Below are 72,089 nucleotides of genomic sequence, written 5' to 3'. Positions count from 1 at the left end.
GAGAAAGAAAAAGTAGGACGAAAACTGTCTTCAAAGGTTTGACAAACCTGGTGGTCTTTCGGCGCGGTAATTCTGTTCTGTGCCACTAATTTACCGGTGATTAATATGCATTACATAAGACCGCAGGGAGTGTATGCTCCGTTTGGTTGCCTCATTCCAATTGTAAGGCTCTTTTATGAAGCCTTTGTCCAGAACTCAATCTAGCTGCCAATGGCGCCAAAATAAAATCGTTTTATTTAAGCATTTATCTCTGACAAATTTGACGGGCCACACCAAGTATTGCAGACAATATGAATGTGTCACTGCATGTGTTTAATATCTAACAAAAATATGTTCTAAGATTGTTTTGCTAGCTTCCCTCTATTAAGTTAGTTAAACATTCTTACTAATTTTATGGGGACCTTATGTTTGAATGTTCTGGAAAAAGAACAAGAAGAAACATTTAAGCATCCGACTGAAGGGTTAAAACATTATTACATTTATGGGACGATTTTTCAAGAACGTTATTAAAGACCGGATATCTTTGAACAAACATTATATTAATGTTGTCATTTTTCATTGTACAAACTCTCAGTGCATGCTATTCTCAGTCTTTCTCTATCTAGTTTTCAATGCACTATCAAAGCAATGCGACTATTGAAAACCTTCAACATTTCTGTACGCATCCCTTCACAGAACATATGAGGCCAACGTTTCTCATGTCTGTGACTTTGTATAGGTGCATGTCACCACTCGAGCCTCTGCCAGAACATCTGCAGTTTGTTTAGGTAGCTCAGATGTATCTGCGCCGGCCTCGGTTGCACGCCGTGTTGTTTTTGGGCCTAGGTGGAGCAGCTCTCAGGAGTTTGGCACATGTCCTCTCATTGCTCAGAACATTCCATGTGTGACATCTCTCAGTCATTAGCAGGCGCTGGTTCTCATTGTCTCTGCGAGGGAGTCCATTTTGATAGGATTAGCCGTAGCTAGGAGCTGTGTTATTGCAGATTTAGGTTGCTAAACTTAGCTTGTATTGTACTCTAAAGGGAGATCCACGGCCACCCAGGTTTTCAGAGCCACAAACTAAGGGAAATAGTCACACCCATTGGGAAACGGGATATAGAACTACATCAGGAAGGCGAAAGACTTTATGTGAATGTTTTACAATAAAAATCATAATGGATGGCAAAAAACATCCAGATATTTACCCACTTAATCTAAAAAAAATTCCCAGGCATGAAATTATCCAAATGATGTGTCATTAGTACAAAAATCTATAATTCTTTTTTTTTAATTTTATGGAAAATTGTGTGAAAAATTGTGTTTTATTGTCAGTCAGAATTGTGACCGAGGGGATAGTGTATATGAATTAACATATCTCTGCAGTCATCAAAATTAGTTTCCTTTGCAATAGGGTTACTGTTATACATAATAAACCCTTATACGACACTGATAGGAATACTCAATACGATCTCATATTCATGCGTATAAATAGTACGAGTGTGAAATCTCGTGGAATGGAAACGCCAAAATGAGTTTTGCCGTGCAAATGCTACGCAGTTTTTCGCGTGCATATGTTACGTGCATATGACACGCTCTTGGGTAGGTTTAGGGTGGTGGGGTGGGGGGTTCATATGTATATTACGCCATAAAGTGCGTATCATATACACGTGAAAACCATATGCTTGGATATGATACGCACGCCATATGCACGCCAAACTCATTTTGGCGTATACATTCCACGAGATTGCAAACTCGTACTATTTATACGCATTTTCGTGAGATCGGGCTCGAATACTTGAATAAAAAAATATATATATATTTTTTTAAAAAGTACAATCATCAACGTATTTCAAAATTGTTACTTTTTTGTAACACATATCATAACATTGTTATATAGTGCAGCTAGTGTTAAAACATCAATATTGTAAATTATTCTCAACTTTTTAATTTAATGGATTATTCACTGTAATTTTGTTATTGTAACATTGCAAACGTCTCTAGCAATTGGATAGGTTATTGTAAATATATATATATATATATATATATATATATATATATATATATATATACTGTATATATATATATATGTATATATATATACCTAAATCACTGTATTATCAGTATTCTTGCCATTAACATGTTTACTCAATCTATGACCACACTCAACAAAATTGTGAATTAATATATTAATACTAGACACCTTAAAGATAATATGTACCAAATGTGTACCAAAATTCTTATGTTAACATACTCTAACTCTACTAACCTTTTGTTAGAGCTTTGATACAGCCAACATCATCTCATGGTGCAACAAGAAGTAAACGGCTCTAGTCCATTTGCACTATCTGCTGTACAAATTTAATTGAGACCCCTTTTTATGCACTTAAACACCAGTCAGTGACATTTTTAGAGCTATATAAATAACACATTCTTTACGGTCTATGGTTTACAGCCTACACTGTAAAAAATAAATAATTACTGGAGTATGTTTTACAAGACAATACTATTTATGTCTTTCTACTTCAAAATTGTTACAAAAAAAAAAAAACACGTATGTTTGTCATTTCTACTTAAATTGCTCTATTCTGACTGTTACTCACTAAATTGTTGAATCTTGTGTAACTTATTAAAATAAAAGTTGAAATTGCTTATTTCAATGAATTAAACTTATCGTAACTTATTGATCATATCTTCTTTTTTTATTTACTTGCAATTTCTTTATTAGTTGTAAAATGTATCAACAGTTTCTGAGTGAAAATTGTTTCTACATCAGTTTGTAATATTAATTTGAATGATAAGACCAAATAGAAAACAAAAGAAATGGTCATTATCAAGTATCCTATTCTTCTTTTTTTGGAATTTGATACCCTCAAGAAGATAACTAATGGGATTCTGTTCTGATCTCCAATGTCAATTAGCATTCAATACACTCAAATAATCAAGTGATTGTGTTGATAGTGTATGCTTTTTGTGTCTTCATGCTGTGAGGAACTGCTTGAGCAAGGTAGCAAGGGATTCTCCTTGTGGTTCTTTTGTATGCGAGCCAGCTACTTTATCATGTTGGACTGGTGCAGCCAGCAGGAGGGCACATAAGATCATCTCAGCGAGAGGGAGCCCTGCTGTGTGGGATGTCCCCTTCGGACCAGCACCCCTCTGTGTGGGCATTGTGACAAGTCCAAATCCCAGCATGTTTGCTCAGGTCACAATTGCTAATTTGGTTATAATAATGCCAAGTCTCTAAGTGGAATGAAAGAAATGGCGATGACAATCAGTGGGCTTTGCCATTTGGCAACCCATCAATAGCATATTTTTCTTTTGAGGCCTTCTTTTTCTCATTGTCATGAAGACATCTTGTAACCCTAGTGAGCACGCAGAAGGAGTGAATGGGGAATCTTCAACCATTTGAATAATATGGCCCCTTGCAGTTACTTTTGGTGTTGCTCAATGGTTTTTGGACCACAGAATGTTGCATTGCTTTGCTACTTTTCACATGCATTCGTACCCCCCGTGGTTGCCTTAATCTAATCTACAGAGGACAAATCTGAAATTATTTATAACTAATGTGTGCACATGGATTTTGAAAGGTAGCATGAGGCTCAACATTGTGGCCAGCTTTGGAGTGCACAACCCAAACCAAACACTCAGGTCACATTCATCTCTGTGGTGTGTCTGGAACACAAATGACACTGGAATGTCAGATTTCATTCTTATTCTGTTCCATAATGCTCCTTTATCCAGTTATTTTGTGTTATTATGTGGCCGTAATTGTGCAAAAGCTTCCTTATTTGCACATGCAGAAAAGAGCTCATTTTCATAATTTTAAATGAATGCACAGCTATGAAAATTAGCACATGAATTGCCAGCGCAAATATGAATGTTTCATGCCGACTGGACTGGGGGAAAAAAATGGTAGCAAAGTCATAGTCACCTTTATTTTTATAGCACTTTATAAAACTACAGATTGTTTCAAAGCAGCTTTACTGTGATAACAGGAAAATTATGCATTTTGTACACTCTTAGAAGAAAAGGTTCTATCAGCACTACGTATTTGAAGCCCCTAAACTTTTCTTCTAAGAGTGTAGCTGATGTCAGATCTGTTGATTCAGTTTCATTGTAAAAAATCATCAGTTATTAAAAAAAAAATATATATATATATACACACACACACACACACACACACACACACACACACACACACGGAGTACAGGCCAAAAGTTTGGACACATTACTATTTGTGATGTTTTTGAAAGAAGTATCTTCTCTTTATCAAGCCTGCATTTATTTGATCAAAAATACAGAAAAAAAATTGTAATGATATATTGATATGATATATAATGATATAAAATAGTGATATATTATTACAATTTAAAATATTTGGTTTTCAATTTATTGTACTTTAAATGATCATTTATTTCTGTGATGCGAAGCTGAATTTTCAGGATGGTTCCTCCAGTCTTCAGTGATCATGATCCTTCAGAAATCATAATATTCTGATTTATTATGAGTGTTGGAAACAGTTCTGCTGCTTAATATATTTGATGAATAAATACTTCAAAATAACTGCATTTATTCAAAATACATATTTTTAAATAATATAAATCTCCTTTATATCAATTTAACACATCATATATATATATATATATATATATATATATATATATATATATATATATATATATATATATATATATATATATATATATATATATATAATTATTATTATTATTATTTTATTATTATTTTATTTATTTTTTTTTTATCAAGTTGAAATAGCTATAATTGCAGGTTACCTCTGCTTTGGGGATGCTTCAGTAGTACCATCAGGATCTTATTAATCTTAGTTTGTGATTTTATGCTAGAATTAATATTTTGTTACAAATATGGTTGCCAGTCTCTCATAAAGAGCTCGGGTAAAAGTTTGCCAATCTTATAACAATTGTCATCTAACGTTATCTAATGCTGATAACATAAAAATGATTTGCTTAATTTATATTAGGGCTATGCAATATATCGAAATGATTGAAATATCGCAACGGCACGCAATGTCTAAATGATTTTAATAGGCTACTTCAACATTGTGAAAAGTGTCTAGGTCGACGCATAGAGCAGAGAATCGACAGAGCACACGACCGTTACTTATGGGACTTGCTTGATGTTAAAGAGTTATTAAACGCAATAATTTGCAGAAAAAAAATATATTGCAGTCTTGCGCTGTCTGACACACACACACACACACAAACACACACACACACACACACACCAAAACGTGAACCTTTTGTGACATAAATGTTTGCTAAAAAACTGCTGGTCACTTTCAGAAGTTGTAGCGATGCTTTCTTTTCCCAAAAAGAATGTGAAACAAATTGTTTCATTCTCAGTTTAATTTTTATATATATATATATATATATATATATATATATATATATATATATATATATATATATATATATATATATATATATATATATATATATATATATATAGTTTAAATAGATTTTACTCACTAATAGCAATATCATATCGCATATCGCATTATTTAACAAGATATTCCATATCACATTTTTCTATAATATCGCACAGCCCTAATTTATATGGTCGCTTATTTAAGCAGAATTTTTCAAAAATGCTTGATAAATAATCTGAAATGGTCTATTTTGACCACACACAATAACCCTGATCACAGAATTGAAGCCCGTCGGCAGATTCGTGTCAGATCAATATTTTGTTGAAGCCTCATTGCCGGTCTGTTTACTTTGGCTAGTGCTGCCTACATGCTGAGCTCCTGCTCTTTGTTTGAACATGTGACTCTGTAATAATGGCAGGTAGAAGAACTAATAGGCACTGCAATATCTGCAGTTTGACCCCATGTGGCTTTTCCTAATTGATCCATAGATTAGCATCAGACTCATCAGTTAGAGGATGATCTGGCCTACACATTGCTCAGTCTTTTCTTTGCCTCACCAAGCCGTTTGCGAAAGGACAGGCTTGTTTCCGCTTGCCTAAAAATCTAAACATATATGTTTAAAAATAAGGGTATAGAAAGACATGGCTTTTGTGTTAGCTGATAAAAAAATGGTTTGAAGGTACTGAAGCTAGGCATTCTGTGAGAACAAGGGTTGCATGATGTGTTTTTCAAACCCTTAGTCCATTATGGTTTGCATGTGAACTTTTGATTCGGTGCTTCTTATTTTTTTTGTGATTGCGCGAGCCAGCTAGTGTCTGTCTAACCTTTACACCCAACCCTGTTGTCAATACCCACAATCCCAGAGTGCGACTCTGACCCCCCTCCACCCTTCAAAAATGGCCAGCGCAGACCCCTCCACTCCGTGCCCTATATGTACATTTGACCAAGCTATGTAAACTTCCACATGTGGGTGTCATTCTTGCCCATATTTGCCATGGGCTTTATTGGGACACGATTAGTTTCCAGAGCAAATTTGGAATGAAAGAAAACATCGCCCGCGGCGTGTGAGCCAACAAACTGTGCCACTGCGTGTCGTTGTATATTTACATGGCTCCAGCTTTGTTTTGATAAACCTTTACCCGCAGGTAAAGCTATTAGAACTATTAGAGGTAAACCTAGCAGAAAATGACCATGAGCAGGTGATGCCTCACTGGTAAGGTATAGCTTTGTTTTTGCATGGACTGCCGCATGGAAATGATGATAAATCGAATATTCTGCTGTTGTTGAATTTCTTTTGTAAACCACTATTTCACACTGTTTGAATATTTGGTTTTATGATTAATGGAGGCATTTCTTCTATGTTTTAGAAGAAGAATCACCTGCTGACCAAGGCTTGATTCATTTGATTAGAAATGCAGTATAAACTGTAGTATTTTGAAATATTGTTACAATTTCAAATAATATTTGAATATTTTTAATTAATTCAATTTTCCAGTCTTCAGTGTCACATGATGCTTCAGAAATTATTCTAACATGCTGATTTGTTGCTCAGTGTACTAAATTATTACGTTAGTATGTTAACTTAAAATAAAGTGTAACCATAATCATTATTATTTATTGACGACCAAGAATAATTGATTATAAAAACTGAGCATTAAATCATCATATTAGAATGATTTCTGAAGGATCATGTGATGCTGAAGACTGGAGTAAAAAAAAAATCTGCTTTAATCACATGAAGGTAAAATATATTTTATATAGTTTTATATGTGATGTACGTTTTAATAAATGTACAAATATTTTACTTTTTAAAATATATTGTAAAAGAAAAACCGCCATTTATATGGTAATTATATTTCACAATATTACTGTTTTTACTGTATTTACAATAATACAATAAATCAAGCCTTAGGGACCAGAAGATACTTCTTTCAAAAACATAAAATTATAATGTAGTGTTTCTATGCTGATATTCTTTACACACACACACACACACACACACACACACACACACACACACACACACACACACACACACACACACACACACACACACACACACACACACACACACACACACATGTTGGTCTATGTGGTTTACAGGGACTCTCCATAGGCGTAATGGTTTTTATACTGTACAAACCGTATTTTCTATCCCCTTACACTGCCCCTGCCCCTACCCCTAAACCTACCCATCACAGGAAACATTCTGCATTTTTACTTTCTCAAAAAAACATCATTTAGTATGTTTTTAAGGCCATTTGAATTATGAGGACATTTGATATGTCCTCATAAACCACATTTATAGAGTAATACCAGTGTAATACCCATGTAGTTATACAAATTTGTGTCCTCATAAACCACATAAACAGGCTCACACACACACACACACACACACACACACACACACACACACACACACACATCGCCTATAGTTTCACAGACAGGGCTTAGATTAATCCAGGATTAGGCCTTAGTTTAGTTAGGGCATTTATGTATCTTTTACAGATGTACCTTAGAAAAAAAAAACATTTCTGTTGTGCATTTTGAGACTGGACATTTGGCTCTGCTATCTTTTAAGATTTGTCAGCGTAAGTTGCTTTCAGTTAAAACAGCTCAAAGATGCATTTAGCCTGGGACTAGCTTTAGCCTTATCAGTGAATCCAGGCATTAATAATTCTGTAATGGATAATCATAAAATAAATGAGTTTTAACTGCAAGCAAGAATTTTTTGGGGGGTGAAAATAGCACAAATGTATTGCAACGAATGGTTCTTCTGCAGCTATCTAGTCCTGATGTAAAGGTAATCTTCTTTAACATCCCGATTGTCATGTGCTCTTGTTCAGGTCTTTGGGCCACGCCCATTTTTTACCGCTGGGTCGATGCCATGGCAACAGAGGAAGCTCCAGCCCCTGTGCAATAATGCTGGTCCGATCAACCTCACATTTCTGTATTGACCACACTGCGCGAGATTAAACGCAGGTGACATTTCCGAGGTGAAATTTGCAATTTCCACAAATATGAGTTGGCTGAAACGCGGCATGACAGCACATAAAATCAATACAAATAACCTGAATCCCTAATACCTTGATCCCTGTTAGTAGAGGGATGCATTACAACTAAGACACTGGAAGTGGGAGCAACAGCCCAGGAGCTGATCCCTGATTCCTATCGACTGGCTCCAGGCCAAACACTGCCGCAATAACAATTAGGTGTGCAAGTTTGTCGATTTTCTCCGGCTACTGGCTTCAGCCCAGCCAAAGTTCTCTATACCGGACAGGACAAATGAGGGTCCTGTTAAGGTCCATTATGCATACTGTGAACTGAGAAGCACTTTTGACCGGTCATACATGCATGCAAGAGCATGCATGCATTTTTTTTTTTTTTAACACAATTACATTTGAATGGTGTAGATATTAAAACAACAATCTAGCATGTAATATATGTATTAACTGTCTAATGTGTTTTATAGAATGAGTATAAATGTTTTTTACTTATTCTGGTCTCATCAAGCTCAGCATGTCAAATATCAAATCTCACTCTCCAATTATTTATTTATTTTTTTGTATATTTTATTTATTTTATGTAAATAATGTGTTGTGGTGCAAAAAGTTATTATAAGGCTGTTGTTAGCCATCTTAAAAGAGCATATTGCAGGTTAAAAAAAAAATTGAGATGAACGTATAACCTTGTATGAAAATCCCATATGAAAAGGTAATGCAGGATTTAAAATGTTTTTAAAAGACCTAAGAGCACAAATTTAGCGGATAAAGTGGCCGTTTCGTTGGCTGTTTTTTTCAACATCGCGTCATATTACGTCACGAGAGGGAGTCGTCTGCCAAGCTCTGCGTTGCCTCAGTGCAGAATAGGTTGGTATTCTGTAGTAATCAGTGTATTTTTGATAGTTTTTCTATTTAAATGTATCATTGTCATGGAAAATTATTGTGTCCAGCCTGTCTGGACATCGAGTCCAACGGTTTCCTAAAAAGCGTGCGCGTGTGTGTGTAAAAAAGGCACTGTATGGTTGCAGCAACTGAGCTATAGTATAATAATACTCATAGATCTAGCCTGTGAAATGGTTGTGCATGATTTGGCAATAGGGGACAGCCATATGCTGGTGAAAATCGAGCCGTCTCCCGAATTTTTTTATTTTGTATTCCATTTGATTTTGATTCCTCGCACAACAATTTGATTCATCTCCTCTAATCGTTGTTCTGTCTAATCCTGGCCTGTCCCTTATTGTGTGTCATAATTGCATGGCTGTCGTCTGCCATATGAGTATTAATAATCATTTATAATTTTCTCAGCATCTGAACTGTCATTGCGATCCATTGTTTTCCTATCGCTGAAATTCACCACACTCCCTCTCGTTATGTCACTTCCGGTTTGCGCATTTTTAGATGCGGAAGTAAAATTTTCTCACAAAAACGACTCAAAAAGCCTTATTAGCGTGTATATTTTAAAGAAAATCTAGGTCCTACATTATTTTTCTATACACTGACTCACTGGAGTCTCTAACCTGCAATATGCTCTTTAACAATGAAACATACTGAAGTACAGGTTTGCACAAAGCATGTTTTAAAAGAGAAATATTATGGGTGTTATACCTTATTTTGTTTTTCAGTTATAATGTGCGATTTCTTTACATGTGATACTGCCAAAATTGTTTCTATTCTATATTCTAAAATCAATCTCTTCAAAACAGAAGTTGTTCAGTTGTTTTTGTAATGGTTTTGAAATAATCTAGAGCTTTAGGGTTATGTGAAAATGACCATAACACATTGACATTTAAGATAATCTTTTTTTTTTTTTTTTTAAATCAACTACAAAAAAATTAAGCCATGGTACACTGTAAAAAGAAATCATGTAAATAAATAAATAAAGTTAAGATTTTATTTTAATTTGAAATGCTTGCCTGAATTTGTTACCGTTATTGAAATGACCAGTGGATACTGTTTTTGTCATTGCAGAATATATAGTTTAGCATAGATTTAACATACAGCTATATATATATATAAGCCAAATTATTATTATTCTGATACAACACCAGATGCATTTTGACCATGTCATGTCAAGTCACCTTCTTGCTTATATTTTTTTTTCATCAGGTTTTTAAGCAGCTTTACACTGATAACAGGAAAATGATGCAGTTTGTCTGCTGTTGTAAAGATCATCAGTTATTAAATTAGTTCATTTCATCCATAAAGCAGTTATCCATAAATGCTGTCATCGTCCAGCTCTGTTCATTTCTCATACAGTAGCGCCAGTGCAGACAGATCAATAATATTTCTGAATATGATACAATATTATGATATACAATATCAATATACAATTAATAAATTAGTTCATTTCAATACAATATTGAGTATACAATTATACATTGTTGAATGTATGCATGTGCATACAATATAACCTAAAGCAGGCCATAATAATAATAATAATAATAATAATTAAAGTAGTCAATATTCAGTGCCCACTGTGGGGGGAAAAAACACCCCTCAAGGGTGTATTATAATTAAAACACACACACACACACACACACACACACACAAATTACTAATGACTTGCCTGTAAGTAAAATAAAAATGTAATCTCAAATCGGGGCTTTAACGATCACCAGAAAAAATGGTTTAAAAACACAAACTCATTATAATATGTAATATTCCACCGTATTATTGATCTGATTGCACTGACACCACTGAACTGAGCTGGATGAAGAAATGAGTTTTCTGCAGAGCTGCTTTATAGCAGAATTGAACTCATTTCCAGTTATTGAACCAGAATGAATCAACACTGAATAATGACTGTTTACTATTGTCTTTTTACAGCTGCTTTTTAACAGAGCTGAATTCTTTTTGCATCATTGAATCATTTCCCTGTTTTCAGTGTAAAGCTGCTTTAAAACAGTCTGTATTGTATGAAGCGCCATATAATAAAGGTGACTTGAAAATCAATCATATAAAATCAGGCTTCAGGAACACACTATACTTTGGCCTGATTTGGGAAAATAAGATTTTGTCAAATTTCCGCATTGACCTTATTTTTAGAAATTTAAATATTGTTGCTGAGGAAATTTTGAAGGAACGAATGCTCTGGTTTATTATCATCTCACTCTTCCTGTAATGTGGTGTTTCTATAAACTGAAAGAGAAAAATAAAAATTAAAAAAACTTCTACTTTTAATGTGTCGTACACTGAAAAAAAAAGTAATGGCTCCAATTGAATTTGTTCTAGTGACTGATCACATCTAAATTTTTAAGTTTGCCGAATTGAATTTCTGTGAATTAAATTGATCAATTCACAGAAATTCAATTCGGCCCACTGAAAAATGTGGATGTGATCATCAGTCACTTGAAAATGTTCAATTGGAGACCTGAATTTTTATTTTACAGTGTATGCTTAAACCAGGTGAAACAAAAGCTCTTCAGCTGTCTTGGATCTGTTACTCCTTCACAAATCAGTTAGGGCAGAGGCTCCGAAATGCAGTGAGTGTGTTTGTGTAGGCTCTGGTACGTGATTGAAGGATGCAGTCGAATCATTGGGTGCTTAAGCTGTTCTGTCAGGAGGAATTAAAGCCTGGCGTTCAGGAGCAGGACAGGTGGAATGCACGAATGGCGATACCTTAATCTGGCTCTTTGAGAAACAGCCACTCCGCTGACCGGTCAGGGGATCGCGGGTTACACAGGTGACCCGTAACCTCCGCGCAGACAGCCAGGACAGGCCCAGACTCCTCGCCCTCCTTTTCTGCTGTTTGCCGTGTTTTTAAAAGCAAGCCCAGAGCCATCATCATCATTACGCTGAGAGCTTGAGATGGGCCGGCGTAATGTGTGTGCAGAGTTGCTCCGTCTGTTTGTAAGGCCCTCAGCAGAAGTGTGGCGGCTGTTGACATTCTCCATATAATATTGTTTGAATTTTTCATCAAGATCCTGGTCTGCATTACAAGAGCCCTTTTGTTTCCATGTTATTTGTACATTCTTTGTACGTGTGTACCAAGCTCTTCCTTCGTTTGTTTGTCTATGCGTCTTACTTTAAACTCCCAGTTCATTTTTTATCGTGCCCTGCTCGGTCCGGGTGGCGTTTGTGGGGTCATGAGCAGCGGTCAGCCGCACACCCCCATCCGCCGGCACCTTTTGTGCAGGGGACCCTGACGTGGCTGTGAATGCAGGTCACCACAGGTTACTGACAAAGGCCTGTGAAAGGCTGTTCTGTGCTCCGCTGAATGGGCCGATGTGCACCGTTAAATACGGCCTGCCTCCTGTCAGTGTCGCCGCCATTAAAAAGGGCTTGGCTTGATACCCTCTCCTTTTCATGCACGCGAAAGTTGGTTTTCTCTTTGTTTCTCCCGTTGTGTCGGGGCGTTTGGTGGCTTTGTCACACTGTCAATGTCGTGGCGGTAAAATGAGTTCATCTTAGATTCAGAGCCTGTTCTGTTGTGTGTTTGCATCCATAAATAAAGCGTGAATTATTGTCCTCTCTGGTCATTTCTCCTCTTAAATCTGGACCTTAGTTTAAATCCCTCTTCATTGGTGAAGAAGTAAAATACTCAAAAAGACAATGGAAATACCATGTGTTTTAGACCTGGAGTACACCATTGAAGATAAAGCGAAAATAACTGGTTTTATTCACGTTAAAATATTATGATCAAAATGTAGAATAAATTAAGTTGACATGCTCTTCGTGGGTCTGTCGCCTTTGGCTTGCTCAGAGAGGGACACTAAAATTATGATCCAAGTTATTCAACTAAATATACAAATAAAATTAATTAATCAGGTCTTATTTAATTCTATAAACTATATTACTGATCTGCCAGCATTGTCGCTATATGATAAATTAAAATAAGCTGATAACATCACTGTTTTCTCCAGAACGACTGTACAGCCAAATAGTATTGACCTGTTTAACACTGTGAAGCTGCTTTGAAACATTGGTCACTGTAAAAGAGCTTTATAAATAAAGTTGATTGATTGATAATAATTACCACTTGTGATTAGAGCGCATGTAAAAACAATGGTACATTTAATATTGCATTCAGCACCATTTCATCTGATCACTGTGATTTCTTGCTTATTTATTTGATTTTAAAAGCACCGCTAAGCCACAGTGACATATTCACTGCAGCGGTATGTTGGCATTATCAGGCATAGCCGTCTCACTTTGTGTGTTAATGAATTTGTAGTGTGCGTGCACTCAATGAGGTTAATGGAAGGGATCTCGGCGGCTCATCTCGCCGGCCCAGCCCACTCTTTCAAGCCTGCTCTCCATGCATGTTTCCGGAAACGATTCTTTAGTCAGCTCGTTGCCTCTGCGCCTCCCCCTATTGTTCTCTGCCCTCTAGGGGCCCTTCTCGCTTTATCTGATGCCAATTCTGCATCGCGCTCCTCCTGCCCCCTATCTGAATGTCTCCTATATGGCTGTGTTATCTTATCCGCGGTGTCATCTCTTTATCAGCCCTATCCCGACCCCCGGCCGATCAGCCAGACTGCATCAGAAGCGTGCACATGAGCGCAGCTCTGCTTACACATAATCCGCTGGCAGTATTCTTCAATTTGCTCAGACAAATCCCTTCAGAAAGGGAGAAATAAAAAGCAGCAGATTTTTTTGGTGGTTGTTGTTGGTTTCCTGAGCTGAAGTTGATCAAGTATAGTATAATATAATATAATATAATATAATATAATATAATATAATATAATATAATATAATATAATATAATATAATATAATATAATATAATATAATATAATATAATATAATATAATATAATATAATAAATATAATATAACTACAGGTTGTTAACATGAGCTTTTCTGTTCTATTCTATTTTTCTATATATATTATACATAGGACATGCAATTTGAAAAAAATGGATATAGAATAGAATAGAACAGAACAGAACAGAACAGAACAGAACAGAACAGAACAGAACAGAACAGAACTGAACTGAACTGAACTGAACTGAACTGAACTGAACTGAACTGAACTGAACTGAACTGAATTGAATTGAATTGAATTGAATTGAATTGAATTGAATTGAATTGAATAGAATAGAATAGAATAGAATAGAATAGCTTGTGTGAACAACCTTATAATATGATATAATGTAATATAAATAAATAAAAATCCTTGACATTACATGTAATTACTATAATAGTATTTACCCGGAACTAAACCTAACCTTATCCTATATGGTATGCTCTACACATTTAATTCAATGTGTTACTTGTCATTTTTGAAACAGTTTTCACTCAGAAGTATATTTCACAAAGAATTACAAAGAAACTCCCACACCAATTTATTTTCACAGTGCATGTTGTTAATTAATATTACTGAGTACTTATAATTACACATTAACAAGACACTTTAAATAAAGTGTAATATTATATATATTACAAATATATTATAAATTTACCAAAACCTTAAATAGAACATTCAAATTAAGCAACACTCAGCTGCAGTACATATTAACTGAATACACTTTAATAACAAATTAATAATAATGTAACTAAACAACATCATTTAGACATCCCTGGAATGGTTCGGTTAAATGTTTTTATAGGACAGCATGAGTGACGGTCGATAACATGGATTATAATCTTCTGTTTTTTTTCTCTTCCTCCGTCTTCTACCTTTGTTTCAGTTTCTTTCTCCGATCCCCGCTGAATGAACTCGAGGCTTTTCCTCCTGGCCGGCGCTGATGGACGGGATTGGATCTGCGTGACAGGTGAGTCGGCCCAGCTGCTACCTGTGGCAGCCGCCCCTGTCAGACGGCAGCTGTCTGTCTCTCCCTCCCTCGCTCGCTCAAACACACTCGCTCACAAACAGTCAGTCACGCATCCAGTCACACTCATTCAAAAACATAAATGCACACACTCCCACACAGCCATTCACCCCAAACAATCAGCTCTGCTCAGATGCCCGGCTAAAGGAGCAACGTGCTCTGACACACATTTTAAGCAATCATTTTTTTTATGAGACTCAACCGGAACGCATGTAACAGTTTTTTTATTTACTCTCCGTGCATTTTTAATTAGGATTCTGAAATGAATCTGTTCCTCAGTATTTCTGTTGTTCTAATTTATTGAATGATTAAGAACGAGCCAGACAAAGAATTTAAAACTATACACTCCTAAAAATGAAGGACTGTTTGCAGACCTTCCAAAAAACAACCACTTTTGTTCCAAAAGAAAGACATTTTGTTCCTTTCGTGCATTGGAAAAATGCTAAAGGTTATCCTTCAAGAGTGTAAATCAATCCAAGATAAACTTGGCAAAATTACAATAGAATTTACAAGCTGACTGAGCATTTAAGAGGTTTTTGTAGTCCCATCCAGCCTTGACCTCTTCCTCCATGACAGCATCACACACCCTTTGTCTCTGTATTATGATGGCAATGAATGTACTCTAATGGCCTCGGTCTGTTCCTCTTACATACGTCTGTGAGAGGGCAAAAGCTTCCATCTCTCCACACCTCCGCTCAGATACACCTGTCACCAGTCGGCCTCCTCTCCTCTCCTCTCCTCACCCATCCCATCCCCCTCTCTTTCCTCTGCAGTTAAAGAAAAGAGATCGAATGGTGGTCACATTGTCAAAGCCCATGCTCTGCATTATAGTACAGTTAAGTCACCTGGACTAAAACTGTACTTAATCGTTTATATTGCTGTGATAAATATATGTAAAAGGTAAACTTTTTGAGGAGCTAAATAGTAAAAAAAAAAAAAAAAAGAAATCTGTGAATTTAGGTTAAAAAAGCAGCAGAGTTGAGATATTTTTGATTACACAGGACCTACTCTTTTGTACTTATATTATAATAACCATAATAATACAGGAAGTCAAAGAGAGTAGCTTTTTCACAATCTGAAACACAAAACACCATCATCATAACACACCACACTAAAACAACACTGAAAAAAAACGATTTTTCCTGCTTGTTCAAATTGCTTGATTAAAATGAGCTAAAGCAACACAATTGCTTTACATTTTGTCCTAACTTAATTTGATTGTGTTCAATCCACTTAAATATAAATCACATTGAAGTTTACTTAATCTGTTTGTGTTGAGATTACATGAATGATTTGTTGCATTAACTGAAACTGGGCGGGGCTTGTTAGTTCACAGCATGTTTTACATATGGCTAAACCAAGAGATTAAATGTTGTTATTTTATATGTAAAGTGTTATTTTATGTATTTTTGAGCAAGATGAGAAAGGGGGAGACTGGATTGTGTTTAATAGAGTTTAATGTTTAATTATGTTGGAATTATTAGAACAATTTAAATTATTGTGGGTTACCGTTGTGGAGAAGAGTGGATCACTTTCTTAGGCTGTGGATTAATACAACTAATGTCATAATGGCTTTGCTGAAGAATCTTTTAATGCTTAGCAGTTTGTTAATTAGCTAGTGCATTATTATTATTCAGTTATAAAAAATGATAAATGAAGTGGATGAATGAATATATGAAATTAAATGCCTGAATCATGTGAGGAAGCCATATAAAATTCACTTTGAATCTACTTAAACGGGTCACTTAAAATCTATTCCTTCCATGATGTTGAAGTTACATGAACAAATTATGTTTGTTTAAAGCTACACTGTGTAACTTTTTTAGTTTATTCTTAGCTAAAATCACTTAGTTCTTTCAAAAATATATGTGCTCATTAATGTATATTTACTTCTTTCAAGTAATAATGCATTCTCGTAATTTTATAATATACCATTGAAAATACATAAGTGTTGAGGGTTCGGATGGCGGTCGCCATGTTGCTCCTCCATCTTGAAAGTACATTTGCCAAAGAGGGACATACCCGTAAATTCAAGCTTCGCTTTTCACGTTTTTACACTCGATGGCACTGTGTCGAATGTGAAGAGGAGGATTGCTTGAGGCTGCTATATGATGATGGAGGATCACTCTTAACCCCTTTTCACACTGCACGTCGGACCCGCAATATTCCCGGAGCATTGCCGGGTCGCCTTCTGTGTGAAAGCAATCAAGTCCCGGAATTGATTACCGAATTCGACCCGGGTCGGGGACCTAGTAACATTGCGGGATATGTATCAGAGTCGCCAAGGAAGCGGAAAAGAGAAAGACGGCAACGCAACAGGCAAATCAACAAGACAAAAGTAAATATTGGAGTGGCCTTTCCAAGATGGAAAGAGCTCATGAGGAGCAACGATTTTAAAAAGAACGCTGGCGTTGCCTGCTTTCTTCTCGACAGGTAATATTAATTCAGCCTATTTGTGTATATTGGAAGTTTTATTGTTGCTTGGCTAATTGTATCATGGTGTGCTGTGCATAACACTAGAACGACGTCTAGGATAGTTTTCCTCGCGTCAATGATGAAAAAGTATTGTTTACCTTATAACATAAATCCGTGCTCTATGACGGATAACATGAGATTAATATTTTAATTGCATTATAATTTGTTTGCCTTATGCTAGTGATTTTGTACAATATACACAATAACGATAGCACTGATAAAAGAACCTGATAGCTGATGTTAGCAATGGACTGGTTAAAAATAACGAAAACGTAAAACTATTATTCATTTTACATAGATTAATTTGATCATAGATCATTTGGTAAATTAAATAACTGCAAATTATAATAGTTTTCAAAAGTTACCTCATCACATGAAGCAACAGTCACCGAAGAGGTCGAACTGGAAGCCATGACTAAATCGGCCACCGTAGGAGTTGAAACGAAATCGAAATTGAGAGGAGCAGAAACTATTATTCACTGGATGGTCATATACCTTTACACCACTAGATGGGGGAAAATATCACACAGTGTAGCTTTAACTTAATTGATTCATGTGGGACCGACGTACACAATTAAATCATGTAAATCCAACACATTTTTTTTCAGTGAATGCAATAAACATAAGCCAAAATGTACATAAATGAAAGCAAGATCTATCACACAAAAAAATACCATTATATGTCGAGTCTCATTCAGGGAACTGTGGGAATATCTGTGGGATTTTTTGTCTTCCAAAGTTTACCAGCATTTATACATTACTCAAAATCTCCTATTAGATATATTACAGTTTTTCACTGTATGCATACAGTAAGAGAACTTGCCATGCTCTGAACCTCTGTAAAAAATAAGGGTTTTATTATATACACCATAAAATAACCTGCATCTAAGAAGAGGTTATAAAATAAGAAGCTTGATGTCAGCTACGAAGAGGAGCAAATATTATGACACATCACAAAGACAAACAGTTTTGTAATTTCCATCTTTCAGGATAATTTAAATAGGTCCTACCGTTTTTTCTCCTAATGCTGTTATTAATTCTGCTCTTTAAATTGGCTGCAGGTTAATATGAAAAGTTCCCTGGTTCGACTCCTTAAGAGCTTCTCTGGATAGTGGGCTTGTGGTGACCCATGCGACGTGCACCTGGCCTCTGCATTGCTACCTGAAGAGCGGTGCAATTAAGCTTTTACCACCCTTGATTAAAACACAAACACACACGCATGCTTGAACCGCCCCTGAACCTGTGGCCTAAATCATGTCTAAAAAGAAAGTGGAAAATGGTCTTTCTGGTCTCTCTTTAATTATGGGATTTATAAGATTTTCACTGTACAGACTTAAATTCCCCCCATTTCTAAGTTTGTGTATTAGTGGCATCTTTTAACGTGGGAATGAATACACTAGACAGCTTTACCGCAGGCTGCAGTGTGACCTCATTATAGGTGTGGAGCCAGACAAAAAAAGCTTCTCAGGACACTTGCTCTTTTCACATGTTGTATTGTGTCTGCAACATCAAAAGCTCAATTGAGCAAAGCGCCGTTCATCTGAAGATTATCGCTGCCGGCTCGCTTTGATTAGCTCACTTTCAGCTCACAATGGACACATATCTTGTTGGAGTTAGACAATGCCTACAAAGCTGATACTCCAAATCCTTTAGCAGTGGTTTAGCATGTGTGCCTTCATCTGCTTCAAAACATAGTACAGATTGGCCATTAGTTGAATATTTGTACCTAGCATTATTTTACTCCATAGAGGACTATTTGGCAGATCCAAAGATATATTGAAAGTTTACTTTCTTTGTTGTTTGAAGGGAAAAAGCACCACTTTTAACAAGTCTAGAAATACAATGGGATATAAAAGTCTACATTTTAGATCTAGGATTCAAATCTAATAACACAACCTAATTTAAACCTTCACATAATTTGTTTAGTATTTACTCACTGATAAAATATCAGCAACTTAGTGACATGTTAACCACAAAACTGCCTGTATTTAAATAGATAAAACTGAATAATTATTTTCCATATATAGTGTCTCAGAATTTGCCTGTTTAATAGATATCTCATTTATATACCCAATTATATTTCTAGTATATCAAAAATCCATTGTCTCTACTGTTTTTGTCTGTCTTCTGCACCCCCATTAATATCCCCATCAAAACCACATCACCCTCTTTGTTATTCATAGTGTTTACTTGACTGACAAATATTAATAGTATTAATCTACATTCACCTAAAGGATTATTAGGAACACCTGTTCAATATCTCCTTAATGCAATTATCTAATCAACCAATCACATGGCAGTTGCTTCAATGCATTTAGGGTTGTGGTCCTGGTCAAGACAATCTCCTGAACTCCAAACTGAATGTCAGAATGGGAAAGAAAGGTAATTTAAGCAGTTTTTAGCGCGGCATGGTTATTGGTTCCAGACGGGCCGGTCTGAGTATTTCACAGTTATCTGTATCTGCTCAGTTACTGGGATTTTCAAGCACAACCATTTAGGGTTTACAAAGAATGGTGTGCAAAGGGAAAAACATCCGGTATGCGGCAGTCCTGTGGGGGCGAAAATGCCTTGTTGATGCTAGAGGTCAGAGGAGAATGGGCCAAATATACACCGAAATAATTTTTTATTGTTATACTTTTTTCTCAAACTGTTAATGTCAACAACATCAGCATTGCCTGACTACTTTTTTAGTGTGTATTACTTTTTACATATTTAGTGTGTATTAGCGTTACCAGTAGTTCCCTATCTCGAGGGAACTTCGAGCTGCGTCGAAACGCTAGGGGAACGCCTCTGCGTGACGCATCATGAAGCACTCATGCAATCAGTCCAATAACGGGAAGATATGTCATGGGCGGGTGACGTCATCGACCAGGAAGCTATAAAGCACACCTGGACCAAACAGTCATTAGCTTCTGTGCCTTCACAAGGGCTCTGTGTGAATTGTATGTCCATTTATTGTGTGTGTGTTCAAAAAAAAAAAAAAAAATATGGCAAGTCAGTATAGGCGTTGTGTTCCTCCCTGCCCACGTTACATCACGGGTGGGGATACACACGACCTATGTGTGATGTGTTTGGGGCTCGAGCATGCCCAGTCAGCTCTCGAGGGGGTTGGCTGCGAGCATTGCGAGAGACTCCCAATGCACATATTAAGATCACGCTCTTCGAGGAGAGTGCTTTGGCTCGCCGTCCTCAGGGCTCGGGTCCCGCTGTTGCCGAGGCGCAGCGAAGGCTCGCGTCCTGGGGATCGCAGTTGGATCTAGTGGCGGGGTTAGAGACGGGTGATCCCCTATCTTTGCCCTTACCCGCTGGACCTCAAGCCTCAGTTAGCGAGTTGGAAGCACGCTCTGCGGTTTTCTTCCGCTCGCGCTGAGGCACAAACACAGCAGCACTCCAGTTCCGAGGAACTGGATGTTGTTAGCGCTGATGATGATCTGCCAAAAGAAAACGACACACACACGCTCATAAAAAGAGGAGCTATTGGTGTAACTCGCGCTGTGTCCAGGTTAAGTTTAGACTGGCCGGCCGAGTGTCAAGAAGTTTGCCAAAAAATAAATAAATAAATAAATAAATAAAATAAGAAAGAGAAAGAGAAAGAACAATATAAGGGCGAGCAGACAGCATATTTGAGATTACGGGGCTGAATCTAGTGGCTCGGATCTCGCGTTTGCCGAGGCAGCTTGTAGATCACAGGTCTACAATATAGATTCTATGACTCGATCGTGGATCTCGCGCTTGCCGAGGCAGCGTGTAGATTACGGGGTTGAGTCTAGTGGCTCAGATCGCGTGTTTGCCGAGGCATCGCGTAGATTATGGGTCTGCATCTATCATTCAGAGGCGGCGATGTCTCGGGGGGAAGAGACGCTTGCGAGCTATCTCTCCCCCGAGTCAGCATCATCACAGAGAGCCCCACAGCTCTCCACAGCAAGCCGGTCAAAAAAAAAAAAAAAAAAAAGTCGGCTTTGTGGGTAGGGCATATTCGGCAGCAGATCAGGCAGCCGACGGTTTGTATATGGCGGTTGCCCTGCAAGCGTATAAAACAAGCAGACCTGCTGGGGGATATTGATAATGAGTGTGAAAAATTTAAAAAATAATAATAATAAATAAATAAATAAAAATGTCCCTCTGGGGCTGTCGGGCGGGGCAGCCTCAGCCGAGTACGTCCTTTCTCAAACCTACACCGAGCAAAACAAAGAGAGAGCGTGGCCGCTCAGGCCCCCCCGCAGAGAGATCGGGGGTCCGGGCGACAAGCTCAGCCGGGACCTTCCCGTGGTAGGGCGGATCTGAGGGCTGCTAACCCTGCCACCATTGGTGCTTCAGGGCGCGGCGGTCCCCGGCGAACATATATCTCCATGTCCGCCCGGAAACGTAGCGGCGTGGGGATGTTCGCGCCCTCTCGGGAGGGTCCCTGGGCGGTCAGTTCGGTTGCTACCTGCCGGTTATCTGTTACAGGACACCAGGCTGACCACCCAGGAGAATCCAGAGACCAGAAACTTCACTGTTTTCTGGGTGAATCTCGGATCCATTCGGGCACCAGTAGGTCTCCTGCAATATTTGCGGCGACTGTGGTGTAATTCAACAGAAGATTCATCTGAAAATCCACCTTCTGCCACTTTTCCTGCGTCCATCCTTTTAGCAGGCTGTGGGCCTTGGCAAATGCCACACGGTTTTTCAATTGTCTTTTGTTTAGTGCTGGCTTCTGGGCACTGATTCGACCATGGAGGCCATTTCGAGACAGAATCCGACAAACTGTTCTGGTTGACACAGGGACTTCAGGTGACCAGGTCTCGTGGAGCTCTGCTGCAGTGGAAAATGGGCTGGCCTTGGATTTTCGAGCCAACAAACGGTCCTCTTGAGCAGTTGTCTTGCGGGGTCTGCCTGACCTGGGCTTGTCAAAAACGTCTCCAGTCTCTTCAAATCTTTTTTTTATCCTCTGTACTTGACGCTGAGACACATTGAAGGTGTCTGCCACATCAGCAGTGGATCTGGTCTTCAGCCTCTTGATAATCAAAACTTTAGTCTCTGAGTGAATCTTAGGCATGTTTGCAGAGGTCTAGTTGCAGTTGATGTGAAGGTCTAGTGTACTGGGGTTCTTATTATACACACTTGAGACCTAATTGATCCATTATTAGTCACAGGTTAAGCTCATATGACAAGGTGACAACACTTATGTCTTTGCAAAAATTGACTCAATGGGCTTTACCAAGCTGTGAATATTAGGATACTTTTTGAAAGTTTAGTTTTTCACTGAAACATTATCACAAAAGCTGGTGGGATTAAAATGAGCCATTTCTTGTAAAAAAAAATCTTGATTAGAAATATATTTCAGCGGCAATTTAGGTCAATTTGTACACAAGCGACAAGACTTTTGTCAGGGACTGTACACGGGTCCCTCCCCTCTGCAGAGAGTCGGGCTTTTACAGCCGGTACTTCATAGTTCCAAAGAAGGATGGAGGGTTAAGGCCTATTTTAGATCTGCGTCAGCTAAACAAAATGCTCACAATAAAACAGATCGTGTGTCACGTCAGGTCCGAGGACTGGTGTGTCACAATAGACCTAAAATATGTATACTTCCACATCTCCATCCTTCCGCAGCACAGACAGGTCTTCAGGTTTGCTTTCGGGGGCGAAGCTTACCAGTATTGAGTGCTGCCATTCGGCCTAGCTTAATCGCCCCACACTTTCACCAAGTGCGTGAATGCAGCTCTGGCTCAGGTGCGACTCCAGGGCATTCACGTGCTCAACTATATCGACGATTGGCTGGTGTTAGCATAGTCGAAACAGCGGGCGTTCAGCATCGAGATGCTGTTCTCGCCCATATGAGAGTGTTGGGGCTAAGGTTGAACGGAAAGAAAAGTATGCTGGCACCTATAAGGGGCAAAGGGACCAAGGGGCTCTCCCCGAGGGGAAACCCTTTTTGCTTGATCAAGGTCACGCGGCGCTGCCTACGTGCCTTAGTGAAGTGAAAAGATCCTTGGTTCCTGTCCCAAGGTCCAGTTCTGGGGGCTCCTTGTCGTCGCGGAACGCTAACGACGGATGCCTCCCTAACTGGCTGGGGAGCGGTCATGAGTGGCCGCTCGGCCCAAGGTCTGTGGAGCGGCCGTCAGCTCTCCTGGCACATAAACCAGCTGGAGCTGATGGCTGTGTTTCAATCACTCAAACACTTCCTCCCAGACCTGCGGGGCCGCCATGTGTTAGTTCGGTCAGACAACACTTCAGTGGTCTCGTATATAAATCACAAGGGGGGGTTGAGATCGCGTCAGTTGTGGAAGCTGACGCATCATATGCTAACATATGATGGCCCAAGGCATATGCTCTCACTCAGGGCGATGTACATCCCGGGGGTCCTGAATGTAGCGGCAGACTCCCTCGAGGCAGGGAGTGGTGCCAGGAGAATGGAGACTCCACCCCGAGGTGGTGGAGGAGCTGTGGATCCACTTCGGGCGAGCCCAGGTGGACCTGTTTGCGTCTCGAGAGACGACACACTGTCCAGCATTTTTCTCCCTCACACATCCAGCCCCGCTGGGGCTGGACGCAATGGTACAGACGTGGCCGAGGCTGCGTCTGTACGCCTTCCCCCCTCTGGCGTTGCTTCCAGGAGTGCTGGAGAGAGTCCGCCGGGACGGGGCTCAGCTTTTATTGGTAGCCCCGCTCTGGCCGGGCCAAGTATGGCTCGCTGACATTATGTCTCTCCTAGAAGGTCCTCCCTGGGAAATCCCAGTCAGGAGAGATCTTCTCTCGCAGGCCGGGGGTGTCAGCACTGCACCCGCTTCCGGAACTGTGGAAACTGTGGGCTTGGCCCCTGAGGGGGCCCAGCTCATGAACACGGGTCTATCTACTGAGGTGATAGAGACCATGTTGCACTCCAGAGCACCATCCACAAGGAGACTTTACGCACTCAAATGGAGAGTTTTTGTCGGCTGGTGTACGGGCCAGGCTTTGGATCCTGTTAACTGCCCGGTCGGTTCAGTTCTTGAGTTCCTACAAGAAAAATTCTCTGCAGGGTTATCCCTGTCGACACTGAAAGTGTATGTGTCAGCGATATCTGCTTATCATATTCCATTAGATAATGCATCATTAGGAAAACACCCTTGGGTCACGCGTTTCCTTCGTGGTACTTTGAGGCTCAGACCTGCGGCACGCTCGAGGGTGCCTACTTGGGCAGTGGCACCCTCTTGTCTGGAGTTTGCACCAGGAATGGTGAAAGCATTTCTCTTTCGGAGGAAAGGATATGTTCCCAAGGTCCCGACTAATGTGCCAGGACCAGTAATGCTGCAGGCTTTCTGTCCGCCTCCTTTCACTAATCAAGACCAAGAGAAGCTAAATCTGCTATGTCCGGTCAGGGTCCTAGATGCATATGTCCACAGAGCTGCCCTGTGGCGAAGGTCAGAACAGTTGTTTGTGTGTTTTGGGTCCCCGAGCAAGAGAAAACCGGCTTCAAAGCAGACGCTTAGCAAGTGGATAGTCGAGGCTATCTCGCTCGCTTATGAGTCGGCAGGACAGCCTTCACCAATGAGGGTCCGCGCCCACTCCACCAGAAGTATGGCTGCCTCTATGACTCTTATTTCGGGAGTTTCATTGTCAGAGGTATGTGATGCGGCTGGGTGGTCCTCTCCGCATACATTTGTGAGGTTCTACAATCTAGATGTGGCCTTTACCCCGTTTTACCCCGACATTTGGGACTCTGGCGGCGTGGGTATTGAGTTCCCCTAGCATTTCGACGCAGCTCGAAGTTCCCTCGAGATAGGGAACGTCTCAGGTTACGTATGTAACCATGGTTCCCTGAGAGGGAACGAGACGCTGCGTCACTATGCCATACTCCCGGCATGCCTGTGATCGATTTGTTCGGCTTTTTCAGAAGCTAATGACTGTTTGGTCCAGGCGTGCTTTATAGCTTCCTGGTCGATGACGTCACCCGTCCATGACATATCTTCCCGTTATTGGACTGCTTGCACGAGTGCTTCATGACGCATCACGCAGAGGCGTTCCCGTAGCGTTTCGACGCAGCGTCTCGTTCCCTCTCAGGGAACCATGGTTACATACGTAACCTGAGAAGATTTCAGTATCTGTACAGTCTAATCTTTTGCTTTTGTGAATCTCCAGTTGTCACTGATGATTGACATTTGGACCTTTCTGGAATCCACCAATCCACTATCAAAATGATACATTTCATTATTCCAGCTGCTTTGAGAAAAGGCTATAAATGATCCGTCCACCTGCAGCATCCTCACATGCAATAGCCTACTAGCTGGACTCCTTTTTTGCAAAGATGAATGGCGCCAGGCTTGAATTTCCCACAGAAGGCTACCATTATCACACAAAGTATAGCACATTATTACAAGCTTACTGCTGTGAAGCATGTTAAGGAAAGGAGAATGAGGGATTGTTATTTACTCGCTCAAAAATTTATTTCGGATAACTTTTAACCAAAAAAGTTACAGACTCAAGAAGCTGAGTGATAAAGTTACGATGTTTAATATATAAAAAAAAGTTAATTTGGAAATTTTAGATGTGTCTTATCTTAAATGGGGGGTGAAACACTCAGTTTCAGTCAATCTCATGTCAATCTTGAGTACCTATAGAGTAGTATTGCATCCTTCATATCTCCGAAAAGTCTTTAGTTTTATTAGATTTATAAAAGAAACATAGGCTGTACCGAGTCTTTCCGGGAAAAAACGAGCGCCTGGAGGCGTATCGTGTGGGCGGAGCTAAAGAATGACGAATGCGCACAAAGCGGTGACGTCCTCAAGCGTGGAGAAACCCACGGCTATTAATCTCAGCTAATAGATATATGATCCAGAATCAAATTCTGAGGCAGAAATCAATTGAATAGGAGAAACGGCTACAGCAGGACGCCCGTCTCTGTGGTATGTACTGTATTTAGTGGCCTGTCAACATTTGTGTGTTTACTCGCAGTTTATGAGGACATGATTCGGTTTATGGACTATTGTATGCGACTAAACCTTAGCAGTAGCAAGCAAAACGGTTTTGCACGTCAGACTAGTGTAACGTTATACATAGAACAACAATGGAGTACCCGTAGCGCATTTGAATAACGAAGCACGCGATCGTGTCGTTTACTGATATTTACTCACGCGACGATAGCCAACAGCATAGACATTTGAAGCAGTTTTACTCACCGGCTGCTTCCAAAGCAGGACCGAAGCTTTATCGGTGGGACCGCTCCATCAAAAACACACTTCTTTGGTATGATTTGGTAAAGTCCTGACAGCAGTGAACAGTGGAGAACCACTTTGCAACGCGATGTTGTGAAGCTTCCCGTCATTTCTGCATTCAAATCGGTTCAAATGCAGCGCTGCCTTCCCGGAATGCTGTGCTGAAGCGTTGAAGTCGCTTGATGTCACCCATAGGAATAAAGTAGAGCGCGGTGCGCAACATAAGTGTTCACGGACGAGTGGATCTGCAGCTGAGTGTTTATGGCCGTGCATTTACTCTCTCGCTCTATAGTAGTCACGCGCGCGCACCCTACCGGGAGAAGAGCCCATACAAGGACCTTCCGTTCTATTAAAGTCAAGCCGACCCATACCCCTTGAAAAAAACTCTCCGAAACTTGTGAGAAACCGGAAGGAGTATTTTTAACACAGAAATACTCTATCAAACGTCCAACATTAGTTTATGAAACTTTGTCTATGTTTAGGATGGGAATCCAAGTCTTTAACAGTGTAAAAAGCTCAGTATGCATGAAACAGCATTTATGCCACAAGATATGCCACATTAGGCATATCATCATAATGAAATTATATATTGGGTTATGATTTTGCCATTATGACATGTTGGAGTATCTTTTTATTTACATTTATTTTTATTTACACTAGTTAGACACGTTTTAACATGTAACCCAACCCTCCCATCCCTAAACCTACCCATTTGTATATATGATATGAAACAGGCAGATACGACTGCTTGCACAATTTATTCAAAAAGTACAAATATTCCAAATGTGTTTCGACAAACGACTGATTTGTGTGAAGAAAATCCCCAAAAGTGATCAGCGTCTCCATCTGCCACATCAAATTTTAAACATTGCCATCCGAAGAAACGTTATGTCAGATTGTGTCAGTGACCGATCGCATCATGTTAAAGAGTCAGGTGTGTATCATTTGAATGAGATATCGTTCGTTCGTTCACAGATCTGCAGGATCATCATTTCAGCGATTAAAAAATTAAGATCAATTATGTTCAGAAGACTTCAGAAGACTTGGAATGCAATTACAATACTTTTATACTGTTTTGGTCAGTTTTTGCAATAAATAGGGCCTACCTGGGAACTGTATTTTTATTTGACTGAATATGTTTTATATTGTTGAGAGTGGGTAGGAGTTGGGTTAGTTGTTCCAAAATATAAAAATAGCCTATAAATATTCCTAAAATCATGTCTACTTTTACGAATGCAAAGAATTAAATGTGTCTTGATCTGACACATTAGGCAAACAATTGAAATAAACGGAGAACCCTGCTCGTAAAAAAATGACGCTAAATGGGTACCCCATTCGTTAAAAAGTGACGCCGAGGGGTCCTGACCAAGGACAAACATTTGACGTGGAGGGAGTGAGACTGTGTTGGCGTTAAAAAGTGACGCCGAGGGGTCCTAACCAAGGACAGACATTTGACGTGGAGGGAGTGAGACCGTGTTGGCGTTAAAAAGTGACGCAGAGGGGTCCTGACCAAGGACAGACATTTGACATGGAGGGAGTGAGACCGTGTTGCCTGTGAAGTTATGAAATCACACATCCAGTTGAATGCAAGTGTGTTGTAGTTAATTCATAGGCGCTGTTGACATTCATATGATCATTTATGCTAAGTAAGTCTGCTCAGGCATACTTTATATTAGGTGACTTTAACTACTTTGCACTTACTTTTAAAAAATAAGTAAAATTTACAAAACACTTTTGCTACTATTGAGGTGGGATACGGTTAATGACATGTTTGGTGAAGAAAAGGTTCTAGAACCTTAAAAGGTTCTATCGGCGCCACGGAGTTGGAACCTCTAAAAGGGTCACTGCAAAAAAGCTTTTCTTACTTAGTATTTTTGTCTGGTTTCTAGTCCAAACATCTAAACATTCTTAAAACAAGAAGTATTTACTAGATAAGCAAAAATAATTGTCTTGAAAAAATACTCAAAATTAAGAGTTTTTGCGTAAAATAAGCAACATAATCTGCCAGTGGGGTGAGTAAAATAATCTTAAAACAACATTGTTTTGCTTACCCCATTGACGGATTATTTTGCTTATTTTAAGCAAAAAACTCTTAATTTTGAGTATTTTTTCCCCAAAACCAGACAATAATTTTTACTTGCCTAATTATTTCTTAATGCAAGAATTTTTAGAGATTTAGACTAGAAATAAGACAAAAATAGTAAATAAGAAATGCATTTTTTGCAGTGTTCTACATAGAACCCTTTTTATGTGCCAAAAGGGTTCTTTCTTGTCATTTATAGAACCCATTTATATAACCTTTTTAGCATAAAAGGTTCTTTGGAGTATACTCAATTATACTTCTATATAGAACATTTTAAGGGTTCCTAATACGTAGCGCTGAGAGAACCTTTTCTTCTAAGAGTGTAGGTTTAGAGTGGGTTAAGTTTTAAGGGAAGAGTCAACAGTGTAAAGAATCCAAACAATGTATTTTTCTTTAAAAAGGTGATCATCCCTGGACCACAAGAATTCCGATATCTGCTCCGGTTAACACTGGTCTCGGATCAGTTTAATTTAATTACAATTAGAAAGGAAATCATACTTGCTGCTTCAACTTCATTACATCGTTTACCTCACCTGCAGCGGATATGTCAACTTGCACATAAAACACATTTATAAATAAACAAAGTTATAATTTTTGGATTACGTGTTTATTTTATTTATGGTTGCATTACAGTTTTTCTCAGTCGCTTTGGTGCATTTCTCGAATCAAACTCACAATTTGCAAAAGAGTAAGTGCATTTCTAAAACAATTTGAACAAATAGCAAAACACCATGGATAACCTGCAAAAGCCACTCTCTTACTCAAAATCCTTAATTCATCTCTTAAAAGTAAATATCTGTGTCAATGAACATGTCAGTGCCATCAGAATGACAAGTCCTTGTGTCATTGTGTACGGATAAGATTGTTTAGTCATGTTGTCAATATAACAGTTTACTCTGGAGGGATGTTCTGATGGAAACTATGGCTAAAGGTTGATGACAATTATTGTCAATTGTAAGTTACATCTTAGTGTATGTGTGAGTGTAATTGCAGGAGAATGGAAAAGATTCAAATTTACACTCTTACTGTATTTTATTGACAGAACATGTCATTGAGATACAGAAATAAAAAGACAGTACTGAATAGCACACAAAACAAAAACAAAAAAACTAAAGAAGAAATGTGAACATAGGAAAAACTACATGCGGTGCTCTAGAAATATATTTATACCTGCTAGTTGATGTTTCATGATAAGCACCTTCGTTAGAGAAAGATTCACCTGGGAGCTATTTACCAATTCAGGACAGATTTAGAAAAAAGTTTAATAGAAATATAGAAAGTATAAAAATATGCTTGACATATTATGATAACTTGTTCAACCATTTCGCATGTAAAGACTTATGCTATGAGCGTGTGCCTAAATGTTGTGGGGGTGAAACTATTCAACAGAGACCCAGTATAATACATTTTGATCAACATGACATAAGCAACTGATAATGTAGGAAACAACAGAGAATTTGACATATAATCATTTGCATGGATGTACCAAAGCATTTGCAACTTTTTTGATGTGCACAAGTGACACAATGATGTTTTGAGAATTTCAATTCTGATCTGAGAAATGTTCCAAAGCGACTGAGAAAAACTGTAAAAACAAGTTAAGCCAAGTACATTAAAATAAATGACATCCATATATAAATATTTAAATCAACAAGCGGCCACCATTCTCAATCGACTCTAAACTAGCTGGCAGTGAGTTGACTAGACTATGTGAACTAAACTCTTGTAAAAAATGCACTTTTCACTGGATTCTGAATGAACTTCACAACGATGACATTTTGCACATCACAATCTCACACAGGCCTACTTGATATGGAGTCGCTTTGTTAATTTAGGTTTTTATAGGTACTGGTATATGTAAAACTAAATATTTTTGGGGTTTTATAAATAGAGAACATCTAGTTTGCCATGTAAATGTGTATTATATGTATGGCTCCAGGTGGCTGAACAACTATTTTAATTCTTTTTTAAAGAAAAAGCATTGTTTGTTTATATTTATGGCTATGCCTATTTATGATGCTTAATTAAGAATCCATAGCTCCTTAGGTCAAGCTGTAATAAAACAGCAGACTTTAATAGGCCAATGAAGAGCCTTAATTGTCAAGTGAAATGTCAGGCAGAGAGCGTCAGATTTGAGTCGGTGACTCTGGTTGGCTGTCCCGTTGGCGTGGGCGGCGCTCGTGTCTCCAGGCATGGCAGGCTGTGTTTGCAGTTGTCCCTAACAGCACAGACCGGCTCCAGCCCAAACACCTGTGTTTGCTTTTGCGCTCACTCCCCCAATCTTCTTCATGCAGGTCACATGATCGGCAGATAGCCCCGGCACCATGGGAATACAAAAGCAGGGGCTTTTAGCGCTGTTAATCATTAATGTCAGGCTTCCTTGTGCCCCTCTTTCTTGACGTTGCAGATGTGAATGTTATCTTGCTCATGCATTCAGGTCAGACGTGACTGTGGGTATAGCTGCAGGTGAGCGTGGTGGATGGAACGGGTTGAACCAGCAGTTACCGTATGAAGACGGCTGCTGATTGGTTCTAAAAAGAAGAACATACTCAACATGATTACAGCATAAAAGGATTGTAAAGTGTATTGAAGTATTATTTAAGATTAAGCAATTGAAGAGAGAATGTGCAACTTTAGTTTAATATTATGGACTATACATATTAGTGTACTAAAAATGTGTATTTCACAAAACATTGAATTAAAAGCTTAAAAATATAGCAGCAACCATCAGGGTCTTGTTTGACATGGTGACTGAGAGTGATGATAGAAGTAAACGTAATTTGTGTTTATTTGACCACATTCATCTTTAAAGAATTATAGTCACAATCCTCCAAACTGAAAACACACTGAGATTTCTCTGATTTTACTTCTGGTTGGTTGTTCCAACTACACACTGTACAATTATATGGAAGTGTGTTTCCGCCACAGAATAAAAAAGGTAATTAATTCAAAATGTTGACTTTTTTTCTCAGAATTGCAAGTTTATATCTCACCGTTCTGACTCTATAGCTTGCCTATTGCATATTTTATCTGACTTTATATCTATTGACTTTTTCTCGCAATTGTACAGTTATATCTTGCAATTCTGTTTGTGTAACATAATTGAGACTTTTTATTACGCAATTCAGTTTATAGGGTGTGTTTAAAAATGGCAGAACTGTGAGATAAAAAATAGCTTTTTTTGTTGTTTTGTTTTTTTGGTGGAAACAAGCTTCCATACAATTCCCTAACATACACTCTTAAAAAGGTTTTTTTTGTTGTTGATGTTGGCAGCGGCGATGCTTTGGTTTCCCAAAGAACCTTTAAGTGAACCGTTTTAAAAAGATAACACATTTCTAAGTGTAAAGAACATTTCAATAATCTAAAGAACCTTTTTCCACTTTTAAGAACCTTTTGTGCATTGGAAAGTTTACATCTTTGTACATTTTAAAGGTTCTTCATGGAACCAAATATGCCAATAAAACACCTTTATTTTAGGAGCGTAGGAATTGGCTTTATAGGTTCAGCTAGAGATTTTTAGTCCCAGAAAACTAATGAGCATTTTATCAGTAAGGCTTCAGTTTTAGTATGTCTGTAGTTAATCATTCCATACAACAAAGTCATATATTGATCCCAAATTGTTAGGAAGAGGCTGAAAAACTAAGCAAGTCAGCTCAGTTCAAATAACCTGGCTGTTTAAATGTAGTTCTGATGTTCAATTTTGTATCTGTGAGTTACCTTTTACATTGTCATAATTCTAGCTATAGTGGAATTAATAGCTTTTAAAAAAAATATTGGGCCCCACTTTATATTAGGTGGCCTTAAGTACTATGTACTTACATCAAAAAATAAGTACAATGTACTTACTGTGTTCAAATTGTATTGCAAAACATCTTTGCTGATATTGAGGTGGATACGGGTAGAGTTAGGGACCGGTGTGGTGGTTTGGGTCAGTTTAAGGGTAGAGTTAGGGTCAGGTGTGGTGGTGTGGGTCAGTTTAAGGGTAGAGTTAGGGACAGGTGTGGTGGTTTGGGTCAGTTTAAGGGTAGAGTTAGGGACAGGTGTGGTGGTGTGGGTCAGTTTAAGGGTAGAGTTAGGGACAGGTGTGGAGGTGTGGGTCAGTTTAAGGGTAGAGTTAGGGACAGGTGTGGTGGTGTGGGTCAGTTTAAGGGTAGAGTTAGGGACAGGTGTGGTGGTGTGGGTCAGTTTAAGGGTAGAGTTAGGGACTGGTGTGGAGGTGTGGGTCAGTTTAAGGGTAGAGTTAGGGTCAGGTGTGGTGGTGTGGGTCAGTTTAAGGGTAGAGTTAGGGTCAGGTGTGGTGGTGTGGGTCAGTTTAAGGGTAGAGTTAGGGTCAGGTGTGGTCGTGTGGGTCAGTTTAAGGGTAGAGTTAGGGTCAGGTGTGGTGGTGTGGGTCAGTTTAAGGGTAGAGTTAGGGTCAGGTGTGGTGGTGTGGGTCAGTTTAAGGGTAGAGTTAGGGTCAGGTGTGGTGGTGTGGGTCAGTTTAAGGGTAGAGTTAGGGACAGGTGTGGTGGTGTGGGTCAGTTTAAGGGTAGAGTTAGGGACAGGTGTGGAGGTGTTGGTCAGTTTAAGGGTAGAGTTAGGGACAGGTGTGGTGGTGTGGGTCAGTTTAAGGGTAGAGTTAGGGTCAGGTGTGGTGGTGTGGGTCAGTTTAAGGGTAGAGTTAGTGACAGGTGTGGTGGTGTGGGTCAGTTTAAGGCTAGAGTTAAGGACTGGTGTGGTGGTGTGGGTCAGTTTAAGGGTAGAGTTAGGGACAGGTGTGGTGGTGTAGGTCAGTTTAAGGGTAGAGTTAGGGTCAGGTGTGGCGGTGTGGGTCAGTTTAAGGGTAGGGTTAGGGACAGGTGTGGTGGTGTGGGTCAGTTTAAGGGTAGAGTTTGGGACAGGTGTGGTGGTGTGGGTCAGTTTAAGGGTAGAGTTAGGGTCAGGTGTGGTGGTGTGGGTCAGTTTAAGGGTAGAGTTAGGGACAGGTGTGGTGGTGTGGGTCAGTTTAAGGGTAGAGTTAGAGACAGGTGTGGTGGTGTGGGTCAGTTTAAGGGTAGAGTTAGGGACAGGTGTGGTGGTGTGGGTCAGTTTAAGGGTAGGGTTAGGGACAGGTGTGGTGGTGTAGGTCAGTTTAAGGGTAGAGTTAGGGACAGGTGTGGTGGTGTGGGTCAGTTTAAGGTTAGAGTTAGGGACAGGTGTGGTGGTGTAGGTCAGTTTAAGGGTAGAGTTAGGGACAGGGGTGGTGGTGTGGGTCAGTTTAAGGGTAGAGTTAGGGACAGGTGTGGCGGTGTGGGTCAGTTTAAGGGTAGAGTTAGGGACAGGTGTGGTGGTGTGGGTCAGTTTAAGGGTAGGGTTAGGGACAGGTGTGGTGGTGTAGGTCAGTTTAAGGGTAGAGTTAGGGACAGGTGTGGTGGTGTGGGTCAGTTTAAGGGTAGAGTTAGGGACAGGTGTGGTGGTGTAGGTCAGTTTAAGGGTAGAGTTAGGGACAGGTGTGGTGGTGTGGGTCAGTTTAAGGGTAGAGTTAGGGTCAGGTGTGGTGGTGTGGGTCAGTTTAAGGGTAGAGTTAGGGTCAGGTGTGGTGGTGTGGGTCAGTTTAAGGGTAGAGTTAGGGACAGGTGTGGTGGTGTGGGTCAGTTTAAGGGTAGAGTTAGGGACAGGTGTGGAGGTGTAGGTCAGTTTAAGGGTAGAGTTAGGGACAGGTGTGGTGGTGTGGGTCAGTTTAAGGGTAGAGTTAGGGTCAGGTGTGGTGGTGTGGGTCAGTTTAAGGGTAGAGTTAGGGTCAGGTGTGGTGGTGTGGGTCAGTTTAAGGGTAGAGTTAGGGACAGGTGTGGTGGTGTGGGTCAGTTTAAGGCTAGAGTTAAGGACTGGTGTGGTGGTGTGGGTCAGTTTAAGGGTAGAGTTAGGGACAGGTGTGGTGGTGTGGGTCAGTTTAAGGGTAGAGTTAGGGTCAGGTGTGGAGGTGTGGGTCAGTTTAAGGGTAGAGTTAGGGTCAGGTGTGGTGGTGTGGGTCAGTTTAAGGGTAGAGTTAGCGTCAGGTGTGGTGGTGTGGGTCAGTTTAAGGGTAGAGTTAGGGACAGTTGTGGTGGTGTGGGTCAGTTTAAGGGTAGAGTTAGGGACAGGTGTGGTGGTGTGGGTCAGTTTAAGGGTAGAGTTAGGGACAGTTGTGGTGGTGTGGGTCAGTTTAAGGGTAGAGTTAGGGTCAGGTGTGGTGGTGTGGGTCAGTTTAAGGGTAGAGTTAGGGTCAGGTGTGGTGGTGTGGGTCAGTTTAAGGGTAGAATTAGGGACAGATGTGGTGGTGTGGGTCAGTTTAAGGGTAGGGTTAGGGACAGGTGTGGTGGTGTGGGTCAGCTTAAGGGTAGAGTTAGGGACAGTTGTGGTGGTGTGGGTCAGTTTAAGGGTAGAGTTAGGGTCAGGTGTGGTGGTGTGGGTCAGTTTAAGGGTAGAGTTAGGGTCAGGTGTGGTGGTGTGGGTCAGCTTAAGGGTAGAGTTAGGGACAGGTGTGGTGGAGTGGGTCAGTTTAAGGGTAGAGTTAGGGTCAGGTGTGGTGGTGTGGGTCAGTTTAAGGGTAGAGTTAGGGTCAGGTGTGGTGGTGTGGGTCAGTTTAAGGGTAGAGTTAGGGTCAGGTATGGTGGTGTGGGTCAGTTTAAGGGTAGAGTTAGGGACAGATGTGGTGGTGTGGGTCAGTTTAAGGGTAGAGTTAGGGTCAGGTGTGGTGGTGTGGGTCAGTTTAAGGGTAGAGTTAGGGTCAGGTGTGGTGGTGTGGGTCAGTTTAAGGGTAGAATTAGGGACAGATGTGGTGGTGTGGGTCAGTTTAAGGGTAGAGTTAGGGTCAGGTGTGGTGGTGTGGGTCAGTTTAAGGGTAGAGTTAGGGTCAGGTGTGGTGGTGTGGGTCAGTTTAAGGGTAGAGTTAGGGTCAGGTGTGGTGGTGTGGGTCAGTTTATGGGTAGAATTAGGGACAGATGTGGTGGTGTGGCTCAGTTTAAGGGTAGAGTTAGGGTCAGGTGTGGTGGTGTGGCTCAGTTTAAGGGTAGAGTTAGGGTCAGGTGTGGTGGTGTGGGTCAGAATTAGTTAATTGGGGGGCAGAAATTAATTACAGACGTAATTACATGCAGGTATTTTTAAAATGTAAGTACAATGAAAAATCATTTATGTACACAACAAGTGCTTTGTATCAAATGATTCATTAAAATGTTAGTACATAGTTGTTAAGGCCACCTAATATAAAGTGGGTCCAAATATTGTTTAGTCATTATTTTATATCGCATTATGGGCAATCTAATGAAATCGCAAACCTGAAAAAATACAGGTTGCGTTAAATGCACAATCCCTCTTTAACTTCATTTATATGCAGAAACATGACTGAACCCACAATGTTCAGACATCAGGCCAGATTTACACCACAAACTGTTTGTTTGTTCACCCTGGACACTAACGATAAGAGTCTAGAACAGGAGTTCACCACCAAAATCACTAGTTAACCAGACCCTGTTCTGACTCTCTCCCCTGATGAAACTCCCACCCACACACAGACATGCATTACCACACTGCTCCTGTCAGAGAAATAAAAAGCGGATTATAAAGAGGCATATTTCCTGAGCCTGGTCCAATGGGGAAATAAATAGTTCATTTGTTGAGTCAGAGCAGGCCCTAACCGTAGTGAGCTTTAAACAAAAGGTGCCTGTTTACCAGCAGCAGGTAGAAGATGGATAGCTGGTTAAACATTGCTGGCATACCTGGCCGGTGCCATGGGCCGGTCAATGAGCCCTACTGAGGGGACATTGTGTATCCGTGTCTTATCTGTGGTGTTCTCTTTGAGACCAGACCCGTGAGTGAGAGCGAAAGGAACGTTTGAAGAGACGCAGATTATAATGGGTGGGCTTTTTGTTGGGCTTTTAATAGTCAAGCTGTTATAATTTAGCATTTTTTAAAATAATAAAATTTCATTTTAGAAAATTGTTGGAAATATATGGAATTGCATATCTATCTATCTATCTATCTATCTATCTATCTATCTATCTATCTATCTATCTATCTATCTATCTATCTATCTATCTATCTATCTATCTATCTATCTATCTATCTATCTATCTATCTATCTATCTATCTATCTATCTATCTATCTATCTATCTATCTATCTATCTATCCTTATTACAAGGTAAGTAATCTATATGTAATTTATTATGTAATTATTTATAAATATTATAATAATATAGTTATTATATTGTTATATTAGAGACTATATATATATATATATATATATATATATATATATATATATATATATATATATATATATATATATATATATATATATATATATATATATGTATGTATGTATGTATGTATGTAAAAAAAAAAAAAAAAAAACTAATACATAAATCCATCATCATATCCATAAATTCATTCCTGGAAAATTGGCAGAATTAAACAGAAATCCTTTATTTATTACTGTAATTTTATACACATGGGACATACCACCTGGCCCTATTTTTTCTTATAGCATAATACATAAACGTATTATTCATGCCTTTCACAGCTCATGGTCTCAGTTAATGCATGAACAAAATACTGTATCACTCTTACGCTTATTTTAGCAAGTCTCACTCGGCTCAGCCCTTCAACAGGGTGTGTTTTTATTCGTGTGTGTTCCCATAGCCGTATCCTTGGCATGTTCCGGTACTTGCTAATCACCCAGATTTTGTGTGTTTCATCTCATATGAGTCAGTCGTCCTCAGCTATTCCTGTGCAGCAGAGATCTGCGTCATGTTTCAACACAGCGTTTCTCAGCACCCATAAATTACACAGTGGTGGCAAGTTAAAGAAGTGCTGAAAAGCAATGAACAGAGCTTTACTCTACTATCAGTGAAGCATAAGACTGCACCATCCCACACACGACCTGTTCACACACACTCGTGCATGCGTAAATACTTGCACTCACATGCTTCCATATGAAAAAAAAAAACACAAACAAATCTTTGTCCACCTTCTTTTTTTTAAGTCACTAACTGTTTTTGGTTTCATTAAAATCCAACATCCTTCTGACCGAGCAGTGAAATCGGTCATCTTTTATGAGATCTCTTAAACCGCATTATGGGCTAATGCATTAGTAATAGTGAGTCATAAAATGAATAAAACTGACTCCTCTTATATTCAGTTATCTTGCTGCCTAAGATGTTCTCATTCTTTTTTCTCATGTGTTCATGAACAAAAAAATCTGAGATCGACCTACTTTAATACTTGAAGGTGTGTGTGTGGGGTGGGGGGGTGGGGGGGGGTGGGGGGGGGGACTCAACCCCATATAATCAAAAAGCTAATTGTGACTTTCTGACTTCTGGACAGAAAATAAAGCTTAAATATAGGGCTGAAAAAACAGACTACATTGTTACTTTTTAAGGGGTAAATCGGAAAGTAATTAAGCTTAATGGGCTACTACCCAAAGATGACTTAATGACCCTAATGTCGTTCCACACCCGTAAGACCTCCGTTCATCTTCACACACAGTTTAAGATATTTTATATTTAGTCCGAGAGCGTATCTAAATGTATGCACACTATACTGTCCATGTCCAGAAAGGGAATAAAAACATCATCAAAGTAGTCCATATGTGACGTCAGTTATTTCATTAGAACCTCTTGTCCAAAAATAACAAAAACTACGACTTTATTCAGCATTGTCTTCTCTTCCGCGCTTGTGTTCAATCCTCAAATAAAGATTCGAATGGTTATAAATCAGCTTATTGATCCATGATTCGGATCGCCAGTGTCTTGTGATTTCATCAGTTTGACACGCGATCCGAATCATGAATCAATAAGCTGATTCATAACCATTCGAATCTTTATTTGAGGATTGAACACAAGCGCGGAAGAGAAGACAATGCTGAATAAAGTCGTAGTTTTTGTTATTTTTGTACCAAAATGTATTTTCGATGCTTCAAGAGATTCTAATGAACTAACTGACGTCACATATGGACTACTTTGATGATGTTTTTATTCCCTTTTTCTGGACATGGACAGTATAGTGTGCATACACTTAGATACGCTCTCGGACCTAATATAACATATCTTAAACTGTGTGTGAAGATGAACGGAGGTCTTACGGATTTGGAAATGAACTTATGATGCTGTTCACTTTATCTAAGCGATTCCTCTTGACACCATTATATCAGGTTTCTGGTTCAAATGTAATTGATTCATGTTAAACTGACTTAAAACCGTTACTCTTTGACATAACTTGATGGTTTTATTTTGAGATAACATGATTCAATCAAGTAACCCAATCAAACAGGACTTTCACTTCCCATCAAGCTCTGCAAATGGGCTGAATTTAGAGAGTAAATGCTTAAATAAAGTGCTATTTTATGCATTTCTAACGAGATAAGAAAATGGAGATACTTTTTAATGTTTTGTTATGTTGGTATTTAAAAGTTTGTGTTATGTTAGTGTTTTTGGACGTTACCACTGTGGTGAAGTGTAGAACGTGCTCAGGGTGAGGATCTGCTAATAACAATTAAAGTTATTTTAATAATAAGAAACAACGACTTTGAGCAGGCCATGGATGTAACAAAACCATCTAGCCAATACAATCTTGTAATGTTAAAGGTTTTGTAAATGTTGTAAAAAATAGCATTTCACTAAATTAAAATAATCAATTAAACTGGATTACTTGTTTTGTTTTTTTATATTCATTTCAGAGTAATAAAACTTAATAGTTTTGGACAAAATTAAGAATTTTAACCTGATTGAACTAAATGGCATTGAATTAACTTCACGTAAAAAAATTACATTTACCAAAATAAACAATGTTAATTCAATTACGTGGAACCTGTTGACATAAAAAAATTAAGTAAATCCAACGTATAATTTTTTTGAGTGGAGTGAGTCATTAATGACATCAATTTCATATTTGGATATTTTATCCCTTTAATGATAACAGTTATTTGGCTAACACTTTGCACTAAGGTTAGTTAACATGAACTGACAATGAACAATTCTTCTACAGCATCTATAACACTTTATAAGGTCTCATTTGAAATAAGCAATACTTATGTTGCATTTATTAATCTTTGTTAATGTTAGTTAATAAAAATACTGTTTGTTCATGTTAGTTCGACACTCAAAAAAATAGCCCTTTGTATGATTCAATCAGTGACAGATGTGCACGTGAGAATCAACATCTAGAGTCAATGGTGTTCATTTAACTTAAATGAATAGTTTTAATTTAACTTAAATTGTTCATTCAGATGAAATTATTCTAATAATCCTACAGTTAATGTAATTGATTTACAAAACAACAAACAAAATATAGTTTTTCTTTACACGTTCACTGTTGTTATTCCAGAGGTGATACTAAACATTAAAATGAACATTAATGAAGATTAAAAAATGCTGTATTGTTCATTCTTCATGTCAACTGAAGTTTCCTAGTGTTTGTTAACTTATTATAAAGTGTGACTGCATTTATTAATCTCAATTTCAACAGATTATAAAGGTGATTATAAATCTGATAACATTAGTAAATGCACTCTGAACTAATATAAGCAAACGATGAACTGTTGTATTTTATTAACAGATATCAAAGGTTAGGCTAATTGTATGGGCAATGAAAAAATGCATGGTCATGTTAATTAATGCATTAACTTTCAGGTTAAAAATCTTTTTGTACTTTTTACAGCGTGCAATCACAACAAAGAAGCACATGAAGGCTTTCTCTTTGCGTGTAGCCATCGCATTGTCATCCCTCCTCCTTTTATAATTTCTGATCAAAGCAGTCGTGTGAGTTTGGTATTGCTTTCTTTTGCCACCACTCATTTGTCAAACGCATTCTAGATCAGAGAGCTACTGTATCATTAGCACAACCCCATATCAGAACCCTTATACTTGACAAGATAAGGCATTGTCCTCAAAACTCAATCTTGACCCCCTTTTAGCCTCAGCTGTCCCTTGCACATGCAGAGGTGAAGCCCGGCCACAGATATATGCACAACATGTAGCACGAGCGTGTTTGTTCCCGAAATTGCGAAAAGCCACGCTAAAGTATCTAAATGACCATACAGTACAACATACAATGAGAGTTAAACACATGGGGCAGCTGGACTCTTATCTGAACGAAACCCAGCAACAAAGGAGCCCTAAGACTAAGAGGCTTGATGCATGGGAAAGCTATGGGCCAGCTATTGTGACTGCCCTTCTGCTGAGCAAATAGTCCAAACTGTTCATTCCCCGTCTTCCATTCTCTCGCCGGCACATTGTTTGTGTCCTTGCATTTCATTCGGCAAGGAAGATTGCTCTCAGGCCCAGTGAGCAAACAGTCCAGAAAAGAGCCGGCTATCTTCTGCTGTTCCCAGGAGAACTAGCATTTTGATTTGGGCTCCAAGCTGTCAGAGGATTGGAGAGTTGATGTCAGGGTGCCTGAATTAATTGCTTTAAGCCGAGGAGGGGGCTGACTACGTTTATCGCCAACTGTTCAGTAAGATGTTTCCTAGCAATTATGCCCTCGACTTCGGCCGTGAGCTCCTCAATTGTCGGCTGTTATATTTTAGAAACATACCGCGGATGCCTCAGGATCTAGACTGAATAAACTTGCATGCCCGGTTAATGTTCTAGTCCGATGTGATTTTCATATTACACTGGCAGAAACTCCAGATTACAGAACTGTTCAATTGACATTTTTTTCTATTAATGGGTCAAACACTTTCCAAGTGAAATGGCTGTGCCTATTTTGAGTAGCGAGCAACATTTTCGCAAGCCATACAACAATTCCTAAATGTCCACAAAGGACGTAGCTGTTACGTCAAGCATCATTTCACATCTAAATGAATCGTAAACCCTATTGTTGTTCTTGTCCGTTACCATCAAAGGGCACTGCGAATGCTAAATAATTCATCTTCCCTATTCCCATCTCTCCCTTTTTCTATAGCTTGAACAGAGAGAGCATTTGCATTGTAAAGGTAATATAAGTCTAAGGCTATCGCATTAAAAGGCACATGCATTTGTTTCGATTATGAACGGCCTCTCGTATGTCTCCCTGTTCACATCCATCATATCATTTGCTTTAAAGGTGGCATCATTGTAAGGCATTCTCCAGCATTGTTGTTTTGCATGTAAAAATGGCTCTGTGGATGATTTGCATCGGTATAGGTTTGCAATGGTTGTAGAACGGTCCATGGGAAGAGAGACCTCAACGATGGGTTGAGCTTTTTAAACTTCCTAATACACAGTTATGGAGACAGTTGTTGCTATAGAGATAGCATACTAAATATAAGCCCTGCAAAGTGTTACAGTTTTCTGACTGTTTTCTCTTTTAAATCTTTTTTTTTTTCATCACTAAAGCACAAAAGGTTTTCAAATGTAAAAATGTATACATTTAGATTTAGACTGAGATTTAGAAGCCACATGTTTACATTATTTCAACAAGTTTTTGTTTAAATAATCATGTTCAATGGTGGAATTTCGGTGGGAAACTACATTACCCATGATGCTGTACAGAAAATTCCACCAATCAGAGAGTTGCGGCGAGCCGTCTGCAGGGAACGCTTTCCCATAATAATCGCCTCCCTGTGCAAATTTTGCCAATTATTTTTTAAATTTTGTTTATTATTTTTATAGGCATCATAAACAACTTTAAATTAAAAGTTATATAATTCACTGGAATTGAACATTTAATTGTCATTCACAATGCATCATGGGATTGTAGTTCTTTCACTCACTACAGACAGTCTTGTACATTTCATTTTCAAATAAAAGTATGGTGTGGCTTTGTTCATTGCTTATAACACTTTAAAGCATTTTTTGTTTGTTTAAATGCTTTTTCGAGGTACGTACTTCACATTATATGCCATTCATGGGAGTCGCAGTTGTTTTTGTATTGCTGTTAAACATACACTTCAGATGGTTATTATAGCGTTAAATGTGGCCGAGTGGTCTTGTTAAGGTTCTTACTAATTGATGCTATTGTCCTCGTTTCTGTAAATTGGAAAACAAAGACATGCTCGCCGATAATAAATCAGCCACTACAAAGGAGGAAGCTCTTGATCTGACAGGAAATTGAATTAAAGTGTCTGCTATGTCGCTGTCAGCGTGAGAAGAGGGGTTAAACATTGTGTGTCAGGGGACCACTACTGTGTAGCATCTGAGAGTAATCTGTTCTAACGTAGCAGAGGCTCCTCGGGGCTCTTTAACAGGCAACACCCAGACATTAATCTCTTTGTGATAAATGCATTTATACTGGATTAAACTGAAGATTGCCTTTAGTTTGAGAAAGGGTTGGTGAATTATTTAGGTCTGAGTTGGGGGATTTACTTTAAGAGCTCTTGCTATGAGTCTCTGGGGACACTGTGGAGTTGTTGGGTATGTATTTACTAGCAGGTTAAATTTGCCCATGGCCGAGAACAACATCAAGAGATATTTGATCAAATGAAAGAACATCAACTGGAATTTGCTCTCCCGTCACGTTTGCTCATGTCTGCTTTTGTTAAGTGGTTTACCAGACAAATGATTTGAATGCAGACGTGAAATAAAGGAGCTTTATAAACTGTCATCTTCATCAAGTATCGCATTGCAGACGGCGTAATAAACATAAGGAGGCATAACCACACAACTCATAAATCCAGATTTGGTTTGAATGCTTAAGGAAAAAGATTGTCATGAATGTTGAATGAGTACGTCCATCACCCTCCAAACTACAAGCTCCTCAATCTTGAAAAAATATATATGCAGAAATCACCTTTGTGACATACTCCTCTCACGTACAATAAATTGGACAAGCTCTATCTTGGAATAACCTATCGCCTTTACCATTTCGGCACTGGGAACACATGCAGGACACAATCTGATTCGCTTTTGTTATGCAGGGAATCACGCCGGGGCATCTGGGCTTGTTTGCCTTTGGTGAGAAATGGAGATTGGTTTGGAGGTCTGAATGAATTGCTGGCGTCTGTGTTTATTGCTTTCATTAAGATTTAATGAGTCAAGTGTCCTTCCCAGTGACTTAGATTTTACCCACAGCATTTGACCGTAAGAAACGTTCGGCAAGTCTGTGAACTATTGGCATCCGTACCATGTACATGTGTATGTTAATGTATGCGAGACAGCTAAGAGCCTCTCGCTGTCATTTCTTATTTAATAACCTACTTATGTCAGCCATAAAAAGGATTCTGGCATTTATCCAGGCAATGTTATCCCTAAAAGATGCTTATGTTGAAGCAGTGAGTCGGGTGGATGGGTTTGTTGAAGGGACATGTGGTTTGGCCTGTACGTCTCAGCAAGAATTTCACACCAAGCTGTTGGATGAGTGTGAACACAGGCCTGACCCATCACACTCTTACACTATTTCCGCTGCATTCGGCCAGAATCTCCGACCATACACCCTGACAGCATGCAGGCCATTTAACAACAGCTTCCGTACATTCATACAGCGTTTTAAAGGGAATGAATAATAGACAATGTTCCTATTCAGCGTTTGAAGGGTTGGGCATGACTTTAAAAGCAATGTGAGACAACAACAAAAAGAAAAAAACATTTGGTGATGATTCATGTCAAAACAATGCCACCGACTCATCCCATCAATGACCAATTCTGCATGATAGTCCACTGCTGAATAAATGCTCATGAGTGTTTTATTTAGAGAGAGAAATCAGCTCATACTGATGCAGTAATTACAAACTTCATCTTGAATCTCTCCAACAATGTATTTATTCACTCACTGCATCAAATGTCAGAAAACATGCATTAGCCTACTCCATCCAAAGAAATGTAGGCCTATACTTATATGGTGAATTAGAGCGCTAGATTTATTTGACATTTTACTGTGTGGAATGTATCTTAACAAATGTAGATTGATCTGGTTATTGACTTAAAGAAACACAGGTGTGTCTGTGCATGCTTATCATATTACTCAGAATATATCATTTTATTTATCGGTAACTAAGAATAAGTAGTGTAACGTGCAAAGCATACTCCACATTGTAATGTATAAAAAAAGAAAACGAACTGTTTAACTAAAAAAAATGAATACTGCTTATGGCGGTTTTGAGGAAGAAACTAGCAGGTTTTCAAAAGTTCACAACCAGTTCAAGGTCATTTTAGGAAATAGAACAGTATAAATAAATATGGAATACCAGCAACCAAAAAAAATAATAATAATAATAATAATAATAAAGGAAGAGAGAGATATATATTCTTTTTGAATTTTGTTACATTTAAAATTCAAGAATAACTGTATAAATCATTTCACAACATCCATTTCACCTACAAAGAAATATTTTTGGAAATGTTTGCATATTGGATTTTTATTATTATTATTACTATTATTATTATTAGCTATTAATGTTGTTTACCTATATGTGTTTATAACTATTTATTTTTTCGATTTTGGGGGGATTGTTTTTATACTAGTTTTACATGTAATCGCGTTGCGCAGCGTTTAAAATGCCTTAAAGACTCTTACAAAGACTAGCCTAATCCTATTCGGCATATTGCAGTGAAACTGCCTTTCTAACTTTAGGGCGTAGATTAGGCGTCTGTGTTGAGCATTAATATAGTGTGGGACAGCAGCAGGATTAAGAGTATTTGGTCTTAAATCGGGGTAGTGTGAACGGTCCCTCCCCAGCAATGGGTTCAAGCGGCATTACAGCTTGTAAGATGGGTGTCCCGCAGATCTCCCGGGAGACCAGCTCCACTTGGGTGTTCCAGCACTGAGTATAGAGCAAAATACGGGCTAAAGCCATTTAGGTGACCCGATGTAATTTAGTTTAGTTTAGATGCCACCATATAGCCTACGCGTTTATGCAATTCGGGTCAAACTATTTTCATTTTGGTATCAATTCCAAAATGAGCTGTAGCCTACAATAGGCTACCAATATCAGGAATAAATGTGTAAGCTATTCAAATGAGGAAAAACAACGAAAATAAGTAAAATTATTTCAAAGTTTAATTTAAATTGATATAAGTGTACAATGTGTTAGGCCTGCATGATGTGTTTGTATGTGACGCACTTAAAAGTTTATGCCCATAGCTCTTCACGAGAAACTTCATTCGCCTAATGATAATTTTGAGGATCAGTTGTTTACATTCTGGCTTTCATTTGCAGTATGATATGCAAATTGAACGACGCAAATTAAACAGGGTTACCTACATGAGAGGGAAAACACGCTAGGGAAAGGCTGATCTTGTTGCTATAACAGCAAAAAAAATTTGATTTTAGGTTTTAATTATTTTTCAATTAAAGTTTGCAAGCATCACGAATTTATATGTAGGCATTAGCTATCGAAATCTATTTTTAGATCTCACTTTTAGGCTATATTTTTTTCTTAAAAGCATCTGGGAGTTTTTAATTCCAGGCCTCCTGTCTCACAGCCGCCTAATATAATAATGGAAATAATAATTATTAGTAGCCTAGTAGTTTTGCTGTTGTTGATAATGATTATTATTTTGATAGCATATTTGTGCAGAATCCAGAATCATAAGTGAGACAATCGGAGTAGCTGCCATTCCTTTTTCTCTGCCGTTGTGAGAGTAAACTGTCTGTAGATTGTCATGTTAATATTTATTTTGTCTGCTGTCAAACATTAAGACATTGCTAATGCTCGCGTTGATGGCTGTTGTCATTTGTGTCTCTGGAAAGATGTTAAACGCACCAGAAATTCGTCGCCAACATTTTACTTCTTGGTTGGCGAAAATAATTGAATATGTCGAAGTTTTCGTTAAACGAGTACAAGCGTAGGCTACAGTCCTTTATCTGCACTGATAATTGTGTCGCATAGCCTACGCGTTTATCTCGACAGCAAGTTCGCCCGATGAAAAACATCATTACTATGTACCTGAACTCCATTTGATGGGCATCACTCAGTTATTGGCACGGCGAAAGCAATGCATTTCTTCTCCAGTATCATTGGCATCAATCAGCTGGAATAGCCATCTGACAGTCGGCTGAAAGAGCCCCTTAACATCAGCACTTGAGTTGTGTCTGTTCAAGCGTCCAACTCTATAGCCGTGAAATCGAAGTTGAACGCAGAAACCTCCTATATGAAATCCCAATTAAACACAGCATGCATCGAAAGCCTCAGCCGCAACAGCAGAGAGCTGGATTTAATCATGAAAGACAGTGTTCGTACCTGGAGTCTGCAGCACGACAATCCGAGCCTCTCCCGCTGCCTTCTGCACACGGCTGGAAGCCTCACGGCATTTATTTGAGCTCAAACTCTGTCACTGTTGACTTTAGCAACAAAGCAAAGATTTCACTGCCCCGCTAGTTTAAAAAAATGATTATTTTACCAAGATATCGATCAGTGCGCTATAAAAATTCAGCCTAGCATTATGTCTAAAACGAGGGCCACCGAAATTTAATTTCTGTGTAAATTTACCTAGAAGTGACGTGCTCTTATTCAAAGTTTACACTCGTGTGATTTGATTGCTCATGTACACATCCTATATGTATTAATACCGCCTTTTTCATTGTTTACCAGTTTGTGTTTATTCGCAGATCATGGGGGTTTGAAATACAATGGAATGGACTGAGAAGTAAAAATACAGAGGTAACAAAACCAGGCCTTCTTCGCCATTATTCAAGTTGAAGGAGAATCTCTCCGTGTACACATGCATGTGATAGCCCAGGGGACGCAGGTGACTTGATCTGCAAGTTTCCGTTTAAATGGGAAAGCCTGTGACACAGCTTCCTTATTTGTGGCAGAACAGCAAAGCGGTGTCTGTCAAATATATGGCCCCATGCACTCAAACATTTATTTTTCTGTTTTTAGTTATTATGGCGTATTTTACATGTAATGTATTTGTGTGTGTATTTATTTATTTTACATCAAATTGGTCTCACGTCTTATGTGTTGGAAAGAAAGGAGATCCTTCATAAAGATGATTCTCAGTTCATCAGAAATGGGTTCGAGCTTTGTTGTGCCTCGTGTTAAATGATGCTCGCCTAATATTTGTTGCAATTATCACTATAATATATATATATATATATATATATATATATATATATATATATATATATATATATATATATATATATATATATATATATATATATATATATATATATTTACATAAGGAATGTGCCAATGTGTGGGCTATATTATATATTGTTGTGTATTCTATAGCACTATTATATGCAAATAAATGGACTTTAATATATGGGTTTTCTGAACACAACACAGGCTACATTGTATTGTTGTGGTGAAGAAAAATAATATTTCAAAAGCTAGTTACCGCTTTTTTATAACATGCAACACATCGTTCAAGAAATGAAAAGCATAATTTTTAAGTAGTTTAATGCTGAGTATTTAGAGCATTGATCCCTGTTTCTAAATGTATATTTGGCTAAACGCTTATTTCATTTATTAAAAACTAATTTCATTGTCTATTTGTCTGTTTTTATTGTTGATATTAATTTAGGGTTGAAATGAAAAGAAACTCATTAAATTAATTCAATCAAAAGAATGTGGAAAATTCGATATAAATGTGTAGCTTACAAGTGGTTCATGTGTGCAAATGCATTGATAATTCGTTGATCAAAATGACACGTTATTATTATTTTGTTGTATTTGTTGACAACACAATAACACAAATGAGAGAAAATCAGAATTGAGAAAAAAATTCAAATAACACTTTAATATAGATTCTGTTCTTGTCATCAACTACAAGAATACACATTTACAGGCCATAAATAAGTTTACACAAGAGATTGAAGAAGTTCAATCCGTCCGCAGTCCTTCGGTGTGATTTTGGTCCATTTTCAAAAGCCGCCTCGAAGAGTTCGTCACATTGTCGACATGTCTTTTACAAAATAATTACTAATGAACATCTAAATTAACGGGAAACGTCAAAAATCAGAATACATATACACAACCATTTTACAAATGTACAAATTGTCACAAGGTCCGTGAGGGTTTAGGAAGAGTTCAGGATGGGCCTGGAGTACACACCTTGGTAATAGGATGTGTCCGGCGAATCCAGGCCCGCTTTGCTGGCCATAGAGCCCATGGATAACGCGCCGGCCATCGGAGAGCCGTAACCGTAATGCATCACTTGCTCATATGTCTTTAGGTCCATTTTGTGATGCTGTTGCTCCGAGGACATGAGGTTGTTAATGGAGAAGGGGTGATTGAAGGAATAGTGATGTTCTGGCTTCAGGTGTCCTTCATGCGCCAAAACAGAGTGATGTTGAGCTAGGAGATGCTGCGCCTGGGAGCTCGGCGAGGCTGCGTGCTCCGGGCTCAGACCCTGACCCTGACCCGACTTCATGTCCGACAGGGATCTTTTGTGCTCGTTGCTGGACGAGTTGGAATGAGGAGATTCGTTCCCGTTGCAGCTCTCGGAGCTGCTGTTCGATCCGCCCTCCGATGTCTTCCGACCCGGCTCCTTGCTCATTTTCTTGTCGCACTTGAAGCGCTTTTGCCTTCGCAGATAGCAGCCGTTTTCAAACATGTTCCCGGAATCGGGGTGAAGGGTCCAAAACGAACCTTTGCCTGGCTTATCCGGGGAGCGCGGAACTTTCAGGAAACAGTCATTGAAAGACAGCGAGTGGCGGATAGAGTTCTGCCAGCGCTGCTGGTTCTGTCGGTAAAAAGGGAAAAGGTCCATTATCCACTGATAGATCTCACTGAGGGTCAGCATCTTACTGGGGGACTGCTGGATGGCCATGGTTATTAGGGAAATGTACGAGTAGGGCGGTTTGGCGTGCGTGTAGCTCCTCCGGTAGGTCTTCGGGTCCCTCGATCTGTTGATGTTCGACTGGCCATACATGGGACTCATAGCGTTCATATTGCTGTACGAGGTTAAGGCGTTCATGGAGGGTGCTTGCGCTGCCATTGGGCTCATGGTCGGGCTCAGGGCTGCGCTCATGCCCGTCATACCCGCACCCATGCCGGCCATCGCTCCCGCTCCGGGGGACATGCCTGTCATTGAAGGACTCATACCCGTGTTGACATAGGACATGTTCATGGTGTTTGCTGCTGTCATGTTTGCAGTCGAACTCATCCCGGACATAGTCATGTAAGTGTTCATGGAGTTCATTCCCAGTCCGGTGTTCATGTTGCTGACCGAGGTGTAACACTGCGGGAAAAAATCAGACAATACGATTAATTAATGCAAATCCAATACATTAAAAATCGTTTGGCTTAAAAATAGAAATATTAAAGTAACTTAAAGGTTCCCTAAAGGTTCTTTTATTAGCATATAACATATTAAAATCGAAACTGAACAAAGTTTTTTTTATTAAATAGCTCGTTTAGTTTTTTTGTTTAGATTTTGTTTTTAAAACGACTTAAATTGGAGATATTTAGAACCATAAGTCATACGAGTGCTACTAAAGTTTTCGTTGTTGTTTTTTGTTTTTGTTTTTTTTCCCTTTGTTTCTTCAGTTAGCTATAGGTTTCCAACATAATGCAGCGAAACGCTGATGAGCGACATATACCGCCGCTCACAAATATAAAACCAAGAAAAAGGCTAGTAGATTGTTTAAAAGTTCAAATGCCCGGCCATTTTCGCTTCCGGACGCCCGGTGTTGTTGGATAATAAAACCCATGTATTCGTCGGTATCCATAATTGGAAATGAAAAGTTTACATTGCATGTCAAGCACAACTTTGTTAGGATAGTGCAGGGCGTCGAGATGATGGGGGAGGATTTGGAGGCGCCTCAAGTCAATATTTGATCTCAAAGTTAATATTATCTCAGGGCTAATATTGAGTTGTATAAAACCGGATCGGATTTCGACGAGGAGAAAAAAAATACATATATATTTATTTAGGTGAGTTACCCACCTCGGGCTCTCCGTAGTAAGCGCTCCAGTCTGCTGCGTGTTCGTGTCCCTCCATTTTGACAGCACCGAGCATCCTGGAAAAAAAATCTTCTACTTTTCAAAACGCTTCCCCACACGAGAAATGCCGGTATTGTGTGTCCTTTGGCAGCCAAAGGTGGTTGTTGGGGACCACGGGATACACTCGTGTCGTCGTTGTGCTCTCCTCCTGTCAAGAGCTGGCGCATGTGTGTGTGTGTGTTTCTGAGATGACTGCAGTTGAAATGACGCCTGCTGCTGGCTCTTAACGCTGTGATATAGCTCTGTGCGCCCGGGCGAGCCTCCAATCCCTACTGCTTCACTCGGCCCCTATTTGAATAATCTGCTCACACCTAGGCGTGAGACTTCTCCATTTGCCCCCCTATTGTACACCTGCGCAGCTTGAAAAGAGCAGCCCCATTTGAAAAGATTCATTATATCCTAATCTTATTGTATTCCAGCGGGAGAAAGGGGGGGATAGAAGTTTGGACTGCTGCGAGAGGAGTGGTTTGAAATCTTATCCAGATAAAAATTGGAGAGAACGGATTTAGGAATGCCAACAGCTCTGGGTTCAAGTAGCCTATAAAGTCTTTATTCAGATGAATCAACTGTCCAAATGTCTTGTTTTGTTTTTCATAATTTACAAGCAGCATTTATTATGCACAGTTAATGGAAATCTATTTTAAAGGCATGACATAAGCAAATCAATTTAACTTTGTTTTATTATTTTTAATATGCTCTGTATTTATTTCCACTTAGTTATTTTTCTTTTCGAGCCCAATAATTTCCATTAGGCTAAAGACAATGTCTAACTGATCTTTAGTTCTTATAAAAGGACAGCTGGATGTAGGCTATTAAAATATATATAGACTAGCCTATAATTATGTAAAAAGTACAAATTTGAGAGTAACAAGAACGAAAATGATATGGGCCAGACCGAAACGTGTAAGTGTTTTCGGCTGTTTTGAATTAATTTGTTTACCTGCGCTCTAGTTTATGTAACTAATAGCGGTGCACAGTTTGCTGATGTAAGAGCAGGTCATCGGTGTTGATTCTGCAGAGCTCAGTGGCAAGATTTGATTGCCTTCATTAAACAAAGTAGCCTAACATTTATACACTTTGTTTGACTGTCCACGATATTTAGCTGGTGGTGGCTTGGTGCACACGCTGAATACAACGAAAAAACAATTCCCCATCCCTTTATACAACTTCAATATTTACTTATACTATTTACTATTTTAACCTATATTTCACATCCTTCTTTTGCCCTTTGATGACATGCATCTCTTGATTTGGTTAAAACATATAATATATAGGCTATTTAAATATGAGTGCGCCCTCTCTTGGTATACAAATAGATTTTTCCTCAGAAATACGTGGATACACTGAGTTATCACCACGTAGGCTGTTATTTTTTTGTTAACCTTATTCAATTATTTAATTTTAAACAAATCAGTTAGTGCCATCGAAATAGTCGAAAATGTCACGAAATATCTATGCCATGTAGTCTATAGGCAACGTTCATGCTCAAGCACACATGACATATATATATATATATATATATATATATATATATATATATATATATATATATATATATATATATATATATATATATATATATATATATATATATATATATATATATGCACACACATTTTCATTTCATCAGTATGACCTACTAATATTTTATGCATTGGCCAATATGATTATTAATGATTTATTATATAAAATAATCAAACCAATAAACGTTACAGTTCAGTTTCAATTAATGTGATATTCTCATGTTAGCTACATTTACAGGCTGGACATTCCTTATCATTTTAATCAAATAGCCTACTATTTTTTAAATAATCAACAAGAAATCAACTCTTATTATTCGATTTGACACGTGCCTCTCCTGCATCTTAATGGTGTAGAATCAGATTTAGTGTGTATTTGCGTATTACAGGGATACAATTTGCAAATATAATCACGGAGTTTATTTGGACCCGTGTGTATTGTGTAAACGGCGTAAGTTTGATGTGCTCACACAGACGCCGCTAAACGCGTGGAACGCGTACCCCCGAAGAAACGTTCGGCAAATCCGTCGCAGTTTCTTCGTTTGTCATGATGATAATCCTAAAAGATGGGACAGTTATGAAGGCAACCCTTTCACAGCGTTCGATGAAATATTGAAACAGCAACTCGTACCCAATTAAAACTGGGTCATCATCAGAAGGCTTTATATTTGCTGATTATGTCGCTACCTTGGATAACTCGGTGAATATTAAGGAACAGTATTCCTTCAGTTTAAATAAAAATAGCTTTTCATGGAAATGTTTTTCGTTTGTTCCCGTGTTTAGCATATGTGTACACGTTGATCTGATTTTCAATCATTTCTTTATATGAGGCAGTTAAACTATAGCGGCTGAAAAGTTTGACATTGCTGCCAGTTGTTTTCGTCTTAAAACTGGCCCATATTATTTATCATATTCAATAAGTGGGTTCATCTTATTTTTCTATTAGTAATTTAATTTATTATTTAAAATTAAACAATAAAAAGTGCACTATCGTTTCTGTTTGCAAGCTGTTACGTCTTCAAATGATAAGATTGAAGTGTGTGCGCGCGCGTGTGTGTTTCAGGTAAACCCTACATTATGAGAACACAATGCATCTTTTTGGTCCCTATGAGGAAAACATCTTATAAATCAGACTATTGTGTGATGGGTAGGCTTGGGGTTAGGGAATAGATTATCCCCATAAAACATGAAAACACAGTGTGTGTGTGTGTGTGTGTGGGGGGGGGGGGTGTTCTACATTTGCTAACTATTCATTTATTTAATCTGAATTAATAGCCTCATTACTCAGTAATCATTGATTCAGTAATCATTGATGGCACATTTTCATTATCAGTCTCTGGCATGGACAATCCCATAACTTGAAACAAACAGACAGATACATTTGTCTTAATACACAGAATCCTCATTTCACTAGATAATACCACATATTCTCAGAATATCGCGTCACTACGGCATTGTCCAACCCTCCAAATCTCAATCACATCATTTACATGAGCATGCTTTAACATTTTTTATCCACTTTTACCAAAAAATGTAACTATAGGTTTTACTAAGTAAGTAACTAAGTAAAGCCTTGTTACTAAACTAAGTAACTAGGCTTACCTAATTTTGAGAAAACGATATAACTTCTTTTATAATTACATGGCACAGTGTCCTCCTGGATTATTTTGGAGTTAATTATTAATAGAAAAGGAACAGACTGAACTCGTTCTGTGTAGAAGGTCACGATCTTGTATTTGGTGGAAATGCAAAAGCACCATGTCTTTGAGTAAACACACCACGTTGCAGCATTGGTCTATACTTTGATCGCCTCTGAACTTGGGCTGGCATATGTTGTGTTTTTCCAAAACATCAAGCTCTAAAACAATAGATGGCGAAACTTTTATTTTATCGAGAAGCACTTTCTTTCTCTGAGGCTTCAGGATTGTCTCTGCTTCTCTGCACGGCCCAGAGCTCGATCATTCATCATGCGGTTCAGCGCGCTCTATGTGTTGCAATGTACTGTCACTGTGGGTGGCGCCTTGGTGATCCTCCTCAATCTCATACATTAGGGCCTGTATTCTCAGTAAATATTGCCATGGAATCTCCAAACACTGACCTCCATTCTCCTTTTTGACGCTATAAATTTGTGTTCGAGATCGTAGAGAGGTCAGGATATGTTTAAGTTTCTAGATAGATAGATAGATAGATAGATAGATAGATAGATAGATAGATAGATAGATAGATAGATAGATAGATAGATAGATAGATAGATAGATAGATAGATAGATAGATAGATAGATAGATAGATAGATAGATAGATAGATAGATCGATAGATCGATAGATAGATAGATACTCGTTGTCAGTAAATGAGGAAGCAGGATTTCAGTAAATTCCCTGCTGCTGTTTGCAGGAATGTGTTAGTTGGAGCTTCTCTTTCAAAGCTTTTAAACCACAAAAGAGGTCTTTAAACAAAAGTATGTTTGTTCTAATTTCTTCTCTTTTTTGGCATTTGCACTTTTACCCCCTCATTAATCTGCTGGAATACAAAAGGGCCAACAGGTTAAGCTTATGATTCATCTGTGTGAAACTGATAACTGGATCTCTTTCTTTCCAAATAAAAGATGCAAAAATGTTTGCCGCACAGTGTCTGTGGCGACAGTAAACATTCCAGAGCGAGACAGGAGTTTGTTCTGGCTATTATCTGGCACAGCTGTGACAACCCCTGTTGGCTGCAGGTTTGCGGCCAACCAAAGCATGTTTACCTGGAAATGAATCTCAAAAGTAGTGCGACGGGGAATGTACACAACGCCGATTGGATGCAGAGGAGGGGGAACGCAGGCCCGCCATTGAAATGCCATTCAAAGCCAAAGGGGTGGTACGGAAGATATTGCACAGGGGCCTGGGCGCAAACAGTGGCGTAAATGGGCTAAAGGACTTCCTCAAATACGCACATTTTGATATTGAGAAGCATTCGCCGAGGGCTGCCCCATAGTGCACTTCTGTTTGGTCTGTATCCAAGGCCCACTGCAATACACTTCTCTTGTAATGCAAAAAGGACCACAGCACAACCATGCATACCTCAAACAAGGTGCCAATCCACGTCCTGCAAGCCCAGCGTAATGGAGGGTCTGAATGCACAAAATCAAACATCTCTTCATTCCAGCTAAATGGCCGAGCCGGGCAGAAGTTAAACGGGGTGACAGAGGGAACAAAACAAAGCCCATCGAAGGCTTGAGATGGTAAATCTCTTAATTGATCAGATTAATGCATTATAATGCTTTGGCATGTCTGACAAACTATTACCCCTCCGAGGACAAAAAGGTTCGGATTAAATCCGTTATTTTAATCCTTCCATTTTAATGTATGCCACAGCAAAAATGTAATATCACATAACCCTCCATTGCTATTCATCAGTGAGGGAACTGCAAAGTCAACACACATTTTAATTACAAGCCAAAAGCAATTAAACGTGAGGACAAGCGTCAGTATGCTAATTAAATGGCAGGCTCCCGTGGGAAGAGAAGCTCTTAAATATCACCGCTATCAGTCCAGATTGAGCACTACGAGCTGCCATCGTTCGCACTCACCTGACACATTTTCACCTCTGAGCTGCAGTAGAGTAAACACGGGCTTGACGGAAATCAATTCATTAGGGAAAGTTATTAAAGAGGTGACAGCGTGTGTAATGTGAAGTTAGTAAGAGATTAGAGTTTCCTGTGTTTCCTTGCCTTCTCTTTCTCTCGTTTCATTAGTAAGGTTAGAAATGGTAATGGAGGAGTTTAAGACCAGCAGCGCTTGTTTTTAGATTTTTAAGATGTTTTTAGAAAGCCCAGAAAATATCTTAATGTGTAGATTCAGTAAATCAATGGCAGTCATTACCAGTGTTTCCACTGCTTGAACTGACTGATACAGGAGTTCAGGCCCCTTTAAGAAAACGCTCACGTTTCCGTTTTACATCAGTCAGAAGGCATTTGACTGTTCCCATTTTCTATTATTCCCATGTCTGCCGGAGGGCAGTCTTATCTGTATTCCGGGCTGATAGGTGATAGTGAGTTCGGGATTAAAGTAACTGGAATGAAGGCTGACCCAAGACAACCATCACCAAGAGCTTTACTCTCTTCAGCTTCATGTATTCATATATTAACTTCTTTAACACACCTAATGAATATAATAATTGTTGCAAAATTAATTTAAGCTTTATGCTGGTTTTTACCCTATAAACTATCATATTTGATACATACATTTCTAAAATATGAGAAAACCTTTGGTAAAAAAACCTTTTGTACACAACTTCCAGTATGGTTTTTTCAGCCTTGACCCTTGATTCGGCACAGAGATTGTTCCAGATTGCCTGAATCTTTGGATAATATTATGCACTGTAGATGATGATAACTTCAAACTCTTTTTCAATTTTTCCCTAAGAAACTCCTTTCTGATATTGCTTCATGACTGCCGCAGCATTGGGGGAATTGGTGATCCTCTGCCCATCTTGACTTCTCTTTTTATACTCAATCATGTTGCCAATTGACCTAATAAGTTGCGAATTGGTCCTCCAGCTGCTCCTTATATGTACATTTAACTTTTCCAGCCTCTTATTGCTACCTGTCCCAACTTGGAATGTGTAGCTCTCATGAAATCCAAAATGAGCCAAAATGTTTCACTTTTAACGTTTGATATGTTATCTATATTCTATTGTGAATAAAATATAAGGTTATGAGATTTGTAATTTATTGCATTCCTTTTTTATTCAAAATTTGTACAGTGTCCTAACTTTTTTGGAATCGGGTTTCTACACACCTATAATTGTACATACGTCGCACTTCAGCTTGTGATTCAATATCCTTTTTGCTGTGAAACCAGATTTTTATTAAGTAAACGTAAGAATAACTTTTATATTGAAATTTGATCTGTCAGGCTTTTGAGGAACTTTATTCAGAAGCCCAAATGAAACAAACATATGCAATTTGGTGCAATTGCTTATATTTATATGACCAAAAAGTAAGATGAAAATATGATCATGTAAATCAGATCTTTATAACACTATAGAAGACTACTTACATAAAATGTATTTAAATATCAGTTGTCAATCTATATATAGCAATAATGTCTTAGTAAGACAACATTTAAATGCATTTAAATAAATCCCTCCAGAGTATGAGCTTCATATTCTGGGCCAAAGGTATCAAAAATGATCCAAAACATTAAACTCATTTTATATTTTCTCTAAAGGTTCAATAAACTGTTCCCTTTCATAAAATTAGATTTCTATAACTATAATTTTTTACAGGGTAAATCGTTAGTATGAATTCTTAGATTTTGGGCTATAAATAAACACTGAAATGTCCTCCTGATATGTTCCACTAACCTATCAGACTCATGAGAGAACGTTATTAGAATTCTGCCCTGCAATTCCTTCCTGCCTCACCTGAAGATCCATCCATATGCAGATGGCTAATTTGTAATGTTTACTGAAAAACAGCATGGGGGAACCAGGGAAACTCAATCTTTTTGTCATCCCAGCCGTTCATTCAAAGGTCCCCCAGACACCACCGCCCCAACATCAGTGCCCAATCTGTGTTTGCTTACCCATGAACAGTGGCAGAATTCAGGGAGGGGAGCCCATAAATTCAGGCTCTTTTTTACAGGCCTGGATAGCTAACAAGCTAGCCCGCTAACAAGGAGACTCCAATGGCGAGCCCCTCAACAGATTAGCACCTCATCAGCCTCCCGTGGCTAAGGACAAATATAGCCTTCCCTCCCATAAAATACAATGGGACTGCCGGCGATAAACAACACCCCAGCGGGGGTCCGATTCCCCCTCACTAAACTTCCTGACCTTCCCCTTCTCTCTGGCTCACAGCTGCCTGAGCCACCAAGCCCTGCTCCAGCCCTGTGGCCCAATTGGAGAGTTGTGTGTATTTCAGGTGAGCAAATATTGCCACTTGCTTGAGAGTTCAATGGTTGCCCCCTTCAGAGGTTGCGTATTGCAGTCACTCACTTGCAGGAAGTAGGTGTGAAGCTATGGGAATTCCTCTCAGCACAGCTGGAGTCATCCAATCAGTCCATTCTCGGACTGGCCCTTAGATTTCAGCCTCTTTGTGGATTCTCATTTATCTCTGACGTATGGACCCGCTAGAAAGGGAAAGTGTGATTTCTCTGAAACAGACACTCTTTCGATGGTTGGTTCCATAACGAACAATATCAGAGAACTGACCTAATCAAGCACCTGCTCTTTTTGAGACACTCGATAAGCATTAACAAAAGCACCAGACAAAGGGGTACCAGCCTGGATATTTAGCTCCTAACCTAATGCAAAGACATTTGATGTGACTGAGCTGAATAGGCACTAAATGAGGAGCTTTCACTTTCAGAAAGAACTTAAAACAGTTCCAGTTGCAGCGTCGAACAAATGGAATGCGTTAGTTCTCTTTAGTTAACAGTCAGTTTATTATAATGTGAAATATATTTTTGTCATATTAAAAAGTCTGGTTGTAACCTCAAGCTCATGTCATTTTTAAAATCCTTCACACTCACTGTTCTTCGGTGGTGAAACAAACTCCCAACCTTCATCTGAATCCATTGCAGTCTTTGATCCCAACCCTCCTGGGAGAACTTAATAAACTCTAGCATTTTAGCACAACAACAAAAAAAGAATGAATAATTGAATAAATAAATAAATGATAGCTGTGATTCCATCCAAAGTGGTGAATTTAAACATTTTAATATCTAAATAGGAGCATAGTAGTAAAGTGCAAAAAATATATATCTTTACTTTTTGCCTTTATCTTTAGGGGTATACAATCGTGTGAACTGTGTCCCTTACAAAAAATAAGTATATTTCATGTTCATTTTATTTAAGTAAAGTATATTTTTTAGTATACTTTATGCTGTAAGTAAACTAATATCAATGTACTAGCAGTGAACTAAATTGGCCGACTTTTAGTGTTTTAGGTATAGTTTTAAGTATACTTTAATGTATAGCAGTAGTAAACTTTGAGTACGTACTAGTCAAGTCAAGTCAACTTTATTTATATAGGCCTAGCGCCTTTTACAATGCCAATTTTTTCAAAGCAGCTTCAAAGTGTTAACAGGAAATAATGCCACAGATTTAGATTCAGCTGCTCTGGAGAAAGCTCAATCATAAGCTCATTTTTCATATAGCGACAATGTGGGCAGATCAGTAATTTGTTGATATAGTTAAGTAATTCAATTTATTTGGACATTTAGTTGAAAATGTAGTGTTCCCAACTGAGCAAGCCAAGCCAAAGGTGACAGTGGCAAGAACCCAAAACTTAATGAGGTCCATAATTCATTGTTTTCAGTCACGTGACTGTCGCGGAGGGCAAAACTGCCACAGACCTCCATGGAACTGCAGCACAAGCCTGTCAAATTTCCATCTTAAAACAAAAATATGTGAACAGTATGCACGTTTTGATCCCGCCTGATCCATATACAACACCTGCTGCAGTATTTCAATCACTAAAAACAGCGGGACGTTTTTAAAACGCTTAACGTGAAAAAAACTAGATGGTGAGTTGCATTAATAAGGACTCAGTTAAGCAATGTTTAACGCTAATCTAGGATTTATTGATATGGGTTTCATTTTAAATCGAGTTGTTGCACCACTTTAAACATTTTACTGCATTTTACGCAGTAAAAATTTAAGATTAATTACGCATTAAAACCGTTATAGAGCGGATCAAGCAGACAGAGAGTGAACTGACGACAGGCTAAGGAAACTGCTTTAGTGCAACCCACCCTTAAAGGGCCTTATGTACTATAACAGTGATATTTAAAGATCAAATTCAGTTTACATCTTTTTGATGGTGCATACTATATACAGGCGAGTAGATGAGCTAAGAATACATGCAACGCGTTTTCTTTATAATGGGTTTCGATGTGGAAAACACCTAACGAGAAACCTCGTGCTGCTATACCTGTGTTCATCTCCTTTCCTGTACATCTATGCCTGCATTAATTTTCTGTGTTCCTCTGCTTTTACTGTACATATGCAACATCAGTACGGTGTATATTGAATTTGGTAGTTTAATATCACTGGCTAACTGCTTTAATACTGACTACAAACCTGGCAAAAATGACTGGTTGGCAATGGAGGAGAGCCTTGTTTTGTCCTCCAGATGGGCGTTCCTATGAGTGTGTGACGACACGAGAAAACATGGATAGAAAAAAAAAACTTGGGAGAAAGCAGGCTCAGTTTACAACTGTGTTTTTATCATTTGTACTGAAGCTATACTACAAGTGAACTTGTATACAATACTTTACTGGTTAAATACTATTTTAAATACTAAATACTGCTAGTACACTTTGAAATATTTTCTCAGTAAACTAAGCTCATTCATGTAAACGGAGCTATGCGGAATAAAGGTACGTTCACACTAAACGCGAATAGAGCGTCTGGGGCGAACGATTTCCATGTTAAGTCAATGGAAAGGCGCGTTGACGCGTATCTGGAGGTCCTCGAAAAGTGGCGTGATAGACGCATTTGCGCGACGCGATGGACGCGTCCAGTTTGCGCGAATAAGGCGAATTTGAAGCGAATTGAGCGTCTTGCACGATATGCGCGAGTGGTGCTTTTTGTGCTTTCATGTGTTTGAAGCGAATTCGCTTCTACACCCTAGTTAAAAAATTTGAACTTTGGCGTCAATTCGCGCCGCTTTAACCAATGAGGAGCCTGCTTACTGCTGTCACGTGGTAAAGTGACGTGATAAACCCTGCATATAATTAAAAAAATACTGATATTTTGTCACTAAATGTAGTTTTAATGCTTTTCAGTTGATAATGTAGTTGTTTAAAGCTAAAATATGTGGTTTACCTATAAAGACAGTGCCTATTTAAAAAGAACACTCTTGCGTTCTTGTAGTTGTGAGATCCTGCGATCTCCAGGCGCTCAGCGCTCGTTAACCCCAGCGAGAGCAGCCTTTCCTCGGCCAGTCCTTCTGGTGTTTGCCGCTCGGATGTCTATGTAGAGGCTAAACATGACATATACTTCGTCTTGTGTACATCTAATGGGCGATCTTTGGTCCAATTAATCTATTGTTGCCTACCAAATCATTTTGACTAAGGGGAAAGTGAAGTTTCATAACTTTATATTTTATTTAAATGTACATCCAGTGAAGATAATCCAGGTAGTGCATTGGCTGAACTACGTGTGGCTGTTAATGCTTAATATATTTCACCTGGAGTGCCTTTATCGCGCGTCTATTTCGTTTTAAATGCTCGATTTCTACGCACGTTCAATTAGCTGCGGACGCGCAAATGGATTCAAAATGTTCACACGTCAAACTAGACGCGGTAGACACGATTTTGATCAATTCGCGTTTGGTCAACTTCTCAAATGAATTACTATGAAAGTTAAGCTTCCAAAGGCATGAACTGAAAACGCCTCAGACTGAACACGTGCTGTAAGTCTATATGCCGTAGCCGCGATTACCTCAGCTCTCATCACGAGATCTCATTCAGCTCATTCATCACGATGAATGTAATCTGACTCCTGCAGCGTTTGGGCCGTCACAATCCCTCAGCGGCTAAATCACATTATATTGAACAGACACGTTCAGTGTTTAATCGTAGGGCCTGTTCTCCAACTGAACTGATTTTATGAAAATGAACGCGGAGCAAGCAAGAGCAAGCAAGAGGCATTTATTTGTCATTTGCATAGTTAACACGAGGCTCAGGCATACAGTGACAATAACAAGACATAAGACATAGACGTACATGGAAAGCACTGAGGTTCTTGAGTGACTACAGTACCCATAGACAGAAAGACATGGAGAGAGCATAATATGCCCATAAGTGCAAGTAACAGGTACAATAAAGGTAATTAAAAGGTAGAGTTATAGTGTACATAAGAAGTCCTGAGGTAATATATTATGATTACTGGGGTAGAACGGTGTCTAAAATGTCTTTGTAAAGTGACTTAAAGCTACATGGAGGAAAATTAAAGTGCCAGTGCAGATGCAATAAATAAACTTAAGAGCAGCATACATGCAGATGTATTCCGGAGTAGAGCAATGTCCAAAGTCATTGTAGAGTGTCACAGAGTAACATGAAGGAATATAAAAAAATAAAAAAATATTACAAAAAAGTGGCAGTGCAAGTACAATGAAAGTAGACATAAGAGCAGCATGTATTCTGGTTTTTAGATGGAGGACTGATAACTGATTGTTAAGTAGTCTGATGGCTTGAAGATAGAAGCTGTTGTTAAGTCTGGTTGTCCGTGAACGGATGGATCGGAAACGTCTGCCAGATGGCAGTATGGAAACAGGTGATGAGCAGGGTGAGTGCAGTCCTTGATGATGCTGCGAGCCTTTCTCAAGCAGCGAGTTTGATAGATTTCCTTTAAGGCTGGAAGTTGGTCCAGTGATGAGCTCTGCTGTTCTCACCACTCGCTGAAGAGCTTTGCGGTCCAAAGAAGAGCAGTTGCCGTGCCATACAGTGATGCAGCTGGTCAGAATGCTCTCTATAGTGCAGCGGTAGAAGTTTGACATGATGTTAGAGGAGATGCCAAACCTCTTCAGTCTCCGCAGGAAGTAGAGACGCTGACGGGCTGTTGAGGGAAAGTGATCCAGTAATCTAGTAGTGGTGGCTTTGGGAGTGGCCTCGTAGGGCAGCGAAGAATTCTGGGAATTGCTGTCTTTCATCCCCATGAGGCAAAAATACATTTTCTGTCTTTTCTCAGTCCAGAAGGCCCCGAATTCAAAAATAATTTTACATTTCTGCTACATTATTGACCCAATTTAAATACAGATTCATATTCCCAGCAATGATGTATCCCTTTAATTTGTAATTATACATACCTCCGTGCCAGTTTTGTATTTTAATTTATGTTAATGCAATACATATATGCTACTACATTTGTTTTTCAAGTGTTTATTTCATTAAACTAACCACAAATCATATCATAAAAACTCAATAATATCAAGAATAAACACATCAATAAGTGTACATTATTGTGTGTATGTTTTCATATTTGTACTGTATGTATGTATTTTTTGGGGGGGATAATTCAAAAATGTATTACCTGGAACTGGGGAAGGTGGAGGATTTCTGAAAGCACTGCAACTGCTAAAGCAAATGCTGTCCAATTATTTGAAGGTTGAGCAGCGAGCTCATAGGCTACTGATACAGCAGGAACCAATCAGCTGTGCCCTACAGACAGAACATGTACACACAAGGCACTATGAAAGTATTTATATTTATTAAAGGTGTCATGAACTGGCTTTTTTTAATTTTGTTATACTGTTGTCTGAGGTCAACTAATGACGTTTGTGTGGTTTTTACATTCAAAAACATCATAACTAATCAGTAATAGGCTATTTTCTACACTGGTTTTGAGGCTTTCTCCTGAACGCTGGGTTTTGATGGGTTTGACTCACTGGAGACTTGGAAGTAAACGCCCACAGCTAGGATTGGAGAAGATTTGCATATTTAATGAGCTTCAGCTCCTGTCAGGTCAGTTCACATGAGGGAGGGGTTTATTTGAAAGCGGCAACCGGGATTCTCTCACAGGGCTCGTAACCATTTATCAAACAAACACAATGATTAATTTCTCATCCACCTGTGATTGAGTGGAATATTATTTCTGTATTACATGGCCCCGCACGATCTGTGGATATAAGTGCGAACACACACACACACACACATGTGCGCGCACACCCAGATCAAGAAAATTATATATAAAAGGTATAACAGCTTCTCTTGCCTTATGTGCCATTTTCCTCAAAAAAACATGGAGTAAGCACCTTTGGCAATAAAATGATTCTAAATGAGAATATCACTGTAAGGTCCGGCATGCTTTGTTTATAGCTCCTTGCGTTAAGGCGTTGCGTTAAGTTCCTTTGTCTGGAACGTTACAAAGTCGTGAGTCGTGGTTTGAAGTCGTAACTTACGGGCTCAAAAACCTGCCTGAAGCGCAGCATAAATCCTGGGATGTAAAAGTGCCCATAGTCAGAGAAACACCAGTCAGTTGGAAAGAAATAAAGGGAAGGTTTTATATTGGCTTTATATTCAGTGATGAGGCCTCTACACTTTTAAAAGTAAAGCTTATTTATTGGCATCGATGGTTCCATGAAGAATGTCTTTCCATTGCACAAGGTTCTTTACGGTGGAAAAAGGTTCTTTTAACTACTAAAATATTCTAGAATGGTTATTTGGGAAAGCTGAAATGGTTCTTCTGTGGCACCCTTGTTGGAGCCTTTATATCAAGATTATAGCAAGTAAGAATCAATCAGTTAACAAAATCAGAATATTTGTTCACATTAGATGCATCTACAGAAATCCACAGCCAAATGTCAACCTGTCACCAAAAGCAGCAGCATGTGACGTGAGGACAGCCAGCACAGAACGGCGGCGCTCAGACAATGCATTCCAACAAGACGTCACGTCAAAGACACACAGCTGGAGAGGGCTATACCTCTGCGGTCAATCAAAGCCCCAGATAGGCTGCTCTAGAGGGGGTGTCCATGAAAAAGACCCTCCTCGACTGCAATCAGCTCTCTCACACCTCAAATGAATCTGCTCCCTGATCCTGTTTACTCTTTGTGTGTTTGCTTGTTTGTTGGTTTGTTTGTTTGCTATAATGCCTGTCGATGCCTTGCATTGTGAAGGCAGACAGCAGCTAGACGACGCTCCACATGGACCACCCTTGGAGTGGCTGAGGAATGCTGATGCTAGGCCGAATTATACTTAGATCATGGTGGTTAAATATGCGTCCATGTTTGATCGGAAGCAGAGCTCTGGAATGAAAAGAAGGTTATAGCATACACAGAGTAACTCACAAATCCCATACTTTAAGATAATCTGACAGACTTTTTTTTTTTTTGTATTGCTATAGAGCAGGTTACACTGATATTTGGGCCAGGGATGTCATAAAGGTGAAGTTTATTCATCAGAATACAGTGGAAACGCCAGTATTTTAAGACATGTAAGTTATGTTTGACATTTAAAAGAGTTTCTGCTGTACTGAGTGTGTTAGGTTAAGTTGTGGGTGGCTATGACATACACCATTAAGGCATAATATATTATGATATTATAATATTGTGTTGGTCCCCCATTTGCTGCCAAAACAGCCTTGACCCGTCGAGGCATGGACTCCACTAGACTCCTGTGGCCTGTTGCACAAAGCTGGTTTCAGTTGCTTCCCAGGTAAGTTCAAGATTAGTTTGAGCAAACTCTAGTTTTTCGGGCTCAATAAGATGGATTGGTTTTTAGCAGTGTTCATCACCATGATAACTTACGCTGCATAGCTGCTCTGGAGCAGGTTTAATTCTGGGTTAGTGATTGCAAACCCAAACTGGACCAATCAGCTGCAAAGACAATAAAGCCTTTATTATAGTCATGTGTTAGCACTTTCGGCGGTGGACAGGGGTCATCATGGGCATTTTGACTGGTCTGAGGCTTTGCAGCCCAATACGCGACAAACTGCGATGCTCTGTGTATTCTGACACCTTTCTATCAGAACCAGCATTAACTTCTTGAGCAGTTTGAGCTCCAGTAGCTCGTCTGTTTGATCGGACCACACAGGCCACCCTTCGCTTCCCACGTGCATCAGTGAGCCTTGGCCACCCATGACCCTGTCTCCGGTTCACCACTGTTCTTTCCTTAGAGCACATTTGACAGATACTGACCACTGCAGACCGGGAACACCCCATAAGAGCTGCAGTTTTGGAGATGCTCTGACCCAGTCGTCTGGCTATCACAATTTGGCCCTCGTCAAAAGGATATAATGTTCACTTGCTGCCTAATATATCCCACCCACTAACAGGTGCCGGGATGAAGAGATAATCCAATGCTATTTTACAAAGTATTTGTACGAGGTGGCTAATCCGTACAAATTTGCACAACCTCACTTGTATGAATTTGTATGATTTCTCTATACAGCAGTGGTGGACAGGTTTTAGGGACGGGGTTAGGGGAAGTCATTCATACGAAATCATACGACTTAACCTCGTAAAAAATACGTACGAATTGCCGTAAGATACACTGTAAAAAAAAAAAAAAAAATCAACATAGGTTTTTACATTGCTTTAACTCATTAAAATAAGTTTGCCGATTTTCAAAAAAAAAAAAAAAAAAGTAAGTTATACGAGATTTAACTCATTTAAAAAAAAAAAAAAAGTCAGTTTAACAAAAAAATTCAACATCCAAGCTGAACGTACTTAGATACACTTAAAAAAAAGTCAGCCTGAAATTTTCAGCTTAGTTTATGTTAAACTGGTTTTAAAAAATGAGCTGCATCTTGTATAACTTTATTTTGTATAATTTGCATTTTGTATAATTTTTTTTTTTTTACAGTTTTCACCTCACCTGTCAGTGGTAATAATGATCAGTGTATATATTCACCATATGAGCAATGACTTGTATCAGATAATATCTTACTTGTTCATTAAATTTGCATGTTAAACATGCTATTAATTTTACTTAAAATACATAGGCTTAATTGGTTTCAGGGCCACCACTCAATTATGTTAACCCTCTAAAATTCCATTTAAAAAACAATAATAATAATAATAGTCAACAAAAAATATTAAATAAATTTTAGTATTATGCCCTCCAGCCAATAAAGTTCTATGTTCCATTATCATGTGTTAGGTCACAAAGCTGTCAAGGCTCTATTGTAAACGGTTATTTTAAAATAGAAAAATAAAATATACATATAAATTACATTTTAAAAATATGTTATTCTACATCCAAATGTGTTTTCTAAAGTTTTTAGTTGCACATTTTGTAATATCAAAGACTAGAAAATCTGTGCATCATGCATAAATGTCAAAGTCCTTATTTTCATACATATTGTTCAGTGCTGGCAGCTTAAGGTTGATGTTAGTAAGTTTCATAAAAAGTAGAGAGAAAAAGCTGTACCTTTTCCGGAAAGTATTGATGAGAGTTATGGCAGGGCATCAGAAAAAAAAAGTCATATTAAGAAAGGAAAAAGTTGAAGATCAAGGAGGATGTTTTTGAAACTCTGTGTTTATGCTACATACAGTTTGATGGTTGACCATAATAGTAATCAATTCAAAAAGAATAATGCAAACTACTGTGTTAAATATTTTTTGGAGTATATTATTCAATAATTTACAGTAAAACCTATAGCTGATGTTATCAACCCCAGACTGCACCTATAGCTGATGTTATCAACCCCAGACTGACCCTATAGCTGATGTTATCAACCCCAGACTGCACCTATAGCTGATGTTATCAACCCCAGACTGACCCTATAGCTGATGTTATCAACCCCAGACTGACCCTATAGCTGATGTTATCAACCCCAGACTGCACCTATAGCTGATGTTATCAACCCCAGACTGCACCTATAGCTGATGTTATCAACCCCAGACTGACCCTATAGCTGATGTTATCAACCCCAGACTGACCCTATAGCTGATGTTATCAACCCCAGACTGCACCTATAGCTGATGTTATCAACCCCAGACTGCACCTATAGCTGATGTTATCAACCCCAGACTGCACCTATAGCTGATGTTATCAACCCCAGACTGACCCTATAGCTGATGTTATCAACCCCAGACTGACCCTATAGCTGATGTTATCAACCCCAGACTGCACCTATAGCTGATGTTATCAACCCCAGACTGACCCTATAGCTGATGTTATCAACCCCAGACTGACCCTATAGCTGATGTTATCAACCCCAGACTGACCCTATAGCTGATGTTATCAACCCCAGACTGCACCTATAGTTGATGTTATACAGCAACCCCAGACTGCACCTATAGCTGATGTTATACAGCAACCCCAGACTGCACCTATAGCTGATGTTATACAGCAACCCCAGACTGCACCTATAGCTGATGTTATCAACCGCAGACTGACCATATAGCTGATGTTATCAACCCCAGACTGCACCTATAGCTGATGTTAAACAGCAACCCCAGACTGCACCTATAGCTGATGTTATCAACCCCAGACTGACCCTATAGCTGATGTTATCAACCCCAGTCTGCACCTATAGCTGATGTTATCAACCCCAGACTGACCCTATAGCTGATGTTATCAACCCCAGACTGACCCTATAGCTGATGTTATCAACCCCAGACTGCACCTATAGTTGATGTTATACAGCAACCCCAGACTGCACCTATAGCTGATGTTATACAGCAACCCCAGACTGCACCTATAGCTGATGTTATACAGCAACCCCAGACTGCACCTATAGCTGATGTTATACAGCAACCCCAGACTGCACCTATAGCTGATGTTATACAGCAACCCCAGATTGCACCTATAGCTGATGTTATAGAGCAACCCCAGACTGACCCTATAGCTGATGTTATCAACCCCAGACTGCACCTATAGCTGATGTTATACAGCAACCCCAGACTGCACCTATAGCTGATGTTATACAGCAACCCCAGACTGACCCTATAGCTGATGTTATCAACCCCAGTCTGCACCTATAGCTGATGTTATCAACCCCAGTCTGACCCTATAGCTGATGTTATCAAGCCCAGACTGACCCTAGAGCTGATGTTATCAACCCCAGACTGCACCTAGAGCTGAGCTTTTTCTTCATGATCTGTTAAACCAAAAATGTTCGAGATATATTTGTCTAGCAATCTGAAACTCCAAGTGTTCCTCATTTGAGTGAATTTAAAGGAATTATTGTTTTGAATTATTTTTACATAGTTTTATTTGTATTATTATTTTTAGTTTTTTTTGCATCACTACCCCCAATGTTCATATACACTGATCAGACATAAGATTATGACCACCTTCCTAATATTGTGTTGGTCCCCCTTTTGCTGCCAAACCAGCCCTGACCCGTCAAGGCAGTGATTCGATTAGACCCCTGAAGGTGTGCTGTGGTATCTGACACCAAGATCTAAGCAGCAGATCCTTTAAGTCCTGTAAGTTGTGAGGTGGATTGTACTTTTGTTCAGCACATCCCACAGATGCTCGATTGGATTGAGATCTGGGGAATTTAGATTCAAGTCAAATCCTAAAACTCAATGTGCTCCTCAAACCATCCCTGAACCATTTTTGCTTTGTGCCAGAGCGCATTATCCTGCTGAAAGAGCCACAGCCATCAGGGAATAGCGATTTCCATGAGAGGGTGTACATGGTCTGCAAGAGTCCTTAGGTGGTACGTGTCAAAGTAACATGCACATGGATGGCAGGACCCAAGGTTTCCAGCAGAACATTGCCCAAAGCATCACACTGCCTCTGCTGGATAGCCTTCTTCTCATAGTGCATCATGGTGCCATCTGTTCCCCAGGTCCGTGATGTAAAAGAAAAGATGATTCATCAGACCAGGCCACCTTCTTCCATTGCTCCGTGGTCCAGTTCTGATGCTTACATGCCCACTGTTGGTGCTTTCACACGGGTCAGCCATCATATGCATCAGTAAGCCTTGGCCACCCATGACCCTGTCTCCGGTTCTCCACTGTTCCTTCCTTGGAGCACTTTTGACAGATACTGACCACTGCAGACCGGGAACAACCTACAAGAGCTAAAGGTTTGGAGATGCTCTGACCCAGTCGTCTAGCCATCACAAATTGGCCCTCGTCAAACTCGCTCAAATCCTTACGCTTGCCCATTTTTCCTGCTTCTAACACATCAACTTTGAGGACTAAATGTTAAATGTTCACTTGTTTCCTAATATATTACCACACATTAACTGCCGCTGTGATGGAGAGAAAATCAGTGTTACTTACATCACATGTCAGTGGTCATAATGTTATGCCTGATCGGTGTACATGACCTGTATGTTTACTATGGTACGCAATACACAACGTGCATTAATCTGGTAATACATTTTTCATTTTCCACGTAACAAAACGTTACCCAAATTTTAAACACAGTGTCCATGTACATGTTTATATGCAAGTATAGCAAGTCATATAGAAATCATGAGCACAATTAACAGCTGCACAAAGGAACACTCTTCTTTTTTCATTACAACTTATTCCCAACACAATGAAGTCTATAACAGAGTAAGAAAGATTATTATGAAATGTATTAAACATTATATCCTTGTCACATTCAGAGTTGAATAAAAGATACAGCAACTAAATAATCTTACTCTTTAGTAAATAAAAATGTGTTTTTATTATTTATAACACGTGTATCCCTACATATTTTTTATTGTTGTTGTTTTTTAAATTATTATTATTATTCATTGTATCGTTTATTAGGTTTATTGCTTATTTAACTTGTTTTAATGAGCATCTGCAATAACGGTCTGAAATGAAACCGGAACCGAAATTCAGAGAGAAAGAGCGCACGAGAGAGAAGGCAGCTATAGTATATATAATCTGCAACGTTACACCGTCCGGATTCGAACCTGCGCACAACGGCCCAGGCAAAATGAACATTGTAGCCTAATAATGAGAATATAGGCCTACACCACACCGACGCCATGCCCATATACTGTTTGCTCTGAAGTCTATGATATGAGTGCCCTCTAGTGACGTGAAAATAAAATTACAGACCCGGGTCAGTCCGACCCTTCCAATAAGAATACATAGGCCTATGGTTGCAGAAAAAGAAGAAGAAAAGTTCGTTTGTATTGCAGTGAGGTTTAACTATATCCGTCTATTTGGTAATTATTAGCTTTTTATATATTAGTAATATATTGCGCACCACATCACTTTAAAATGATCAAATTAGACAGTTTTTTAAATAGCTCATGCACACATGATCATAAATATAAAGATTATGTTATATATTATTATAATATATGTAATTGTTTTATAAGATTACTTATGATCTTACCTCATTTCCATAAGAATCATTGTACGCATGCCTTCATGAGATGCCATTGATCAAGATTAATGGGCTTTGACTTAACCAACACACATATGCAAATGTGTTATTATGTTGTCTTACAATTGACTAAATGAGCATTTAATCCCTCAGTGGTATCTATAACAAATGTGTCTAGAAAGATCATAGGTAATGCAGATGAAATGAATCCGACCTCAGGGCTCCGCTTCCCCTCTGCTTCCCCTTCTGGAGCAGCATCTGGACTTCATTACCCATATTTACACAATATGTGCATTTAAGCCCGTTTTGATCTCTACGTTTTCCCCCAATCTTTCCAGCATTTAATGGACTGCCAAGCCTTACATCTAGAATGAGGCTGAATCTACAGCAATAAATCTTGCCTCACGACCGCAGGCGCAGAGCTCTGCTTCTCAGTGCTTATGGTTTGCGTGGCATTGGATGGCTGCACTTTTCCTGAACGACAGGTCAAAGCGGCGCTGTCTGAGGCTGAGCCAAGCCCTGTGGCTGCAGCCAGCATGGTGAAGATGGTATATTCCAGTCTTTATGGAAAGTGAGACCACATGTGTGTGTGTGTGTGTTCCTGTGCAATAGAATGAATCGAGTATTCAGTCATTCATGATGACTGTGAGCAGGCTGGGATGAACCGGGGGCATCGATGGACCTTTGGTGAAACTGCTGTGCGATAGACCCCAGTAATATATTAGCGTATATATATCCACCTAATATATCTTTTTGCTGAAAATATTTTTTGCAATTATGAGGATGCTTCCATCTTCACTCTCAGAAAAAAAATGGTACAAAAGCTGTCCTTGTGGAAGTAACCTTTCAAAAGGTAAATATTTATATCTTATTTACCCCCCCCCCCCCCCCCCCCCCCCCCAGGTGCACATATTAGTACCTTAAAAGTAGAATTTAGTAGAAATTAGAACCTAAATTGTATATTAGTAGGCTACCTTTTGAAAGGGTATGGCCCCAGTGACAGCTTTGTACCTTTTTTTTTTGAACGAATCGACACCAAACTATCTCTCTGACCTTCTGAGTGCAAATACACCTGTTAGATGTCTGAGGTAATCAGAGATTATTGACTGACTCGAGATCTAGGCTAAAGTTGAGGGGTGACAGTGCTTTTTC

General features: G+C 39.1%; 1 protein-coding gene and 1 long non-coding RNA gene across 2 annotated transcripts; both read right to left on the bottom strand.

Moving 5' to 3' along the window:
* Positions 1 to 29,472: 29,472 nt before the first annotated feature.
* Positions 29,473 to 47,227, bottom strand: LOC137091588 (uncharacterized). Its single transcript, XR_010908100.1, has 3 exons — positions 46,977 to 47,227; positions 46,683 to 46,883; positions 29,473 to 31,418 (listed from the first exon to the last, which is right to left on the bottom strand). It is a non-coding gene; the product is annotated as an uncharacterized lncRNA (long non-coding RNA).
* Positions 47,228 to 48,456: 1,229 nt separating this feature from the next.
* On the bottom strand, positions 48,457 to 51,050 carry foxa2 (forkhead box A2). The gene is made up of 2 exons (XM_067456152.1): positions 50,635 to 51,050; positions 48,457 to 49,926 (listed from the first exon to the last, which is right to left on the bottom strand). Exons 1-2 carry the CDS (start codon positions 50,704 to 50,706, stop codon positions 48,763 to 48,765), a joined length of 1,236 nt encoding a protein of 411 aa, XP_067312253.1. The 5' UTR covers positions 50,707 to 51,050; the 3' UTR covers positions 48,457 to 48,762.
* Between the last annotated feature and the right edge of the window lie 21,039 nt (positions 51,051 to 72,089).

This window comes from Pseudorasbora parva, chromosome 10 (genome assembly GCF_024679245.1).
Source record: "Pseudorasbora parva isolate DD20220531a chromosome 10, ASM2467924v1, whole genome shotgun sequence".
In the NCBI taxonomy this organism is placed as follows: Eukaryota; Metazoa; Chordata; class Actinopteri; order Cypriniformes; family Gobionidae; genus Pseudorasbora; species Pseudorasbora parva.
This window is presented reverse-complemented; position numbering and strand designations above follow the sequence as displayed.

Coding starts and splice junctions, on each gene's coding strand:
- foxa2 (XM_067456152.1), bottom strand. CDS start 50,706: ATGCTCGGTGCTGTCAAAATGGAGGGACACGAACACGCAGCAGACTGG. Junction 49,927..50,634: donor CTTACTACGGAGAGCCCGAG/GTGGGTAACTCA, acceptor TTTTTCCCGCAG/TGTTACACCTCGGTCAGCAA.